General features: G+C 43.6%; 1 protein-coding gene across 1 annotated transcript; it reads right to left on the reverse strand.

Annotated features, from left to right (window-relative positions):
• Positions 1-16,119: 16,119 nt before the first annotated feature.
• Positions 16,120-55,803, reverse strand: TNFAIP8L3 (TNF alpha induced protein 8 like 3). Its single transcript, XM_084784325.1, has 2 exons — positions 55,303-55,803; positions 16,120-18,164 (listed from the first exon to the last, which is right to left on the reverse strand). The coding sequence occupies exons 1-2, from the start codon at positions 55,352-55,354 to the stop codon at positions 17,602-17,604; spliced, it is 615 nt and encodes a 204-aa protein (XP_084640451.1). The 5' UTR covers positions 55,355-55,803; the 3' UTR covers positions 16,120-17,601.
• Between the last annotated feature and the right edge of the window lie 5,145 nt (positions 55,804-60,948).

A 60,948-nucleotide genomic window follows, 5' to 3' on the forward strand; every position in this document is an offset into this window, starting at 1 on the left:
TCAGTAGGGTCGCAGGGAGTGGGGATTTGACCAGTATTTATAATAAGTCATGATCTAGAGGCCCCACACATGAATTTGATTTAATTTAGCTTTTATTTTTGAGACAGCGTTTCAGTGTGTAGAGCAGACTGGCTTGAGCTCACAAGATCCACCTGCCTCTACCTCCCTAATGCTGGGATTTGATAGGTATCCTCCACAGGTGAAAGGAGCCCACTTAAGCCAAAATAAAGTACAAAGGCAGATTTATTACAGGCAGCTCTCAGAAGGCAGGTTCACTGGTCCCAAAGAACAGAGCCACAGCTGCCATTCAGGGGGAGACAGAAAAGTGAGGGTGAGGGGCGGAGAGAAAACGTGCACACGCAGAGAGAGAGGAGAAAAGAACCAAAATGTCTGGATTATATAATAAAGAGCCTTTGGGTAAGAGGAAGCCCAGCCCCTGGGCTGCAAAGTTCAGGTAGGGACTAAGGGATGCTGGGAGAACCTGGAGGACAGGTCTACTTCGGTATGTTAATTAGGCACCTCAGCTGCTTATTCCTAGTCTGAAACCCAACGTCCTAGCCTTGTATTGATAATAAAAGAGTAAGGGGGCGGTGTAATCTTCTATGACTACTTCCTGCTGACATTGGAGCATCATTACTGAGGGTCCAAAAGCTGGAATGTTGGCCAGGTCCTGGAAGAGTGGTCTACTGTTCAAGTTCTTCAGGGCCATCTGGGACCAGGGACGTGAAGGCCCAGTGGAAGTGGAAGCAGTTTGTGAGGCTTGACAGGGGCACCTGTGGGTAGCCACTTGTCTCAGGCCTGAATCCCAAAAGAATTAAAGGCATGCAAGACTACACCTGGCATGAATTAATTCTCATTTACTTAAGAAAACAAAAAACAAAACTTAAACTTACCCACAAAACCAAACACATACATTTTAGGTCACAGGGAATACAGTTAATTTGGCAGGTAGTGTTGAAGAAAACAAAAGTTGTATGCATTTGTAAGGTGACTCAACAGCCAGATGTTACGGAGAACATCTGACAGATTCTCTTGATTTCCTGCTAAATCGCCACAGCTAAACTATCTTTAAAAACTGATACACAAGCTAGGCATGGTGCTGCACGCCTTTAATCCCAGCACTCTGGCGCCAGAGGCAGGTAGATGGATGTGAGTTTGAGGCCAGCTGGGTCTACAAAGTGAGTCCAGGACAGCCAGAACTACAAGAGAAACTCTGTCTTGGGGGAAAAAACAAACCCAAAAACTGATACACATTTACCTTTACCCATTCTCTTGCCTTCTAGTTCCACAAGTGTAAAAGTAACTTTTATTCTCCAAATGTAATTGTCATCTCAGAGGCTTACTGCTTGCCTCCGTCTGTTAACCTAAGCCTAGTTCTGGAAGCTTCTGGCCTAATCTAGACCTCGAATGTTTTCAGCCTCTGAGACTTAATGCTGAACAAGCTCATCCTTACTTGTTCCTTCTGAACTCTTGACTGGCTGGCTCAACTGAGCTGTTCTGGCTCACACTCCTCTCCAAGCTGGCTGATTCAAGCTGCCTTCTCTCTGCTTCTGACTGAAATGTTCTGCCTGTCCTCAGACTGACTCCAGCAATCTGTTCTAATCTTCTGGCTCCTTCTCACTCTCTAGCTCACTCTGTCTTTACCTGTGCCTAGTTTTTTTCTCCAATCTGTCTCTGTAAAATCTCTCCTGGTGAAACGTTCTATAGATATCTATTAGATTCATTTGATTCATGATGTTTCTTAGTTTCATTATTTCTCTGTTTAGTTTCTGCCTGGATGACCTGTCCTTTGGTTAGAGCAGGGTGTTGAAGTCTCCCACTATTAATGTGTAGGGATCAATGTGTGATTTAAACTTTAGTAATGTTTCTTTTACAAATGCGGGTGCCCTCACATCTGAAGCATAGGCATTCAGAATTGACAGGTTATCTTGGTGGCTTTTTCCTTTGATGAATATGAAATGCCTTTTCCCATCTCTTTTGATTAATTTACGTTGAAAGACTATTTTGTTAGATATTAGAATGGTTATGTCAGTTTGTTCTTGGGTCCATTTGCTTGGAAATTTTTTCCAGACTTTTACTCTGAGGTAATGTCTATCTTTGTTGCTGAGGTGTGCTTCTTGTGTGCATCTGAATGATGAATCCTGTTTTTGCATCCATTCTGTCAGCCTGTGTCGTTTTATTGAAGAATTGAGTCCATTGATGTTGAGAGATATTAATGATCAATGATTGTTCATTCCTGTTATTTTGATGTTAGTGGCAGTAGTGTGTGTGTGTGTGTGTGTGTGTGTGTGTGTGTGTGTGTAATTTGTATACACATGCTTCCCTCCTTTTTTTTTCTGGGATGAAATTATTTATTTTCTCTGTTTTCTTTGATGTAGTTAACCCCTGTGGGTTGAAGTTTTCCTTCTAGTATCCTCTGTAGGGTTGTATTTGTGGAAAGATATTGTTTAAAATTGCTTTTATCATGGAACATCTTGTTTTCTCTGTCTATGTTGTTTGAAAGTTCTGCTGGGTATAGTAGTCTGGGCTTGCATCTGTGATCTCTTTGAGAATTCAGGACATCTGCCAAGGCCCTTTTGGTTTTGGAGTTTCTGTTGAGAAGTTGGGTGTGATTCTGGTAGATTTGCTTTTATATGTTACTTGGTCTTTTTTCCTTGTGACTTTTAATACTCTTTTTTTGTTGTTGTTCTGTACATTTAGTGTTTTGATTATTATGTGGTGGAAGGATTTTCTTTTTTAGTCTAATTTATTTGGTGTTCTGTAAGATTTTTGTATGTTTATAGGCATTTTTTTTTTAGGTTGGGGGAGTTTTCTTTTATGATTTTGTTGAAATAGTTTTCTGGGTCTTTGTGCTGGGAATCTTCTCTTTCTTCTATTTTTATTATTATTAGGTTTGATCTTTTCATAGTGCCCCAAATTTCCTGAATATTTTGTGTCAGAAAATTTTTATATTTGACAGTATATTTGACCAATATATCAATTAACCCTGACTCCAGCCAGGACACTAAAACTATATGTAAGCTCAGTATTAAAACTGTAATTCTCACACTAACATTGTACTGAGTTATAACCTAAGCTTGTCTATAGCCCTAACCATAGCTCTACAAACAATCCTAACTATAAACCTAACTCAAGCTCTACCCCAAACCAAGAACAATTTTAATCCTAATCCTACAACAAACCTAGGCCTAACCCTACCCCTAATTCTACCACCATCTCTTGCATTCATCTTAGAAATAAACCTGAAATTGTTTCTAGCCCCAACACTAACACTAGCCATAACTCTAGCCATAACCCTTCCCTATCCTAAGCCTAAAATAACCTTAAGAAGACCCTCCCTACCCAACACTGAAATTTTATCTAAAATGAACCACAATCCAATTTCTAACACTGTTTCCCCTATGATAATGCTAAATAAACCTCTATCCCTACCCAGAGTCCTTCTAACCCTAGTCACACTCTCAGTTCTGAGCTTAACTCTCACATACCTGTATTTCGAACCTAAGCTCAAACCCTAATCCTAACTATGGTGCTAACCTTACCTAAGCCTACAACTAGCTGTAAGTATAATCAAAGCTGTGACACTAACCCTACCCCCAGCAATAATCTTAACCCGAACCCTCCCAAAGTCCTTACCCGTAATCTCAACCATCTAGTCCTAATTCCGTCCATAACCATAACACTAAGGCTAAGTAGAGAGCTCTTCACCTAATACAAACATAGGCTATAACCTTAGACTTGATTAAGCCTAACGTTTATGACCCTGATTATAAACCTAGTACTGAACCTACATCTAACCTGGTTCCTAACCTTAATTCTAAAACTATCCCTAAACTGACCTTTGACTCTAGCACTAATGTTTACTTTAACCTGGAACTGAACACTAGCTCTAACCCTTCACCTAACCTGAATACTAACCCAAACCCTCCCTCTCACCCTTAACCCTAGCTCAGGCATTAGCCCTAATATATCTCCAGCCTTAAACAAAACTGAAACCCTACCTATAGTCCAATCCCCAGAAGTGAGCCTGAACTTAACCTAATACTAGTTCTAAAACCAACTGCAGCTGTTGCTCTAACTTTATGGCAAGCTCTAACCAACTGATATCTTTAATGCCAGCCCTGGAACTGCCACAAATCCTACCCTCAACCTTCTTAACCCGGCTCTATATCTAGCCCGAGACTCAGCAGCAGCAAACCTAACCCTCAATGAACCCCACACCTGCATGAAACTCTAACACCAACCTTGCAAAAAAAACACCAGTGGTGCCCCTAAACCTATCTTAACCCTACTCTAACATTCATTCTAGAAATATACCTAAAACTGTCCCTAGCCCTAACTATAACCCAAGTACAACACTAGCCCTAACCTTACCTCTACTTCTAACATTAAATTAATATATAAATATAACAGCATTTCTACCTCTAACCCTAATCCTAGAAGAACCCCTAACCATAGCCATAGCCGTGCCCCAACATAACCCTAACACTAGCATTAACACCAAACTAACCTGGTAGAGCACCAACTCAAACCCAAGCCAAACACCTAACCCTAATTCTAAGCACAAATGCAGGACGATTATCAATGCTACTGACAAACCAAGTTAGAACCGTCAAGCAAAGGCTGGGCCTAGCTCTAACCCTAACAGTAGATTCAATGACAGACTTCCTCCTCCTGAAGCTCACACCGAACTTGAGCAAGAGTCTTAGAGCTCACCCTACAACTATCTCTAGCCCTAACCCTAGCCCCAGGCTTACATTAACCCTGACCCTAACCAAGGAGCATCACTCTACCACTAACTCGAATGATAATTCTAACCCCACATTAACCCCAGGCAGACCCTACCCAAAGCCCTAACTCCATCTAGCCACAACACTAAAACTAGGCCCCCCCCCCCGCCAAATATAAACCATTTTCTTGTTTTAATTTTTTCAGATAAAAATACACTTTATTAATTAGGAAATGTGCATTATTTCAAACTCAACATAATCAAAAGAATTTTCTAACTTCACCATGCCATGAAAATATTGTCAGATCTCAGTATTTTAAAGTTCGTGGATAATTTTTTTTCTTTACATGTACATTTATATTACTACACATATATACAATAAACTACCTACAGTATATAAACCATTTTCTAATGCTAATTGTATCCCTTACCTTAGTGCTCCCCAAGTTCCTTCCTTAGCCTGAGTCCTAAGCCCGATCCCAGCCATTACTCCAAACCTAAGCATAACTCTCACAGAGCTCTATTTGGAAGTTTGGATCTAATACTAATCCTAACCCCAGATCAAACTTTATGCTGAGCCAGCGCTCAAAAGAATTATAAATGGTGACACAACACAACCCCTAACACTAGTGCAAATCAGAACCCTAATGGTTAGCATAGCCATAGCCCTACGCTGACCCCAGTTGTGTCCACAACCTTAGCCATGATACTAATCAAGCAATCCATCCACCTAGCCAGTGCTTTGGCTCTAACCCTAGACTTAACCCTAAACCTCACCCTAACCATAGCCCTAATTCTTTTTTTAAAATATATTTTATTAATTTATTCGTATTATATCTCAATTGTTATTCCATCCCTTGCATCTTCCCACTCCTCCCTCCCTTCCATTCCTCCCTCCCTCCCATTTTCCCTTACTCCCCACCCCTATGACTGTGACTGAGGGGGACCTCTTCCCCCTGTATATGCTCACAGGGTATCAAGTCTCTTCTTGGTAGCCTGCTGTCCTTTCTCCGAGTGCTGCCAGGCCTCCCCGGAGCCCTAATTCTTAACTCAGCCCTAACTTACTTCTAACCCTAGCCCAACCCTAGCCCGAACCATAAACTCTACCCTCTGACCATAGAGCTAGCTTCACTATTAATCTAAGCCTTAGCTCTCACACTAAAATCAACCCCAGCTTAATAGTATCCTTAATTATATCCCTAGACCTAAGCCACACCTCCAGGCAGAACCCTAAAACTAGATTTAAACATAAAGTTAAGCCTAACTTTTACACTAACTTTGTACCAATCTCTAACCTAACCCTCTCCACAACCCTTACCATGGTAATACCATCAATGAAGACCCTAATACTAAACCTAGCTCTAACCATAATTTCAGGACTAAAACCAACTGTACATCTAGCCTGTGCACCGAAACTTGTTCTAAAACCCAGCCACAAACGGATCTCTAACCCTAACTATACCTTCCTACCTTAATGCTACACCAAGCTAATTCCCTGATAGATGTCAGTCCACGAGTTTCAGAAGGCCATGAACCTCACCTGTTGGAATGCCTCATCACAACAAGCCTGGGGTTTGATTCAGGAAACTTCAATAAGGAGCGATAGTGGGCACTTGTTCTTATAAACCAAGACATTAAGTGTCATTCGCAAGCCCAACCGACTCTTCCAAAACAACACGTCTGTAATCAGCTAGAAGCTCACGTCCCTACAAGAGTCATTTTCAACATGTAATTACAAGTTTGCTGCCTCAACTCTGTGCCCCAGTGTGAGGATTACTTTTGACAGCCTGTTGTGTGACACACTGTTTAGTATACACGCCTTTCTTAAGTGCTTTTTTTCGGGGAACCATTTACCCTGATCTGTGTCCAGGTGCAGTTATCACATTAGGGCCAGCACAGTAATTAAATGGCCGGAGTTGTTCTGTGTACGAACGAAGCGATCTCATTGGTGCCATGTTACTCAAGTCAACACCATCCGCAAACCTGTGAACGCTGTTTCCTCCTCACCTCAACAACATTCTTACAATATGAATGTCTTTCATTATCAGCTGGAATTTATCAGCTGTAGCTCACAATATATAGATTTGTGTGGTAATGAAACGGAACGGATGAGAACAACGGATGAGACGGTTTATGAGCATTGCCGCTTACCTTCAGAAGGAATCTCACAACAGAGGATCGGGCTATTTTTATTTTTACATACTGAGATAGCTATAAAAAGTACTTTCCCCCCTCAGCTCTCCTGCTGCAGGGGGTGCAATCAACAACTCCAACTGATGTCTCTCTGGATCTAGCACATTATTCTAAGGTCCTTTTTGCACCTGCTCAAGGATGCCAATGTTGTAAGCCATGTTGTTGTTGTTGTTGTTGTTGTTGTTGGGCACAAGCATTTTTAAATGCAGAAGAGGAGTAAGAAGTGGCAGTGTCTGTCTTGAGGTGCGGTGGATGACCCAGAACAGGACGCAGAGCGGGGTAATGAGCAACAGCACATTTTACAGCCTCCCCCACGGAGGCAGAGACATAAAGGAAATGAGGGTAAGTATCAAAAGAGACATGTCCCAGTTGTTCTTCCCCCAAAACGTGAGCAGCCCCTGTCTGCCAAAGGCCATCGGGAAGTAACCCTCTGGGACTCGTGCGTGGCAGGCTGAGAAGGAACACCGCGGGTGCGTTGCTTAACTGTCTGCCTGGCTTGTTCTTGGGAAATAGCAAATAGCTTCACAGAGAGGAGGTGCTTTGATGGTACAGGTTGTGACTTTCATAGGCTTTTGTCAAGACAGACTGCAGCCCAGCACAGAAGCAGTGTGCTGTGCACTGGCTTGTGCATTACCTTCAGCCAGTGGCCTGGGGACACTTGAGTGGGATTGGATATGGACAACACAGTAAAGACTATGGTGGCAACACAGCAGTTCCTGGGTCCTATGGGAAAGATGGTGTTACATCCCGTTTTTCTTTCTTTCTTCCTTCCTTCCTTTCTTTCTTTCTTTCTTCCTTTCTTTCTTTCTTTGTTTCTTCCTTCCTTCCATTCTTTCTTTGTGTGTGTGTGTGTGTGGGGTTGTTTTGTTTTGTTTTTGGCAGGGCTTCTCTATGTAGCCCTGGCTGTTCCGGAACTTGCTCTGTAGACCAGGCTTGCCTCAAACTCACAGAGATCTGCCTGCCTCTGCTCCCCAAGTGCTGGGATTAAAGGCTTGCACTCCCACTGCCTGGTGATGGTATAACTCTTGATCTGGGGCTCAAGCAATATTGGCTATCTCCAAGGCTTGCATTACTCCTATGACATAGGAGCTGTCACCGTAAATATTGATGGAGAGAAGCAAACATCTCTAAAATCAGGCAGACTGCGAAGAGTTCTGCTTTTTGAGCTGAAGTGCAGGATGCATTGTACTTTAGAACCTGGGGGGAAATGCTAGGCAGCCACGTCATCGCTAGAGAAGCCCGTAAGGACAGTTTAGCTAAAGCAAGGGGTTGAGCCTGTGTCCACGAGTGGATATCAAACTGTAATATCCTGCGTGATAAGAAATGAGAATCAGGCTGAGCAAAGTAGCTAGCTAAAGAGCATGGCCAGGCAGTGGACTGTTGGCAGAGCTGATGTCGCCGGTCTCCTGAATATGGGATGATAAAGTCTTTGTCTGTTTACCTAGCATTTCTGTAGCACATTTGCACACCCCGCCCCTTTTGAGATTAATTGTGCCACCAGATTGAAGTGAGGGTTTAGAAGCCTGGAGGTGGAATGTTCCAAAATGCCCTGCAGTTGTCAGAGTAGCCCAGTAGGGGTCACTGCTGCTTCCACTTCAACTAAAGCCATCCTAGCGTCAGACCCGAGAAGGCATGGAGAAGAGCTAGTGGCATTCCTTTCTAAAATTTGGCAAAGTGCACTAAGTTCCTGGGTAGTAGGCTTAAGTGAGAGTCTGAGCCAATTATTATCTCCCAGAAGTTTTTAGAATCACTAAGAATTTTGAGACAAGCTTTGCAGATTTCTACATTTTGAGGGCATAGAGTTTACTCCTCCATAATTATGCTTAGATATTGGACTAGAGATGTTTTTTGAACCTTTTTTTTTTCTGAAAAGTTTTGAAGTTAAAAGCTGTTTTTGAGGTGGACCAAGAGAGCTGCCAAGGGGCTTTGTCATATATGAGCTTGAGAGACAGATTCCTGACGCATAGTAGGGCTGTTTTTTCATACCCCAGAGAAGAACTTTCCATTGGGAGCAATATGCAGGTAGATTAGATGGAAAAGGCTAATGGGGCTGAGCCACGAGCACATTCCCTTGTTTAACATTGTAGAATATCAAACCAAGTTTGGAGTAACCGAGTCAGAACTTTAATTTTCCCGGTATAATCCTCATCTATTACCCGCAGGTAAATCTGTAGTCCTCATAGGGTCTGGTTGTTTTATCCTAAAATAAGTCCCACTGTGCCGATAGGGATGGCTTGGGACGCCATGTTAGAGGTCAGTTTAAGACATGTAGTAGAAATGAAGTCCAGTCTTCCACTGGCTGAGGTTGCCTGATAAAGCTGACTGATGCTGTACTTGGTGGCTGAGCATCATTGGTCTGCCCTGTTGGTTCACAGCGCCCCTCAAGGTGATAGCCCTTGTAGTTTGATAGGGTAGTGCAGCCTCCATTTTCTGCTCCCCAGCCCTGCCAGAGCTTGCCCTGGTTGTCTGTCTGCAAATGGAATTAGTTAACCTGTGGATTCTTCTCTGACATCATGGGTATAAACGCAGGGGCCACACCGATCATCCAAGTGGTACTGGGGCGCTTTTTTGTTTGTTTGTTTGTTTTGGTTTTGGTTTTAAATCCTTCTGGTGGTAATCACAAGCAAAATGTGCAATTCTTTTCCTACAAGTATAACAGGTGCCCCTCCCGACACAGGGCATGTAACTTCCTTAAGGGCTACCGTGGGAGCAATACCTTGATGGTAGCGAGGACCGATACACAATCTAACCATCTCTTGAAAATCTAAGTGCTCATGTACTCCCCCGAAGCACCTCTTTACATGTCTTGTTAGCATTTTCAAAACCCAGCTGTCTTATGAGCACCTTCCTTGCCTCAGGACCACCCCGTAAGGTGCCTTGAAAGAGCTGGGCCACAAAGTCTGCTTGCAATTCTTCAGGGCCCTGGTGAATCTCAGTTACTGGCAAATATTTTTTTTGCTCTTTGGTGGGCAGCTCTCTCCATGGTCTCAGGCTTGCAAAGGTTAGTGTAATTGGTCGCTGGACCCTTTGTAAGGTCTTGTACCCAGAAGCATGTCTTTGGTGATAGTAACTCCGGACTAGCTTACATTGTTCCTGGGACTGACATAATTCTGTGACACAGTCCTAAATGAAAGGTAATGCCTTAGGTTGAGACAAGAGTTTGCGATACTTGGGCTAGAGAGATGGCTCAGAGGTTAAGAGCACTGGCTACTCTTCCAGAGGTCCTGAGTTCAATTCTCAGCAATCACATAGTGGTTCACAACCATCTATAATGAGATCTGGTGCCCTCTTCTGGTGTAAAGGAAGAGTTTCCGATACTTAGCCAACTAGAGGAAGCTAGGAATTGTCACCAAGGACACTAAATAGGTCCTTAGGCATATAGAGCCTTAGGCCCATAGGCCATACAGGCTTGTTGGATTTCACATGAGAACCGAAAGGCACAGTCTGATGATAGTATACCATCTAGTTTGGATCCTGTGGATCAGGTTGCTCAAACACAGAAAAGCAATTAAAACCATTAGCACCTTCCTCTAAGTCTCTCGCCTTAAACAGGGCTTGCTGTAGAGGAGGTTACTTCTCTTTCAGTCTCTCAGTGGCACAGCCCTAAGGTACAATTTTGGCATGGGTTGGGTGACTTCATTCTCACAATCATTTTCCTCAGTATCAGCATTCTGCGGCGTCAGGCGGGCTAGGGCAAACATGGCCTGTGAATCAGATTTGCAGGGGGGTACTACTGAAGTCACAGATGTGACCCCTACCCCGCCCCCCTTCCCTCATCCCCTTTCCCACCCCTCCCCCATCACTATTTGTGGCCATCTCTTAGGGACAAGGGGGAAGTTCCTAGTAATCCAAATGGCAAGGCCTACAAAGCGAGACTCCCCTCAGGATTCAATTAGGCAGAACTTCCCTTCTGTAAGGAAGTAGCTGAAAATCTTCAGAATTACATATACATGGCTCCATAAATCAAAAGTGAAAATGGGAGTCTGTTTGGGTCCTTCAGCCTAGTAGTTGGCCACCAATTCTTCTTTTGTTTTCCAAATAGGCAAATGGACTGTCCTTTCTTTTGGAAACCAAGGCCATGTCTCCTGAAGGTAGTTTAAGAATTGATGGAGTTATAATGTTTTTACCTACTTCTGAGGTCCTCAGAATCTTCAAAGTTTATATAATAATATAATATAATATATAACATTACAGTATATTATAATGTATAACACATATAATACCATAATATATATTATGATATATGATACTATAATGTGTAATGATATAATAAATATATAACTGCTTGTCTGTAGATTCTACTGGTCCAGTGTTATATGCCCAACACACAGTACCACTCACCACTCACCTTTATGTGCCTGCTTCTCACTGGAGCCTTCCTTTGCCTGGCCAACTTGAGTTTCCCACAGTCAGGTGTCCTTGCATTGGCTCCATTGGCCACAATCTTCACAGCTTAGGGGTGAACCTAACTGGAACAACAGGGCATGAAGAAACAGCAGACACACATACAGGAGAGCTGGGACCGGACGGCCCATGTGCTCTGGTGAAGACACCAAGCGCAGGCCAGAAACCCAGCATGTTTACCATATCCAGCTGAGCAAGGGCGTGAGTTTTCTGTCCACAGCTGAAGGAGGAAGCAGAGTTAGCGACTCTTGGTCAGGGGATTCTGGAGGGGAAATCGTCTCACAGTGTACACATGCAGGAGGAGGGATACATGGTTGATGTTTTTCCTCATACAGTATCAAAATCCACACAGGGGCCTGGAGAAAGTTTTGCTGTTCACACGGGTCTGAGGCATAGGAGTCCTGGACACTCCTGATCCCATGTCAACAGCATGGACTCACTCAGGCCTAGCTCTGATCACCACACTGTGGTCTTGGATCTTTCCAGTCTTTTGCTCAGCCTTTCCTAAACCTGTGCTGTAGTTAGGGAGAGTATGGTTACTCTCCTTCCTTCCACAGGAGCCATAGCTACACCCGAGGCTGAAGACCCTCCCCTCCTCCCCTGATATCGTCCAATGAGCTTCCGTCTATTGTTTTGATGTTCCCATCTCGAAGGATGCAAACTACTGGAACTTACCATTAGAAAGTAATCCCTTAACATCAGTTAAAGAACCTCATACTAGTGGTCCTGGTTATAGTGGCTCACGTCTGCAAGTCAGGAGCCCCAGGGAGAAGGGTCACTGCAAACCCCAGGCCAGAATGGGCTATGCATGACTTCCAAGACCATTGGGTTGCACACTGAGGCCCTGTTTCACAGAAGAATATGCATACTAGTATACACATGAATTTCCAATTCATTGTCTTGTAAAAATGAAGAAAAAAATCATAAGAATATTTCTTTTTAATCCCTGTATCTGAGGAGTTGGACTTTGGAATCTCAAAGTATTATTTTCCTCCTTAGTGTAAAACACTTGTAATTAAGTGTTATCCTAGCCCACACACCACACTTGTGGTCTTATTTCATATTACACATCACAGACTCCTAGGTAAGAGGTCTTAAGTCTTTTTTTTTTTAACATTTCTGAAGTAATGTATTTTATAAGCATGAATAAGTAATAACATAAGTTTGTTTTGTTTTATTTTGTTTTACTTCTTGACAGCCTTTTTATTTCTTAATTGTCAATGCATTGATCAAATTACAACAAAGGGCATCTAAATTTAGATACAAACCTTTATCTTCTCTCTATAAAGCATTTGTTTGTTCATGTGTGGGCATGCCTTTGTGTGCATGTGTGTGTGTTTGTGTGTCTCTATGTGCATATCTGTGTTTGTGTATATGTTTATCTGTGTGTTTGTCATGTATCTGTGTATGTGTGTGTACATGTCTGTATATGCCTATGCATGTGTGTGTTAGTGGATATCTGTGCTGTTATGAGTGTATATGATGTGTGTGCTAGAGGATGTCTGTGTTTTGTATAAGGTTGTGGTGTGTGTGTGTGTGGTGTCATTGGATGTCTGTGGCAGTGAACTAAAGGCTTCATTTATCTTCCTTTTCCATTAGATCAGTGATATATGTGATGGGAAATGCATCTGGATGCCTCCATTTTTTCAGTTCTGTTTTTCTATCTTCCTGTAATACTTCTTTCCTGGATACTTTACAGGAAAAAAATTAAATTACGCTAATAAATTTGAGAAATTTGAATCCTGTAGGGTTTTTTTTCCTACCAAGTCTTGAGGCAGTTTTGTGACTATATTGGAAACTTGCAATATGACAGCTCTTTCTTTCAAGATCCATAATCTATCTACTTTCAATCAAATTCTTATTTGCTTTTATTTTTTATTCATTTCCTTCTAAGAAGCAAAAAAATTTGTTGGAAATTTTTACAAAAGTAGCACTATCGTAGACAAAAATGTGTAACCTAATCTGTCGATATATAAGTTAAAGACCACGATCAAAAGGGGGGAATTTCTTGATACTATGTAGTTATTGATAGCACACAGAGTAACTCAGAACACAACACAGGGAGCTCAACTTTTAAGTTTATTTATGTTAGTTCATTGTCCATGGCCATCTTCCACGTAGTAATTGCTTTAAGTGGTTTTATATACCTAGGTGTCTATGTCACTCAATCCCAGTATTTGTCCTGTGATGCTTGGGCTAGAACTCCAGAGCCATGTATCTGCATTGTCAGGTTTCCTGTTGGCTCCACAGTTAGAGAGTGGGGGAGGAGAAACTCTGCTTTGTGTTGTTTGCTCCAGTGTCACTTAGGAACATAGCTGCCGCCGCCACAGCTGAATCTGGTTTGTACTTGATCTAATATTTATGGACCAGCTTTATCATAGCCTTTAAGTGTCTCCAGCACCAGGCAGTTGCCATCAATGCCTCTGTTCACAGGTTTACCCATAGTCCCCCACAGCCTCTCCTGGGAAACCAAAGACTTCAGCACTAGATAAAAATCCTGTCCTAAGCGGTCAGCACTTCCTGTCCTTGGGACTCTCTTCTAATGATACCTTTTTGAAACTATTCTAACCTTGGATCTCTGTTTTGCTACCCGGTGATACCTGAAATTCTGTGGCTTATTTAAACTAACTTGCAGCAGGTGAACTTACTGTCCTCAACTTTCTATACAAGTTCCAGGTAAGCTGAAAAACAAATTAAGCCAAAGTTAATAGGCTCCACTTGATTTTGTTTATCTTAGTGTTCCTGAAGAATTACAAAGGAAGGAGGGAGGAGAGGGTCAAGGAGAAACTCAAAGCATTTCCTTTAAAATTAGGAACAAATCAAGTATGGATGGCCACTTTCTCCCCGCCTAGTTAACATAGTGCTGGAAGTCTTTCCTAGCTCACTAAGACAAGTGAAGGCAATAAAGAAGATACAAAGAAGGAGCCAAAGTATCATTATTTGCAGATAATATGGTTCTGTACATAAAAGACCCTAAAGAGTGCACAAGAAATATCTCACACCTGATAAACACACTCAGAAAAGTAGGAGGATTCAAATCTAACACTAAACACACACACACACACACACACACACAAATGACAAGCATACTAACTAAGAAACAAGGGAAACAATCAAGTTTACAATAGCCTTTAAAAAAACATGATATAAACCTAAGGAAGTAAAAGACTTGTACAATGAAAACCTTAAGACACTGACAAAAGGACACTGAAGATTCTACCAGGAGATGGGAAATGCCCCATGCTCATGGATCGACAGGGTTAATACAGTGAAACAGCCATCCTACAAAAAGCAATGTGCAGATTTAATGTAACCCCTATTAAAATTCAAGTACAATTCTTTACAGGAAAAATATCTTAAATGCAAAATGAAAATACAAAAGACTCAAAACAGCCAAATCCTAAACTGTGAAAGGATGGATTTCAAGTTATACTCAGGATATACTCACAGGACTTTATATCCGAACTCTTGATTTGCTTTCTACTGGTGTGATAAAAACATCTTGACCAAAAGCAACTTGGGAAGAAAAGGGCTTATTTCTCCCCACATAATAAAGTCCTTCATGAAGGGAATTAAGTGCGCCAACTCAAGAGTAGAAGCCTGAAGGCAGGAACTAAAGTTGAGGCCATGGATGGACGCCACTTATTGGCTTGGTTCCCACGGCTTGCTCAGCCTGCTTCCTTATACAACCTTGGACCGCTCATGCATGGGTGGCACCGTTTGCAGTGAGCTGGGCCCTTTCACATCCGTCATTGATCAAGAAAATGCTCTACACATTTGCCTACAGTCTGATGAGTGTATTTTCTCAATATATATTTATCTTCCTAAACAACTCTGGCTCATGTGAAGTTGACAAATATGCAACCCAGACAGCAGACCCCTTGTCCTACTGAACATTGACATCATCATTAATGCAGAAGCCTTCCTCTTTTTTGTTTCTCTCAGGATCTCAGATTAATATCAGTGTCACACTTTAAGACATGGTATAACTTTTGAAGTCCCACAGTGTTTCAAAGTTTAGTCTCTTTAAAGTACTTAAAGTCTCTCCAGGATTCCAAAGTTTGGGCCCCTTTAAAATCACAAACACTTTACAAATTTCTTAGTCCAAGAGTGAAGAAGCAGGCACAGTCACAATAAAAATCAAAGCAAACCCAATTTTAACAGTGGAAATTAAATCCTGTAGCTCAACGTCCCACATCTGGAATTAACTCAGATCTTGGCCTGGGCAGCTCTACTTCTCTGGCTCTGCCACCCACAGCTCACATAGCTCTATTCATTTGCTCTAATAATATATTACTATTAACATAATCAAAGAGCACAAAAGCAACCCAAGTTTTAAAAGGGAACCAACAAGAAGAAAATTTTCCCAAAAAGAGGCATACTGATAGCCAAAATATTCCTAAAAACTATTAAAACCATTAATTATTAGGAAAATAGACATCAAAATCACAGTGAGCTTTTCCTTCTCTGAGGATACAATGATAACATCAAAAGGACAAAGGATGACACATATTGATAAGAATGGGGAGGAAATGGAAATTTTATGTACTGTTGCTGCAGATACAAAGCAGGACAGCCATTGAAGAAAACAGAACGGATGCTCCCTGTGAAGCAAAGGATACAACTGCCACCCAACACAGGAACTACATTATTGGCTATATATGAAAGTAAATGAAATAATGGTGTTGAAAACAGGTACAGGAACTCCCATGTTATTACAGTAATATTTGCAATAGCTAAGACACAGACTCAAAGTACCCATGAACAGATGAGCAACAGAAGAAAAAGTAACATTTGAACAGAATGCAGTGTTTTTTATTGTAAAAAAAAAATTCTGACATTTGCAGCAATATGGATGAAATTACAAAACTTTATGTTAAGTGAAGTAAGACAGACATTGAACAAACACTGTAATTCACAAACACAAAATATTTCAAAAGTTGCTATCTAAAAAAATAAAAGGTAGAGCATCAGTTATTACAGAGAGAGAAGTGGCGAAGAAAAGAGAGATGGCAGGGCTGATAGTTGCAGTTACATAGGAAAATTACACAGTTCTGTTTCATAATCGTGAAGTTATAGTTAATAATAATGTGCTACATATTACTAAATAGCTAGAGGGAGGGATTTTTGAATATTCCTGCCAGAAAAAAAATAAATATTTGTGATAGATATGCTAATTACACTCATTTGATGATACAATATATACATCTACAGAAGCTCTGTGCACAATGGATACTTAAAATGACTACAGATCAATTATAAATAAAAAAATTTAAGGGCAGAACCCCAACATTCCACGAAACAGAATTTATCATCTTATTAGGGAAGATTAAAAACTATTATTACAAACGGAAAATTTCCTGTGTGAGATGAAACGCAAGGAGGGGACAAGTGAGGAAGTGAGTCAACGCAGGCTGTGCAGTGGATCGGCTGCTGAACCGATGTAGCTGGAGAGGAGACCGGGGAGTCTGGGAAAGCCGAGAGAAGCAGAGAAAGTGCCGTCTTTGCAGCCTTGAGCAGGTGTCCTTGCGCCGCACGCAGAATTAAGAGAGCAACATCACCTTGACTCTCATTTCTCTCAAAGAAGGCAAGGAATTCTTTCTTTTCTTCTATTTCTTCTTTTCCCTCCCTTTTCTCTCCCCCCCGCCCCTTTTTTCATTTCCCCAGAGTTTTCTACATCAGCCAGGGTTGTCTCCACCTTGCTCTGCAGTCCAGACTATTACCCCCCTTCCCCAAATCATAATTGTCATACGCCAGCTTCTCTGGTACCGTGGTTACCATGACAACTGACAACAAACTCACTAACTCTGGAGGCTTATGCCACATCTATTTGTTGTATACAATCCCTGGTCTCCGGTTGACAAAACCGTGAGTGTGTTATTCTGTCCGGTCCTCACAATAGCCCTGTGAGGTGGTCAGGGAGCATCACGGTTAATAGGGGTGACATCCAGGTCCGTGCTTTCTGCATCCTAACCCAGGACACCCTTCGCTTTGAGATGCACTGAGCTCCGGATGGAGAGCAAAACAGCCCCCCAGCTTACAACCGTTGACTGTTGACTGTCCATCGGGCTTGCAAACACAGTTCATTCAGACTTGAGACGTCATGCCTGTGCTCAGCGAGGAAACACGCCGAAGCCTGCCTTGGAATCGGCATCAAAGGGACGAGGAAGACAGAGCAAGAACATCTTGAACAAGGGTTTGCTGCTCGATTCTCGCCGGACAAGGTTGGGTAGTCTAACCTCGAAACAGCAAAGTGTAGGAGAAGAGAAAGCTGTTCAGAGGACCTTGTCGTCCAGCAGTTTATTGATTCCCTCACAAATCCTCTTGAGATTGGGCCTGCAGTTCCCATGTGGACCATAGAGAGTGGAAAGGAACTCCACATCAGCGAAGTGGTTGAAGACATGGTTTATGCGCCCGTGGGTTCTGGGTGTCAAATGGCGCCGCACGAGTTCGTGTGCGAGGTCCTTGCACTCGTGCAGCAGCTTGGAGAGCACGTTCGTGTCGAAGGTGTACTCTACCTCGTAGAAGCTGACCATGGTCATGGCGGTCTGGTTCAGCTTCTTGCGGAGTTTCTCCACAACGATAACCTCCTCCGGGCTGAACTGTTTGTTCCGGTAGAGGATGCCGATTTTGATCGCCACCTTGATGGAATCTTTCATGATCTTGTGGGCCTCCTTCTTGCTGCGGGTGTGTTCTTCCGTGACTTTGTACAGCTCATCAAAGATCTCGCTGCTGGTGTCGTCGATCAACATGCTGGCCACAGTTTTGCTGGCTATTTTACTCAGGATCTTCTTCTGGGCTTGAAGGGCAAGACTCTTTGAACTAAACACACTAGGACCTATGGTAAAGAAATAAATGCAGGAATATGTTACATTTAAAAAAAACAAACAAACATGTAACACATTAAGGTGAACTTACCTTAGAGCAAAAACTCATGTCTGTATGTACAACTGCCTAATTAAACAACACCTCCATATCGTCCCAAGTGCTTAGATTACAGGTACGTGTCACTGTGCCCTGCTTACTGTGCTTTTTTTTTTATTAACTCTAAATTACATTTATTTATCCAGGCATGATGGGGCATGCTTCTTAATCCCAGTATGCAGGGAGGCAGAGGCAGGTGGATCTCTGTGAGTTCAAGGCCAGTCTGGTCTACAAAGAGAGTCCAGAACAGCCAAGTCTACACAAAGAACCCCTATCTTGAAAAGAAATTTATTTATTTATTTATTTATTTATTTATTTATTTATTTATCGTGTTGTGCACTTGTGTGGCATGTGTGTTATGGTCACAGGACAGTTTGTGGGAATCATCTCTCTCCTTCTACCGTGTGTGTCCCAAAGATTACATTCAGTTTATCAGACTTGGTGGCAAACACCTCCATAACCGCTGGATGAATCTCAACAGCCCTCATGACTGCTTTTTTGTTGTCATCACTGTTGTTTTGTGGTTTGGTTTGTTTGTCTGCTTTTGCTTTGTTTGCTTTTTGAGACAGGGCTTCTCCGTGTAGCCCTGGTTGTCCTGGACTCACTTTGTAGACCAGGCTGGCCTTGAACTCACAAATATGTACCTGCTTCTGCCTCCCGAGCGCTGGAATTAAAGGCGGGTGCCACCACATCTGGTTTCACCACTGTTCCTGACAGCATAAAGACAGATACTTTATGGGGAAACAGACATCCACAGTGCCAGACCACACACTGCCCTGCCCTCTTCACATACACCTGCTCGTCCTGAGAGCTTGCTATGTCACTCCTGCTCCTCCTCCTGTGGAGGTGTCTTCCTCTCCCCCAGACCAGATCTTAACCATTTTAGACCTGCTTCATGCATGAGGCCTCTCTGACCAGACTACTTACCAAAGAGTTCCCCATAACTGCTGGCACCACAGAAACTACTCAATTTTGCAACTTACACAAGAGAGAATTACTGCATACCGGAAGCGGTCACGCTCATTCCCAGGCACATATGGACAGTTGATCACCACAGTACTTTTTTTTTTTTAAACTGAATCTCAGGATCCATGTTTTACCGAGTCTAAGATATATTGTTTTCACTTTCAAGATCTTGGAAAGTATGGCACACTACAGATACCAGCAGCTGGTGTGTGGTGTTTGCAGTTGCCTGTATGTACAACAACTCATACACTAGATGTCAGAAGTTTGGGAGAAAGTCCAAAGAACTCTGTTGGGAAATGTTACCTAACCAATGCTTCCTTGCTTGCTCTTCATGTGCTTATTTAGTTGCTTATTTTTATTTTTGAGATGGAGGGGGTGTGTCTCACAGTGGGTAGGAATTTAGCTCAGTGGGGGAGCATTCCTTAACAAGCACAAGGCTTTGGACATGATCCCACAACACAAGAATATATATATTCACAAAGACACAGGGTCTCACTATGTAGCTGGTCTGGAACTTCCTATGTAGTATGAGTTAGACCTGAACTTAAGACCCTCCTGCCTCTGCCTCCCAAGAGCTGGGGTTCTGTGTATCACCATGCCCAGGTCACTAATGCTCTTGAGGGGCCCAGAATGGTACTGCATGGGAAGTGAAAATAGCAACAAATGATGAACCGAACATGCCTTGGATGGTTAGCACACGGAATGAAACTTGGGAAAGCCACAGCCAATGTCTTTTGTTCTTATCCACTTTGTGAATGAAGGAGAGCATGTGTGTGTTTTTTTCTTAACTCCTACAACACTATGTCTACATAAGCCTATCCTGAATTTGTTGAAATACTCTACAAAGTACAACTGGTCTATGTAGCCCAGGCTGACTTTGATCTTGCAATATTTCCACTTCTGCCTCCTTGGTGCTGGGGTTATAATGGCTTGACACTTGACTCACCCACGGAGCTTTAATTTCACATAGGTTCTTAATGCTAAACACTTCGCTAACCCATCATGATTACCTACAACCAAAGTGTTCAAGTAAGTTGAAATCTAAGGAAGATTCTAGAGGCAACAAATCTCCAAGAGTTGATAATTTTCTTCTAGCAGACACAGTGCTCATACCAAGACTAGCCTGAGTTCAATATTTATTCATCTTTAAAAACTAAAGTGTCAGTAGGAACACATCCCTAAGTGGCTTGTGGAATAGTGGGTTAGGGTACATTGATTAAAATACATTATCATCCATGTGAGTTTCAGATTGGCTCTTTGTCTGGGAAGGTTCTCCACTCCAGAGCCACAAATTCCTTTAAAGTTCTCCCTAAGAGGAAACGCCGTGCTTGAACAATGGAAAGAAGGAAGATCAGCATGCCTTGGCTTTGTGCTTCTTCCCTGGCAAATGAATTTGAACAAAGTCTGCACAGAGAGAGGATGCAGAGAAGTCAGGAGGGGAATTTGTGTCTGGAAGTCTGCTCCTTCAAGACTCTCTCTGAAACGAGTAGGTGATGCGTGTTTGTGCTAAGGAGGAGGAGCACAAATGTGAGGCCAGCCTGGGGTATTGAGAAACCTCAAAACAAGACAGGAAATCAGGCACAGAGGTGGCTCAGCAGTTAACAAGACAGTATGGCTGCTCTTGCAGAGGGACCCGAGTTTAGTTTCTAGGACCCATAGCAGGCAGCTTGCAACTGCCTGGAACTCTGTCTCCAAAGGATGGGCTCTTCTGGCCCCTTGGGCACCTGTACTCATGCAGACAGACAGACAGTTTAAAATAAAATAAATTTGGTTTTTTAGACAAAGAAGTGAGCCTTGTGAAGAAAAAAAGAGTCCCTCGATTAAAATAATTTGAAGAATATGGGGTATTACATGAAATGAAATGGATTATTTTCTGTGAGGCTTCATAAATACATTAAGGTTTTCTATCAATTCCAAGAGAAGAAAGAAATAGTTGGCAGAGACACGCCTGCTCCCACCATGGTGTCTCTGTACCAGGGCTTGGAACTGATGCTGTTTTATGTGACAAGACAGATAGGTTAAGTTAAGGGTCTTGAAGTAGAGGGATTGTGTTGTTCTAGTCACAGGCCCATGAGCTGGTGTGTTGTAAGTGAAAGATGAGGGAGAAGGGAACAAAGGAGAAAGTGGTTTGAGAGTGAGAGGCTGGGGTGACATGTCTGCTGGCTTTGCAGATGGAGAGTGAGACACAAGCCAAGGAATCAGTGGCCTGTAGAAGCAAGATGAAGCATTCCTCCCTCTATCCTCCAAAATCCCTGTAAATCTACTTCAGATTTCTGAGTTCTGGAAACATGAAGACAGACTACTAGCACTGTAAGCCTTGATGTTTAGGGTGAGTTGCTACGGCAGCAGTAAGTTAATTCGAGTAGGTTTTTCACCATGATACCAAGCCTTTAGATGGTTTCACTAATGCTTTTGGCCATCTCTCTTGAATAACAAATTATTTATATACAAATAAACAGGATTTACAAACTTCTACTCTCAGAACTCAAGAGGGTTGGAGTATGAACATCTCCAAAGACTTGAAGATTACAAGCAGAAGAAACTAAATGTTATATACCATCCAAAGCACCAGAAGAACCTTTAAAGAAAACAAAACAGGGGCTGGAGAGATGGCTCAGTGTTTAAGAGCACTGACTGCTCTTCCAGAGGTCTTGAGTTCAATTCCCAGCAACCACATGGTGGCTCACAACCATCTGTAATGAAATCTTCTGGCCTGCGGGTGTATATGCAGGCAGAGCACTTTATACAGGGTAATAAATAAATAAATCTTTATTTTTTAAAGGAAAACAAAACAAAAGACCACATCACCAAGTAGATTACCACAGGACCACAAATTTTTGCATTACGAGTGATCACGAATGTGCTCCAACACAGATGCCTTATACACTTCATCCTGTTAGATGCCTAGGAAAGAAGGCCCTGTGGTCACTTTATTGAGTTATAGATTGCTACGTCGTTTTGCTCTTGATAGGTCACCACGTCAGATATTGGCAAGGGTTTAAGATGTCCTGCAGGAGAGATGACCCCATGGTTTTGTTTACTCACCCAACCACAAACTTACTAGGCGCACACACACAAACATTAAGTATACATATGAATATGCATGACACATCCTGCGGTATGCATTATGGGAAGCAGCAGAAAGGATTAATAGTAAAATCGAGACAATCTGATGGACAATACATTTGGACAACTCCCAGAGACCTACTAGGGAAGGGGTACATAATGCTACTAATAACTTAAGGGAGTGTGGACCCTCCTATAGGCTATAGTCCTATTCAGTGATGTTTTGCACATGAAAATTCTGGGCTTTTTCTAGCCATACTTCTGTATTAGCATTCTACAGAGTAATCATGTTTGTAACATACCAGGAAAAGACTGCAGGTTATAAGGAAAAACATGAGTTAATTTTGGGGAACCAAGGTCAGGGGGTAAGCTGATTAGAAAACTACACTTCACTGTGGCTAGTGGCAAACACCAAAATATCCAGAATAGGTATTGGTAAAATTTAATTTTTCATCTCTATATGCAACAATCCTTAGGAAAGTGCTTTTGGTTGGGGATAATTCCATTAGTTTTCTCTGAACAAGGGTAAGGAAGGGCCAATTTATATGCCTCAGAATTTCTGACTACAGTCTGACAGTGGGGATGAGGTAGTCTAGAGAGAGAACACCAAAGATGCTCTAAGTGGACACTTCAGTGTAGGAGAAGGCCTGGGGGCCTCACTGAGTTGCTGCTTTAAAAAAAAAAATGTTCAGCCAGAGCACAAGTTATGCTTCCGTATTTCTAGAAAACACGAAGCTCTCCCAGATGGTGAAATGTCATGCCGACAGTGACAAACAGCAGGAAAGTCTTACCAAGCTTGGTGAGTGGGCAGGAAAGAAACAGAGGAGCCTAGTGAGGATGAGGTAATAAACTTTGGGAGGGATGAAGTAACTGAAGGTCGGAAGAGACATTAGACCCTGAGCTGTCACCAGAGCTCAGGAAAGTGCTCTTGAGCATCACCGGATGTGGGGGCGGAAAGGCCAGAGCACAGCTATTCTGCCCTCCCCCCCCCCCTCCTCCCACTTGTCCCCCTCCCAGGACTCCAATTCTCTGCCTTTGTCACGTCTCTAAAATGTGACTGGAAAGCTTGCATATTAAGTGCAGAGAGCCATATTAAAATTACGCAACAGAGAATTATTTGTAATAGCAAGCAAACAGCATCACTTCTTTTCCATTGACAGTTCAAGATGACAGCCGGAAAGAGACTTAACTGCAGAATGTTAAGTAGAAGTTGACAGTGGACATGGTGCCCAGATGGAGGCAATGCGTGCTGTTTAGTGAGACCATCTGTCAAGGCCGGGAATCAAGTGTACAAGGAGAGTGGGTGGCGAGACCACAGCCACAGAGAAGGTATTGCTCAGGGCGGAGGAGCTCAGAGGCCATGGCTTTGGCTACCAGTCACTTACATTTCAGCCCAGGGAAAGGCATCCTGAGCAGGGCAGGCTCGCAAACAACTCTGAACTTTAATAACTTCCGCAGTGAGTTCAAAAAAATGTCTCTGTGAGACACAAAAGTGAAGGCTGAGGACTATGTTCTGAGGATGCAAATACATATGAGTGGACTGAGAGATGGCACAGTCGATGACTGTTCTCCTCAAGAGGTCCTCCACAGACGCATCTCCAAGGTTTCAGATCTAACACGATCTGGTAAGAAATTAGCCGCAAAGCCAGGCATGGTAGTACCCACTAGTAATTTTAGCGCCAGGGGGCTGAGGCAGGAGGATTGCTCTGAGTTTGAGGTAAGCCTGGGCAACATTTTAAAAACATATCTTAACAGAATAAAAGATGCCCATAAACATTTCAAAAATTAATAGCATTACAAATGATATGGATTTCCAACGGCGTCTCTTGCTTTGAGCTATTCCCAAATGGCAATGGGAAACCGGGGCGACTTGGTAGACAATTACACGTATTTTGGTTTTGATCCTGTCGTTTGGGCGACAGAGAGGGAAATGAGCAAGCACGCCAACAGCTTTGGAGGGAGAGGAAGGTTAAAGACAATACTGTTTCATGTAGCCCGAGAGAGACTGGGTTGGGTAGGAGGACATTAAAATGTCACCAGCTGAGACTAGAAAAGCCAGCATAAGAGGTGAACTCAGTCCTGAGTGCCACGTGCTTGTGTGCATCGGCATGAAGGTGGAAATAAAGGCAAACAGGCCGAAGTACCGGGGCACCTCAAATCTCACTTGTCTGGCCCCGGGGCCCCCATGTTTCCCATATACCCCCGGTTGTTTTCTAATAAGAATGGAAACATGGACTCCCTGTAACAGCCAGTTAGCGACCCTGAAGGATAAGCTAGCAAGCGTTTATCCTGCTAAAGAAGGTTGTCTATTCCCCTTGGAGCCATGCTCTGTTCATTTTGGGATTCCCTGTCCCCTTTGTGGCCCACCACCAGACCACCCCTAATCACCCACCTAGAAAATGGATGTTTTTAAGCCTATGCAATGGAGGGAAGGCAGATTTGGGTGATGCTGGGCAGAGTGAAGGGTAGAATAAGAAGAGACTGACTTATGAGGCTATATTCACAGAGCGAGGGGTTTACATATTAGCAGCTTTCACCTTCTTTGTCCTACAGCCAGTGCCCCAACTTTGAGCTTGACACTCAGGAACCCTGAAATCTAAGCTGTAGCTCCTCCATCAAGCTTGCAAACAGACTGAGTTTGACTTTTCCTACGGTAGCTGCTCAGTCCTGGGAGTTAATTAATTAACCCAAAGACAGGAGTGGGGATTCAGGTGTTGGGGAGACAAAGCACGAGGAACTGCCCTGCCTGTATTAAACATTCAGGATGCTGAGGATGCACAAACAAAGGCCACAGCAGTCCAAGCATAAACAGACTCAGATTGCTGCAGAACCCGAGTCCGAGCAACTGCATCAGGAAACCAGTGTTTTATGACTGTCCATATGAAGACCAAGGCTTTCCACCCTGTTTCTCGGAGGGGTTGTTTTGTTTTCCTCCCCTGCCCCAAATACCTATCATTTGGGTAAAATGAAGTGATTTTGGCTCTCAGTTTACTATCTCATCTTTTCTTACCCACCTCAGCCAACAGCCACCCTACACCGAGGGATCTGTGACTCAAGCCACTATTCTGTACCCGAGGCGGAGTGGACCACACATTTGATCTTCACGGTCCTGCAAGAGAAGGCCCGTGTGCTTGAGCTCATAAACTAAGAGACTTGAGGCTCAGTGGGTGTCAGCAGTTCAGTCAGAACTAGTCAGCAGCACAGCTCCAGGGCCCAAGTTTACAAGACTCTGGACAGAGCCTGCAACCTTCGCCTTCGCGCATCTTCTTTCAAAAAATGGCCTTACTTCCTGTGGTTGTTTGAATAAGAACCCCCCATAGGCTCATATATCTGGATGCTTGAGCCCTGGTTAGTGGAAGTGTTCTGAGAAGGACTAGGAGGCGTGGCTTTATTGGAGGTGTCACTGGGGAGTGGCTCTGAGGTTTCAAAACCCCATGCTGTTCCCAGGCTCGGTCTCTCTGTCTCTGTCTCTGTGTTTCTGTCTCTGTCTCTGTCTGTCTCTGTCTCTGTCTCTGTCTCTGTGTCTCTGTGTCTCTGTCTCTGTCTCTCTCTCTCTCTCTCTCTCTCTCTGTCTGTCTGTCTGTCTGTCTCTCTCTCTCTCTCTCTCTCTCTCTCTCTCTCTCTCTCTCTCTCTCTCTCTCTCTCCACTCCCCTACCCCTGCCTGCTGCCTGCGGATAAGATATGGGCTCTGAGCTACCGCTCCAGGGCCCCTGCCGCTACACTTCTGCCATGGACTCACCTCTGAAACTGTAAGCACATCTCCAATTAAACACTCTCTTTTATAGTTTGCTTTTATAGCCACGGTGTCTCTTCACAGCAACAGAACAGTGACTAAAAAAGCTCCTTAATGATTGGGAATTCTTATGTGGAACATTAAATGGACCTTAATTTAAATCTGCATCTTGCTGCAAAAGCTAATATTTCTCATCTAACACGAAAAAGTCAGCATCGTGACAGAATGATGCCATATTTGCCAGAAGGTGGAGATAGATAATTTTCATTTTTGAACAGAGTTGTGTCTGTTTTAACAGAAGTCATCTAGTTTGCTTTTTGTTTTTGTTGATTTTATAGCTAGCTCTGAAAAGTAAATCCATAGCTGGTCATGTTTCTTTACCAGAACTATTTGAAGCTGCTCTCTGTGAGGTTCACTAGAGACTGAATCACGTTGAACTTGAGAGGTTAATTCTGACGATCTGAGAGAGATTTTTATACCTCAGAGGAGAGCCCATCAGTAAAGCCAGCATCTATTTAAATAATTACTTTAAACAAAGCCTAGTTAATCTCCATCTTTGCATGGAGTAGCTGGTATCCCTTTAAAGGGGAGGTTATCATCAGTGTCCTTACTCGTTGAGGTACTTTACACCTATAACGGATCATATCCTGCATCAGTTCTATGATGTACACAATAGAAGCAGCACTTTACACTCAGGGACACCAAGGAAAGAGGAAGTGAGGCTACTTCTCTAAATCCACCATGCAGGAAGTAACAGAGTTGGGTGCTGCAGTCTTCCCCATCATCCTAGGTTTCACCCTAAGCTAAACACATACTATTCCAATACACACTGAACTTCCATGCCTGGATGAAAAAAAAAAAACAATTAATTTCAATGCTTTTTTCAATTTCTTCCCACTTTAAAATGAAGACTGATTGGTTTTTTTTTTAAATCTCTCTCAGAAGAATTAATTTTTAAAAAAGAACTGGAGTTGGAGAGGTGGTTCAGTGGTTAAGGGTGCTTGCTGCTCTACCACGGGGACCAGCGTTCAGATCCCCACTCCCTCAGCAGCTGCTCACGAACACCTATAACTCCAGCTCCAACAGTCCAGACACCCTCTCCTGGCCTCCATAAGCACATGTATGTGTATCACACAGACCTGCACATATGTGGACACACACACACACAACAGCAGCAGCAGCAACAACACAAATCTTTAAACCAAACCAACAAAGCACTTCAAGCATATAGATAAAATAGAAGAAAATATAACATGTACATGGCCAATATCTTAAAAAAAAACAATTCTCTTATAATAATTTTTAAAATGTATTGTTGTTGTGTATATGTGATGTATGTAGGGGGGGGGTGCATGTGCCAAAGCCTACATCTGAAGGTCTGAGGGACAACTTTGTCTAGTCTGGTCTCTGTTCCACCTTTCTATAAGTTCTGGGGATTTACTTGGATCCTGAGGTCGTGAAGCAAGCACTTGGCCATATGGCCAGCCCAAGAACAGTTCTTAATATTTTGCCTTCCAACACAGTCGGGGGTGGAGTTCTCTTTGTTTTCAACTTCTGTTTCCCTCTCTTCGAATCTAACTGATACGAGAGGATGATGTGTTTGTCTGATCTGATTCTTACAGATGGGTGACTTTAAACTTTTCATAAAAGGTGTCCCATGAACCCATAAACACTTCATTCAACAGCGTGCTTTCAGGACCTACCTAATAGGAGTATATCTGTGTGTTTCCTGTTGCTGGACACTGAACTCCATTACGCTCCCCAAGCTCTCACAGCAGTCTGCCAGATTCGACACCTAGTACATGCTTGCCAAGTCTTGCCGCAAGTGCTGTCAATTGGTCTCCAAGGAGACTGCGCTAATTTTCACTCCTAGCAGTAGTTGAGTTCCTGGGGTTACACTTCATCATCAATGGCCCACCTCTTACATTTTTGTCCATCTGAATGTTACAAAAATGGTATTTTCTTTTAACATGCATTGCTCTCAGCCAGTAGTTTTATCTTTCACTATGGTATACAGCAGATTTAAACTTTAACGTACGTTGGCCAACAATTCCCTTGATTTATTTTTTTTTAAATCTCATCTTAAAAATTTCTTTCCTGCCATGGTGTAATAAACATCTCATGTATCTTTTAGGATGTTAAGGTTTTGCTTTTTAGATTTAGACCTTCAACCCACCTGGGAAATATATGTGCATATGTTATGGGATTTGGATTACTATTCTCCACACAATTTATTCTTTTTGGTTAAATAGTGCATCCTTCTTGCTACTGGCCTGTCAGGCCACCTTCCTCCTCCTCCTCCTCCTCCTCCTCCTCCTCCTCTTCTTCTTCTTCTTCTTCTTCTTCTATATTTCTGAATTTTTTAGTGTATCTGTTTGGTATACTTTGGTAACAATACCACCTCTTAATTGCTGGCACAGGAGGTAAGTATTCTAGTTAATTCTGTTTAGAAACTGTCTTGACTGCTCTTTTACTCTCCTATATGAACTTTCAAATCATTTGCTCAAATGCATAATATCTATAAGAACTAATAACAGAACTCGGCAAGCTAAGTCACTTGGAGATAACTACAGAAGAACCCAATCGTTAGCAGCCCTCTAGAAACTCTAAGGACGGGACGATGAGATGGCTGTGGGAGCTAATGGCCCGAGTGACAATCCCTGCCCCGGAAGCCATACATTCTGACTCACACAAACCCCCTCCATCTCTCTCTTTCTCTCTCTCACACACAGAATAATAAGTGAGCTATAAGTTATATCGAAGGATATTTGGTGAGTAAAATGTGCGAGCACTTTATAAGCATGATCAGAGGACAGAGAAGATCCGACCAAATGGTGAGAAAATGGTGTTTAATGGGTCCGAAGTTTCCACATCAAAGAGACGCGCCGGCCTTCACTCCTCCCAGTTACTCAGCTCTCTGGGCTCTGCTGACAGGCATAGTAGATCTTAGGCAGCATCTCTTGGGTTTCGTAATGGAGCCAACATTGCCTGCAGAAATTCGTCATCCCCTGCCTCATGTTTCCTGTTGTTTTATAGCTTTATTACAATGGTGGGGACACCCAGTGCAATCATGGGGAGAAAGATGGATTTGCCATTTCTGTCCCATTCCTAACTTCAAAAAGAATGGTCTCTAAAGCTTTCTCATCAAATATGATGTCTGCTGTGGTTTTCATGATGTCTTTTATAGTTTTTCAGAACAAAGAAAGTCATAAATCAAGGCAAGTTTAACATGCATTGGTGGGTACATCAGAGAGAGGTTTATAGCAAGATGGGGAAGGCTTTTCAATGGGTCCAAGATGTTGTCTGATGACATTCTTAGCTTTTGGATCTGTTGAAGCTAGTCTGCAAAATTAAAAGATTATAAAAGGTTTTAATCTAGTAATCACAGATTTAGTTCTAACCCAGAGGTAGGCAAGAAATGGCTGTTGTAGAGGGATAGAACCAACTCCTGCTAAGGGAAGTAGTCATTGGATCTAGAACATTCCAATCCCTCCACATACTGGCATTCCAATCAGCCACTCTCTGCAGACATGGCACCTTTAGGAGACTTTGTTCACAGTTCCTCTTGTTGGACAATGAACTTTGTTCACACAGGGACACCTTATTTATTAAACATTATAAGGTCCCTCCTACCAAGGAAGCTCATTCCTGGGACCTGATGTAGGTGGGGCTGAGTAGTGGGCATGACAGCCCTTTTCAGGAGAGAGAATAGCTACTAAATGCCATTAATAAAGAAACTCGAGCCATGTCAAGATTATTAGGCATTATGATTTAGATTTGTATTATTTTTACACTCTCTGTATCTGACATAACACTTAGATATGACAGATTACTATACCTAAAATTAAGTAACCAAGAACACAGTTTGGCCCAATGGAGTGAAGTTTACAGACAAACCAAACATCTAAAATAACCAAAATTTATATATTTGCAATGAGATTGCCTATATAGCTTCCCTATATTTATAGTTACTTGTAATCTATGAACTATCTTACTTATATTTAAATGGTTAGAAACTAGACTTTTAAAGAAATCACTGTGGTATTGTCTTTTTATTACCTAAATACAAATATTGTTTAATTAATGTTAAAGCCAGGCTAATTATATTACAGAACATTTTAGGGCTAATTAAAATAAAGAACATCAATACTTAAGATATAAAACACAATGAATGTTGTTATTAGCCATTTATGTCTTCTGTATAATTTGAACAAGAATTAACCAAACTTTTTGGTATATCTAGCTAGAGCAAATGGAGTCCAACTTTAACTTAATAACTAGATTCTTTTGTTTTACCCAAATTATGCTGAATTATGAAGACAATGAAAACATGAGTCTTTCAAACGTTAGTTTCATATAAGGCAAGGGGGGAGCACTTAGGGTAAGGATATGATATTTTCATTTGTAACATCACTAAAACCAAGACTGGATTTTACCATTTAAAATATACCAGGTGGAATAGTAGATGTCATGAACAATTTTTAAAGTCTAATTACAAAAAAATATTTAAGAAACAGAAGTGGTGAGGAAATTGTTTGGTTTCTCAGGGCACTCAGCTATCAGTGCTGTTGACGATGGCTGCAGCCCACATTGCCACAGTCCACGTTAAGCCTGCTCGCAGAGGCCGTGGGAGAGCTGCAGCTCCTAGGATCGAGTTAGAAGTATCTGGCACAGTCCTCATCTTTAAATCAGCCAGGAGCCTTGGGTGTGACGTCCTTTTTTCTTTTTAGTTGATAAAATCATCTGGGTTTTATGCTTGGAACATGTTCCTGTAACTGATGTAAGCATTAGTTATCCTAGTTAAGTCTTTTATAACAGTAGTTATCATAGATAAAAGTCTTTTATAATACTGTTATTGGTTTAGCCAATAGACCAAAGTTCATAAACAAATTTAAATATTTGTCCAGTAGTACAGTTTTACAATCACTCTGTGATTTAATAGGGATATTTAAGTAGGCACTACTCTCCAGATGGTATATGCACAGGCAATGGCTGACTAGTTACAAAGTAAAGGCTTTGTCCAATAAGAAAACATATTTAATAACAGCTCATAAATGTTCATCTAGTAAAAGGAGACTAAGAACAATTCATTACTTAAAAAAAATTATTATAGAGGCTAGCCTTGTCTACAAAGTGAGTACCAGACAGCTAAGGCTCTGTTACACAGAGAAACCCTGTCTCAAAAAAATCAAAATGATAAAAAATTGTTATGGAAAAACACAAGCATTAATTTATCTCAGGGTATTGAGTTAACCTTCAAAAATTTTATAGCCTTTATATTATTATTAATAATTTATTAATTTCTTCTCGTCTTTTGAGACAGAGTTTCTCTGTGTAACAGAGCCCTGGTTGTCCTGGACTCTCTTTGGAGACCAGGCTGGCCTTGAACTCACAGAGATCTGCCTGCCTCTGCCTCCTGAGTGCTGGGATTAAAGGCATGCCCCCACTACACCTGGCCTTTCATATTATTTTAAACTTAGTTATAACCATTTTTATTTTTATACAGAATGTAGAAAAAATTCTAATGACGTAATTTTAAATAAAAACTCAGGAAGCTGTATCTAAAACACAAAGAGTATGATATCCTAGCTATGTAATAATTATAAACATGGGCAGAATACATTAATAGTTCTTGTTTTCTTAACCCAGTTAAAATTAGTTACTTGTTAAAGATCTGAATTATACCAGATAGCTTGAAATAGCTTTTTGTTAGAAAAAGTATTTGCTTTTTAATATTTCTGAAGCATCAAAAGTAAGATAAGGCATCCAGAACAGTATGACATTTGGCATTTATCATCATCATCATCATCATCATCATCATCATCATCATCATCATTTTGTACTAAAATAGAAGGTGACCACTTTTAAATATATATCACTATGGTATAAAACATTATGATGATCTGTAAACCCTAAGATGTCTGCATAAGCCTCAAAGTAGGTTCTAAAATGAAAATTTAAAAATACTTGGAGTTTTCTCTTAGATAGGCCTGGCTAAAGTAAGGGCTTTTGAAAATCTGGTTTTTATTTGTTTCTTTTTAAAGAAATAGTAGTGGCCAAAAATGTCATTAAAATCCTTAAAATGTATGTGTATTTATACGTTCACTTACATATTAATACAGCATATCTAAAATCCCAGACATGAGCTACATTTCTTTAGAATAAAGAGTTTAGTATGCCTGCTTTATAATCACTTCCCCTGACAGGGCTGCCTCACCAGGCCGCAGGGGAAGAGGACACGCTCAGTTCTGACGTGACTTGATGTGCTGTGGTGGGGTTGGTGGTGGGGTTTCCCTTTACTGAGGAGCAGGGGAGGGGGGAAGGGGGAAGAGGGAGGGAGGGAGGGTGGTACCAGGAGGAGAGGAGGAGGGGGGCTATGATTGTGATGTAAGGTGTAAAGTGCATTACAAAAATGAAAAAGAAGGGGCTGGAGAGATGGCTCAGTGGTTAAGGGCACTGCCTGCTCTTCCAAAGGAGCCGGGTTCAATTCCCAGCACCCACATAGCAGCTCACAACTGTCTGTAACTCCAAGATCTGACACCCTCATACCAATGCACATACATTAAAATTAAATAAAAATATTAAAAAAGAAAATGTTAAAAAAAAAAAGAAAAGAAAAGCTTAGTAATCTCAAGGGAGGCCAACTGTCTGATAGGAAGAACACATCCTGCAGTAAGAAGCAGTCATCTCTTAAAGTTAGCTTATACCCTCAACCAATGGGGACTGTTGCTACAGAACCAGAATTGGGATAAGGATTAAGGAAATAACATCTTGACCAGAACTGTATGATTATCTATATCTTGTCATCAAAAACAGTTTCAACTTTTTAAATTTAAAAACCCTTGTTAATTGTCTCAATGAAAGATTTAGGACCATCAGTCATCCCTACTGGTTTCACCTATGTGTAACATTGATTAAATACACTTTTTGTGTTTTCTCATTATTTTGTTTCTTTTAATTTTAGTTTACTCTGAGCCAAAATGAAGCTGAACCAAGTTCATTTACATGAGCACTTACTTATATATATTATTAATAAACCAATATTTTCACCATAATTGTGTTAGAATTTTATTTTCTATAACCTTCATTATAAAAAGGAAAAAGTGTAGAGGTCTTGAGTAAACATATATCTCTATTAATTTAAATATAGTCCAACTGTAATAGAAACCTTACATTTAAAAATGTTGTGTGTTAAGAATATTTGGCGGGGGCTTGGCATGAGGTGGCTTGTTTAAGAGGGTGTTACCCTTCCCGTTTCCCCCTTACCACCTGCAGTAGCTGGGAGAGCTGGTTCTATGGTCATGAGAGCAGGAGAGCTAGCCCTGCCCCCTCACTGGCTGTAGCACTCTGGAGAGCAGGTCCTGCACCTTGCCCGGGCAACACAGCAGTGCTACCCTTGATGGTGAAGGCACGGGTGAGCCAGCTCTGGTGGCATGAGAGCAGGAGAGTTGATTCTGCCTCCTGCAGATGGTGGCATTGTGCGACTTAGGCAGAGCAGTGCTGGAGAGCTCACCCTGATGGTGCAGATAAGGGAGAGCCAGCCAGCATGCCGACTAGCTAGGATGCCACCCAGGCCCAGATCCAGCGCTCTGTGCTGGCCCACACAAAACAGTATCTATATAATCTGTAAGTGGTTGGGATGTGTGAAAGGGCCATCCCTGCTGATCCAAAGCTGTGGGATCTCCAAGACACAGGGCAAAACCAGTATAACCGGGAGGAGTCCCAGTGAGGATCCAGTATTGAAGACGCCTCAGAAGCCAGAGACCTCGAACCAGATCAATGTCTCACTTCAATGAGCATTTGCAAGTGAAGATGTGTGGACAGAGGGGTATATTGTGGGATGCACTGTGACATACATCAGCTACCACGATGAGATTTTTTTATGCTTTGTTGTTGTTTGTTTGTTTGTGGTGTTTTTGTGAGGAGGCTGCAAAGGCAAAGGGCAGATATGAGGGAACAGGGAGATGAGCAGGACTGGGGTGCATGACGTGAGGCTCACAAGGAATCAATAAAATTTTAAAAAGAGAATTTTCGGAAAATCATATAGGTCTATGTATCCATTATATAAATAAAGATCTGTTTTGGAAGGAACTTCTTATAAAAATCTATGCATATAACAGTTTGTGAAACATTTAACATACCCAAAGATGTCATTTTAATCAGCTTTAAGATGTTTAGAGTGCTCAAATGTATAAGTAATATGTATTTATCAGCTCTTAATACATAATCATAGTATTGACATTTGAGTCTGCATGTGCATTTTAGTTGGGCATGCCAAAAAATAATTTTATCAGATAATAAAAAATTAATTTAAAAGGAGAACTGAAGTAAAGTGGCTACAGTGTGTAATAAAAAAAATCTTCAACACAATAAATGTATGAAAACAAGCAAAAATATACTAAAGCAGTTATCGTAGACACATGACACAACTACATGAAGTTAGACACACCCACTCTAGAAAAAAACAGCTAGAAACGTTATCCTGTTTCTTTAAGATGTGAGAAAGACTTAGCAGCAGAGGAGATCAAAAGGTGAAGTTTGTTATAGACTTTCTTTCTCTCTCTAGCTGGGTGTGGTGTAGTTTGTTTTGTTTGTTTGTTTTTAAAATTGTGTTTTACACTGATTTCTAGCAGGTAACTTGGAGATAACAACTTGTGCCAAGCAGATCTGTCCACCCTTCCACAACAAACCAATTAAAAGAGCCAAATTAAAAGCAGATAGGAGAAAAATGGAGATTTATTCAATGTGGTGACATTGGGAAGAAGTGATGAAGATCCGGCAAGCCTTTCTCAAGTCCACCCTTAGGGTCCTGAAGTAAGAAAAGCTTTAAACAGAGGGCCAAACACACATCCCAAGGTGTCCTTTTCAATGTACAGTTATGCCCACCATTGACTCATCAATCGCTGGGTTTTAGTCTCACCTGTGAGGTGGTCTGACAAGCTGCTAGAGTGCAATCTCTTTCAGGCTGTAGCCCTTTCCTTTTCCCTGAAAGAGATTCTTGGGGGAAGCTCCCGTACCCTTAGGGCCAACAATCTGATCGACTGGCAGAAGCAGTGTCTCTCTAGAATCTTCATACAAGAAGGGAACAAGTTTTAGGAAGCTGCTCCTCAGAAAAGCCACGCGCCGCTAATATGACCCAGGAGCAAAGTACAGGAGGGCCTAGGCATAACCGTTTGGTGTCAGTGGTCCTCAGATAGTCAATGAGTTTCTTGTTAGAAAAGCAGAAGCCAAGGACCCACCAGTCAACTAACCCAGGGACGCTCACCAGGAAGCTTGAAAATGGGTCTCAGCATAAACCCCCAGGAGTAATGCTGAGGGGACACAGACACAGCTTCGTTTGATTATCTCTGACAGCCTGGACCTCAGTGTAGACCAAATTGAGACTTTTTTTTTTTTTGGTGTCAAGCCTGAAAGGAATTTTAGGGCTGGCTTGTATAATAAAGACACTTCATGATGAGCAAAAAAATAAAAATTAAAATTAAATTTTAAAAAAGCTGGTCAAGGAAAAATGTAAGTTAAGCAAGGTCAGGGAAAGAGGAACGGGGAGAAACTTTAGAATTTATCCTTAGTTTCAGTAGCAACTCTAAAAACTTTTAATTTTTTGCTTTATCATCTCATTTAACTCACACATATTTTTTAAAGAGTTCCTTTCTTTATATAATGAATTACCGATTTTATCAGTTAACTTAGCAGAACGCCAGCTTCCACCAATCCAAGAGCCAAGAGGGTCAGCATATAGCATCCAGTGCCCGTAACATAGCTCCTCCCTCCGTCTCCTTGTGCCCTCCTCTGTGTACTCAGCAAGGTTTTGAAATTTGCCTTGATTTGTGACTTTCTTTGTACTGTAAAACTATGAAAGCCCTGCGAAACTGCTTCCACATCGGAACATAGAATTCGGGGCAACCTAAATCTGTGGGGTTGTGTGTGTGTGTGTGTGTGTGTGTGTGTGTGTGTGTGTGTGTGTGTGTGTGTTGACAATTGTGGTGGCACATACAGGACTTGAGAATGATCTGCTTTTTGCTGGAGGGACTCAGTTAATGGAAGTGCATGGATTCACCCAGTCCAGACTATCTGGTGTCATCTCCTCAAGTGACCCGTTGGTGGGTGAGTTCTTTTCGGGGATCAGGTACCCCTTGGTTTAGCTGAGGGTCCACCTTGATTATTGTGAGCTGATTATCCAGGATTCTACCTTGGTAGATCTCTTTTTTTTTTTTTAAATCTGCTTCCAATGCTTTTGGTTTATGAAATCTAGTTAATTTGTTTGCTTTTTAAACATTTTCGTGTAGACATTTGGTTTGGTTTGCTTTGGTTTGGTTGCTGCTTGCTTTCGGATGTCTAAAGGCATTTTCTATCAATAGTTTGCTTGCTTTTGGAACTTTGAAGGCATTTTGATGTTTGTGTTGTTTGTCACAGTGGAAGATGGATGGATCATCCAAAGGGTCCACAGTTGTGGTCCCGGACTTTGTATAACTGAACAAGGGGCCGATCCATTCACATTTCTGGGTGGTAGATGCCTGTCTTCCTGGAAGTTTTCCGGAAGTACTCCTTTCTTTGATGCTGCCTTTCTAAATGATACTCTTACTCCATTTGTCCCTAGGGCAGTAAATGGTCCAGAATAAAATATGTATACTTGAAGGTTACACAAAATAGTACCAATGAAAGGACTGCAGGTGAATTACCAGGCAGTCTTTCACGGACCCAGAACAACTATATTGTGGAGTCACAACGCCAAAAGTGTTCACAGAGTCTCTCCTCAAAGATGGGGAAAACGGGAGAGTTGGTCTGACTTGGGAACAGTGGCAAAGAGTAGAGGAGAGTTGGCTTCCTGTCACCCTGCTGAGCCCTCCAAATTCCCCTCAGGGGCAACCTCCTCACCTTCCTGGTTTCTTAGTCTGCTGACTAAGGAAACAGACCAGAGCATTTGGTGTTCTCGGTTTAATAGTGATCCCTCTCAGAATCAGAAGTTGAAATTTTCGTCCACAAAACCCACTATGGCCACATACCAAATAGGAGTGTTGTTGGGGAGTGGGCACTGCCATCCTTCACTCAAAGACTGAGTCCTGCTGTCCAGATAACTCTCCCCTTTCCTGCTGTCTTTACAAATGAGATGCTGTCTACTTCTTTAAAATCCCTGGGACGGTTACCCAAGAGCCTACAGCTGTCCTCTTCTGTGTCTTTCCCCCAGGAGGCCTTCTGTTTCTTTCCAGGGCTCTGACTCCTCCATCTGACCTCACTGTGTGCCAGCCACAGAACAAGCCTTGGGCAGGATCTCCCCTAAAGGCCCTTCCTGTGTCAGCTTCAGCACCCATGGACTAAGCCACGACTGTCACCCTAGCCTCTGGCCTGAGCAAGTGGTCCTGTGCTGTCATCAAGGGCTCTGGAGAAGCTCTAGGTCCTTCTATTACCCCATGAGAGGATGCATCCTTGTCTCCCCTAAATGAAAATTCCTATCTCTGCAGCCTCACCACAGCTGCACTGTGCATCTTCTCCACAGGTCTGCACAAGTCCAGGTACCCTCTTGCACACCACTCTGAACAAACTCCCCTGCATAGGGCTGAGTCGGAGCATCCCCACTAGCCTTCATCTATTTCTTTCCTGGTACCTTCAAGAGGGGTAGCCATGACACATGGAAAAACATTTAATAAACGCAAACCTCAAAAACCAAATAGTGAGTGGTCAGCACAGAAAGACACCATGGAGGAGGAGCCCCGCACTTCCCCGCGTTCTCTCCGAATCCGATGCTAACTGTTGCTGCCAGTGCTACAAATGGTCTTTTAAAAATAACATTGTCAAATTCAATTTAATTGCTAGAACCAATTTTCTCTCTCTCTTTTTTTTTTTTATTAATTGCACATTTGATGGTTGTCAGTGTTGTATGTTAGTACATCTGTACAGCGTGTGCTGGTCAAATCCAGCCTTATTTTATCCATACCCGCTTCCCAGCTTCTAGAAATCAGTATTCTACATTCAGGTGGACTTGAAACCCATGTGTGAGACACACCAAGTGATCCTTACCTTTCTGTACCTGGCTTATTTCACTTAACATAATGTCTTCTAGCTCCATCTGCTGCTAATGACAGGGTTCTATTCTCCTTTATGGCTGAAAATTACTACATATACATATATGCCATATACATACATACATATTCATAGACATGTATGTGTATGCATTACCCTTTCTTTATCCATTCGTCATTTGATGGGCACCTAGGCTGATTCTCACTTTGCAATTGTGAAAAAAGCCATGATAAGCAGCCAGCCGGGCATCTTTGATATGCTGACATCATTTCCCTTGGGTATATAAGTAGACATTAGATAGCCAGATCAGTTAGTGGATCTATTTTTAGATTTTATTTTATTTTTATATGTTTGGGTGTTTTGCCAGCATGTATGTCTGAGTACAAAGGGTGTGCAGTGCCTGGATCCCCGGGATTGGAATTATAGGTGGTTTTGAGCCACCGTGTGGGCACTAGGAGTGAATGCTGGTCCTCTGGAAGAGAAGCCAGCATTCTTAACCCATGAGCTATCTCTCTAGCTCTTTTTTTTTTTAAGGAACTTCCATAAACTTTCCCACAGTATTTATAATAATTTGCATTCTCACCATTAGTATATGAGAATTCATAATTTCCCACAATCTTGCCAGTGTTTGTTATTTTGGGCTTTTTGACAACAATCGTTCTAGATGTGTTGAGATGCATTTCTCTAATGACTTAATGATATGGAGCAATTTTTTTTTCATATATTTGTTAGCCAATCAAGTAGCCTTTAAATCGTCCATGAGGGGTGTCTGAAATCAAGGGAGGGCAGTTTTGTTTGGCACAGTATGTGAATAAGGAGTTCTACAGGCTTTACTGGGCAGACCTGCTAACTGCCAGGCAGTCCAGGACCAGGAATGTCAAGGGCACCCCCGACAGGCTTCCCAGTCTTTGACCGACCTGTCTTCCAGCAGCATGGAGCCTTCTCTGCTCTCCCAAACCTGGCTCTCCAGGGTTTTTCCCAGAGTTATGAAGACTCCCAGGTGCAGCTCACCCAGGATTCTGAGCTGACGGTCTGTCTCCACTCTGTACATCTACAAGAGCTTGACCTGGCATCACACTCTGGTCTCAACTGTACCAATGATCTTTCATATCAAAGCCCCTCTATGACTCTGCTCAAATCTGTCCCCTGTGCTAAGACACTGTTACCCCTTCTCCACCCAATTCCTCCTCAACCTCAAGGGCTCCGCTTGAAGGACTTCAGACTCCTGGGAAGTGTTTCCTGCAGCTTTCTGCCTTCAAGCTTGCTCTTTGTCCCTTTTAGGCACTACTCATCGCTAGCCACCCATCACCTGGATGGAACAGCATCATCTCCCACTAATCTAAACCACTTGAGACCAGTAGTTATGCTTTGTGCGCCCAATAGCTACAGCCTGGACGTGCAATGTGGAGAACCTACCACTACATGAATGACCGTCTCTCGGTTCTGCCGTGTGTTAGAACTCCTGCTAAGAATGCCAATGATAACCTGGAGCCGGCGCACACTTGGCAGACTGAAGTCTGCTCCTTCCTCCAGGGGTCTGAAGACCCTGCACTGTGCTCCTTATCCGGCGACAGGGTTGTGGCTGCCATAATACTCTAAGCTGAGAATCTAGGCTTTGTTTTTTTTTTTTTTTTTTTTTTATTTCAAAGTAATGCAACTGCCATTTCAAAATCAAACTAATCTATAAAACTGACAGCGAAACGAAACATCTTCCGACCCATCTGCGATGCTGGCTCCTTCGAGACAGACCACTTCAAGCTATCTCAGCTGTTCCCATGACTAATGGCCTCCACTATTTAAATTATACACTTATTCTTTTAGCTCTTGGTTTTATTTGTTCTTAACGTCATAGTACAGAAGGTGGGGATGTCACTCTCGTCCCTGTTCGCTTTTCCGTCTACCTTCTAATTTGGTTCTCTGTCAACACTTGGTTAGGTCACCCTTTGGCAGTTATATTATTATGATTTTTGATAACATTCATTGCTTATTCAGGATGTTCTATGATTGCATGTCCTTTCTTACTCATCTTGTTTTCCCAAGGAGTTAACACAGCCTGGCTATCTTCCGGTTAGTTTCCTGTCTATCTACAGCGACAACACTCTCCAAATTCCTAAAAGATTAAAAACCCTTCCTGTTAGGTCCAATATATCAACTGCTTGAGCACTTGTACTATTTTCTTAACTACCCCTCTGGGGGGGGCGGGGCTTGTGTCCTGTGCTAAGGACATGTCCCTCCCTACCTGGCATGCCCCTCCTCTTCCCCTACCTCTTCTCCTTGGCTCTGTGACTTTGTTCTTGGTTTCATGGCTTCTCTTTTTAAATTTACTTCCTAATCCAGTAGAGTGCTGTGTTTGTTACTTTTTTTTTCCCATCTCTGTGACAAAATGCCTGATTGCATCAAGTAAGGACGTGAGGACGTAAGGGCTTATCTGCTTCGCCCTGTGAACGTGGGAAGGCCACCATGGTAGCAGAGGCATGCAGAGGGCAGAGACGCAGGCCGGTCATCTAAGGGCAGAGAGGAGGCATGGAGAAAGGAAAGGGGCGGAACAAGATAAACCTAAGGACCCACCCTTGGTGATTCATTCCATCTACCCAGGCCCTACCTCCTAACATTTCCAGAATCCCCCAAAATACTGCTACCGGCTCGGGAGCAGAGTATCTTCAAACCACAATAGGCACTTTGTCCAGAATAGATATCAACAAACACCTTAAAGGGCCAGAGAATAAAGCATCAAAAGGTAGAATATAAAATATATATACGTTTTCAAAGAAACATTTACACTGTAACCATTTAAGTGTAAAGACAAATAATAATGGTAGTCAAGTGGCTGATTCTAAGATCTGGTAGCTCCCATGAAAGGGGCCATGGAAAGTTCCTTTGTTTCTGAGACCTAGTATGTCTCACAATGACTTCATTTTATCTTAACTTTTGATGAAGGGCTTTACTGTGTCCAGAACTCTATCAAAATTCATTTACAAGTGTGCAAGGTAATTATGAACATTTGCCATGTAGCTTTTAAGACCATGTTTTATATAAAAAATAAAAAACATTGCTACTGTCCTGCTTTTACTCTGATAGGTTAAGATTGTGACTTCAGAATTGATCTGTAATACTGGCCACTGTACTTGGAGTTCTACTGCTTTGGTTGTACTGGAAGGCTTGTGGGGCTGTGTAGGGACCCTGGGTCAAAAAATTGGAGGACCAGAGATGCTGTCGGGGAAAAAAGAGACAACACATCTATAATAACCCAAATATTTTGGAGTCTGAGGGTGGAGGATCACAAGTTGAAAGCCAGAATCAGCCTGAAAAATATGAGACCCTTCCTACCATGGAGGGGTTGGGACACCAACCCAGCCACCAACCTTCGACCTACAATTTGTCCTGCCTACAAGACGTGCAGGGGTAAAGATGGAGCAGAGATTGAGGCAGTGGACAACCAATGACTGGTCTACCTTGAGACCCATGCCATGAGAGCCCACCAGCCCTTACACTGTTAATGATATTCTGCAATACTTGCAGACAGGAGCCTAGAGTAACCAGCAGCTGAGAGGCTCCACCTAGCAGCTGATGGAAACAGAGACCCAACAGCCAAACAATAGGAAGAGCTTGGGGAAGGATTGTAGGTTGCAGAGGGGCAAGAACACCACAACAAAACCTACAGAGTCAACCAACCTGGCCCCACAGGGGCTCACAGAGAGCACACCACCAACCAGGGAGCCTGCACGGGAGCAGCCTAGGCCCTCTGAACATTTGTTACACAGTTGTGTAGCTTGGTCTTCAAGTGGAACTTCTAATAGCAGGAGCAGGAGATTCTCTGACTCGGTTGCCTGCCTTTGGGACCCTTTCCTACTCCTGGGCTGCCTCACCTAGCCTTCATTAGAAGGTGGGCTTGGTCTTTCTGCAACTTGATATGCCAGGGATGGTTAATGCTCACGGGAGGGCTGCCCTTTTCTGAGTGAAGGGCTGGATGGGGAGAAGGGAGGGGAAACTGCATTTGGGATGTAAAGTTAGTTAGTTAATTAATTATCAATAATAAGAAAGACAAGCTGGGGGGGATATTGTATACAGTCACTGACCAGACAGTTTATCTTGTAACATCATTCACTGTCAAGCCTGATGACCTGAGTTCAATTCCTGGAACTCTCTTGTGGTGGAAGAAGAGAACCAGCTTCTGTCCTCTGACCTCCACATGTGTGCCTTGGCATGTACAAGCAACCACAACACATACACACACACACACACACACACACACACACACACACACGCTAATAAAAATTAAATGTGAAAAAAGACAGAAGGGGAGGAAAGAAGGGATGGTAGGGGAGAAGAGAAGAGGAAGGGCAGGGCAGGGGTGAAGCAGAACCCAGGGACCAGGGAGATGCAGTGAGTGGAAGTACCTAAGAGTTACTTCTGTCGTATGGGGATAGGGCGTTACTGGGGAACGCAGCTTCTTAGCACGTTTTAGACTTGGTGAGGTAGGCGATCCATTAATGAAAGGAACCTAGAACCTCTGTCAGCCACAGGCACCCAGGCTGTAGGCCAAGTGACCCTACAGAGAAAGAGCCTGCAGGGTCACTGCACTGGCACCTATCCTCAACTCCCCAGTCACAGGACCAGGTGTTCCTAGTCATTGTTCAGCCTTGACTTTACTCAACGTCAGCCACTTTCATCAGATTATGATACTTTTTTGGTTTTTGTTTGTTTGTTTGTTTGTTTGTTTTTGAGACAAGGTTTCTCTGTGTAACCTTGACTGTCCTGGACTCACTTTGTAGACCAGGCTGGCCTCGAACTCACAGCGATCCGCCTGCCTCTGCCTCCCAAGTGCTGGGATTAAAGGCATGCGCCACCACCGCCCAGCTAGATTATGCTAATTTGACATGAGCATTTAAGAGACAGAAACAGAGACAGTTTACCATGGATGTGGTCAAATATAGGGCACCAGAGTTCGTGTGAAAGTCAGTCCCCACTCTCCACTCAGCTGTGGAGAATGTCCTGTCCATTGGCTAGATCTGGGTAGGGGTTCATAGTTTACTGCATGTATTGTCCTTGGCTGGTGCTATAGTTTGAGCAGGACCCCTGGGCCCAGATCTGCCCATTATAATGTGAATCATTCTTTCTTATTTATTTAATTTAGATAGTTTTCTCACTATATTGTCCAGGCTGATTTCAAACTTCTGGGCCCAAGGGATCCTCCTGTTTCAGCCTCCTAAGTGCCAGGGCTACAGGCATACATCACTATAATGAACTTTAGAGATCATTTTAAACATGTATGTCTGTATGTCCATATGACTGTATGCCACATGTGTGCAGGCTCCTCCAGAGGCCCTAAGAGGCTATGGGAGAGTTACAGGCCATTGTAAGTCACCCAATCTAGATGTTAGGCACTCAACTCAGGGCTTCTAAAAGACCAGAAAGTGCTCTTAACTACTTAGCCATCTCTCCAGTACCAAGGGTTTTAAAAAATATTTATTCTTTGAGAAATTCATATACACATACACTGTATCTCGATCATACCTACAACTCAATTCATCCCTCCAGGACACACCCCTATCACATCTCCCTCCCAACTTTATGTCCATATATATATCCAATATTATATATATTATAATCTTATATTTGAATATGCACAAAATAAGCCATTTTATCACATAAACCAACAAAGCAAGTATAGACAAAAAAAAATCTTGACAGATAATAAATATTAATCCTAAAATGACTGAGAAAAACTTAAAACTGTTTTAATTTTTAAAAAAATTTATTTACTTTTATTTTATGTGCGTTGGTGTGAAGGTGTCAGATCTTGAAGTTACAGACAGTTTTGAGTTGCCATATGGGTGCTGGGAATTGAATTTGGGTCCTTTGGAAGAGCAGGCAGTGCTCTTAACCACTGAGCCATCTCTCCAGCCCCAACTTAAAACTGTTTTAACAATGCTGGTAAATGTGAGTATTGCTTTTTCCTAACAGCTTCCTGACAGGCTGCCTTTGTTTTGTAGGGTAAGGAGCAGAAGGAGGTAGAAGAGCAGTAAAGAATACTGGACCTATCACGTGATCCATTGTCTTCAAGCTTCAAGAGACACAAGAAACCCCTCAGTGAGATTTCCACCTCACCGCTTTAGAAACAGGTACTATCTCTACTGATTATACTCACCCTCACGCAGCTCCTCTGTGCTGAATTTGCTGTAGAATCATGGCTTAACGGTGGAGGTGACAAACCTCTAAACTAATGTAATCTTGTGATACCAAATTTTAAATGTTCTTTTTCTCCCTCTAATTTTAAAAGTAACAAAATACGAAAGCAAAACATATAACCTCCCCCCCCAAAAAAAATTAAAGATGAAAGTCAGTCATAATTAGGATAGAAGTCAAGGGTGAGGAAGAGTCATGGCGGGGGTTGGGGGAGGGGCGGAAGGAATGAGAGTCGGGGATGCCAGGTGTCCACATTGCTGACCAGCAAAATACTGCAAGGCTTCACCCAGTAGGTCCTACCGAGATCCAGTGCCCGGCCGGGAAAGAGTGGAACAAAGTGGGCCGAGGGCATGGGTGGTTCATTCCAACCAGCAGCCATGGGGAAATGCTGAGAGCGAGAGAAAGTGGAAGAAGCCAGGGTCCAGGGAAGAAGCAGGAGAGAGCTGGTTGTCAGGAAGTCAGAAGAGTCATGAAAGCGGATGGTGGGTCACATTTGGATTTTTGCTTTTAACTTATGTATGGTCCCTGCGAACAAGCCCCGGACTTTACACGTGCTTAGCGGAAGTCTGTGTCACTATATCATCACCAGCTCCTGGTCGCTGCTTTTCAAGAACATTTCCTGTCCAAAGGCACATGCATTTGTCAAGAGAAAATCTATAGGAACTGTATCTATAAGAAAGAGCTACGAATAAACGTTATCACACATAATGGCTTATTTTGCCTATGCACTAAAAAACTGTTTAAGTGTTTATGTATGTGAATGTGATGTGTTGTATCCCCCACATTTCACAAATGGTTGTGTCTATAGGTGTGCACATGTGCATGTATACATGCATACCCACGAACAACCAATAAAACTGAGATCATAGATTATTAAACTTTCTTTGAGAAGGGCTATCATGTAAATTATTCTCTATATCAATCCTTCAGACTAATTTTTCTTCAGAGCTGAATAATGTACTGTGTGTAATTGTGAAGTGTTCGATGTGTAATTGTCATGTGTGTCACATGTTGTCACCATGCACTCAATCATTCAATATTGTTTGACTGAATATTAAAAGTGCTTATTTTGGTTGTTGTTGTTGTTGTTGGTGGTGGTGGTGGTGGTGGTGGTGGTGGGTTTTTTTTTTTTTTTTTTAGTGTTGTCTCCCACTTTCTTCCTTTGGGGTCATCAGTTCAAAAATAGTAAAAATATGATGCACAATTTGTGATCGGGATAATGTAACCATCCTGATATTGTTTGTTCATTGTGAACAGTTATGGTGGTTTGCCATAAGAATGAGTGGTATTTCCTAAAGGAAAGGGTTTTGTCAGAAGAGCAAAGCCAATCATTCTATCTTGGGGGACACAGGAGGGAAAAGGGTATTGCAAGGAATACAACAGCAACAATTAAGGAAGGGCACAGGAGTACCAGGATTACAGAGCCTTTAGTCAAAGAGGTAAAGCAGTTGAGGCTTAATTCTCACCACCTGGGCTCTCTCAAAGTTGGCCTTGGGTAAAGTTAGCTCTCCCTCTTTTCTTGATGGGACTGAATCAAAACTATGAAGTTAAATCCTAAAAATAGAGAAGCTTAACATAAGGGAAGTCATTTCCCAGTTACCTTACAATAGATTTAATCCTTTAAATAAAAAAAAAAATCAATCTCAAGAAAGGTAGGACATAACTAGAGAACTAGGGGCCAATAAACTTTTTCCTCGGAGCTAAAAAGCTTCAAGAAAAGCTCAAAGCAAATTAGCCTTTGTGACAACTGTATCACTGGGTTATTGACACCTACTACGTACTCCTCAAGAAATAAAAATGTAATAAGCTGAGGGTCACGTGTAGGTCACATGTAGGGCTCTTCTAGCTGAGAAAAGGGATTGAGCTTGACTCAGGGGAAGGAGATGTTCAGCCAACTATCGTGTGGACTGTAGTGACCAGTCTTTCAGCAAATACGCCCAGAATAGGAAGCCCAAGAAATGAAAAGGGTTGGAGGGGGCATAGTTTTTCAGGAATTACCACTACAGAATTCCCCCATCAGACTGGACTGTGGGTAAATCTGTTAAGAACGTTCTTGATTGTTAATTGACGCAGGAGGGCCCTTCCCACTGAAGACACTGTCGTGGTTAACAAGAGACCAGCACCACTGAAGTGGAACCCTTGCTTTACTGAGACAACTGATGCTTGTTAACGGCATGGGGGGAAAAAACGATCTGTCATCAATATGACAGCAGCATCATTTGGGCAAAATCTTCTGGAGATCACTTCCTTGAAACAAGCTCACATAAGCTGTGGGCTGGTAGGAGACCTGAACATCAGTTCAAGCTAGCTGCAGACCTTGGCAAACAATGTGTAAGAGTCTTCCACAGGGTACTGGCTTTGAAAGCATGAAGGAGTCATAGAGGGCAGCTGAAGTTGGCCAGTGGGCAGGGTCAGAGTCCCTAAAGAAAGGTCACTGGTGAAGGCACAGCCTTGATTGTAGCGGAGACCCTAAGATATTAGAGATGCCAGGACTGAGGGAAGTCGGCCAAGGAGGTGTGGAATACAGCCTACCTGAGCCTAGAAGATGAACTGTGTGTGTTGCAGACGGGAGGACTGGAGACATGCAGCTGCCAAAGCACTTTGGGGCCCAGAAGACCTGGAGTCCCAGATGTCAGACATTGAGCTATAAGATTTTGGAGACACACGGCTGGACCTTGGGTTTGCATAAACAGGATTGTTTCTATGGACTGGTTCCTCCCTCTTGGAGTAAGAAAATATTTAACTATTTTTTTTTATTTCATGGAATTTACAATTTAAGGACTGAATATAGAAATATTAAACTTTTAACAAAATACAGTATATCTAAGAGTTTGTTGGTGGTGGTTTTGTGCAAATGTTTATACAAATTCAATAAACTGAATGTCAAGCCAGGGAAGGCTTAGGAAATGCTGCCATATAACAAAGACACTTACAGGACTTAAAAACTAGGGAATAGCCAGGTTACCAATCTCAGTGAGAACCCAGCTAACACTTAAGTGAAGGGATAAGAAGGGAAGAAAAGGCTGTCGGCACGATGCTACTTTAGTCGTAGTATAAATTAACTCCACAGAGAATACAAGGGCTTGTGCTTAGAGCAAAGCCCTCCTGTGTATGAAAGCTGAAGGCTGAACTGTAAAATTTTGAGAAAAGGGTGACTCCTGTAGAGAAAACGTAACAACTTTTCCTTTGGCTACATTCAAATTTATGCACGGTATGATCTTCTAAGTTCTTGACATGCAGAGTAGCTCTCGACATCTATTTAAACACAGAAAGTGATACTGTGCTTTCTGTCATGACATTAATATGAGATTTTGGAGACAAACAGAAAAAGAAAGGTTATGGTTTAAAGTGAAGTCTTTATACCAAAGTCGACAAGGAGTGAACTGTGCTGGCTAGTTCTTGTCAAGTAGATCCAAACCTGAACCTACGTGGGAAGAGGGAATCTCAACGGATGAATTGCCTCCATCAGAGCAGCCTCAGGCATGTCTGTGGGGCGTTTTCTTGATTGCTAATTGATGTAGGAGAGCCTACATCTAAAATGATTCTAAAATCCACTGTGGAAAAAAAATTTCAGGACCCAACATAAGTTACTCTGAAAAGACAATTATTTTTTTCACTGGAATCTTACTTAATTCCCCTTAATAGTGCATCTCCCCATAGTAGCCCCCATACCTCTAAAGATGCCCTTAGCTGCTGGGTCCTTCCAGGGCCACTTCTCCCTAGTAGAACTTCGTGCTGGCTCTTTCTTTTTACCTGCATGCTTTAGTTCGAATAGATGATGTTCCTTCCAAGAGTCAAGTTGAACGTGTGAGCCTTAATAAGCTCCCTTTCTTTATAAATAGCGGTTTGGGGCATTCTGTTACAGCAACATATAGCAGAGCATTGAAACCGCCTTCGCCAGTCCATTCTATAGCCTGCGTGGGCTGGCCCTTGCCCATGTATTATTACTAAAGCCATGTTTATAATTTACCACAGGCAGGGCCTGTGGAGAAACAATGCCCTAACTAACAGGGGAGGCCCAGTTGTCGGTTCTGGGAACCAAGGGAACTGAGCAGGATAGGCAAAGCAACCTAGCGATGCCCGTCAATCTATTGCATGCTGTGCCTGCACAGGAGTTGGACTTAGGCTGGCTTCGTTTGCACTCACGAGCTGCACCATCCTGAGGAGGTTACTTGCGTTCTGTGCCTCTATTCCCTTGCCTAGAAGATGACACCATTCCTAGTTATTTAACCTGAAGAGTGGTTAATATAAGATCAAATGCCACAGGAATAAGTAACGGCATCCTCAAGACATTATAGGACCTTTAAAAAAAAAATTAAGTACCCTTCTAAGGCTGGGCTTTGACCCTCCTCCCACTGTCTCCTTGTTTTACCACTTAAGGTCCTTGTTTCTCTTATTCTCAACTCCCCAATTGCAGTCTTCCCTCACTACCTTTCTTAATTCTACCCAATAGAAACCACCAGGATTCAAAGGTAGCAGCAAAGAACTTCTGCAGAAATGGCTCTTCACCTCCTTCCCCTATTCTGTTCCCTGTTTTATTTATTTTTATTTTTATTTTTTAATATATTTTATTAATTTATACATATTACCTCTCAATTGTTATTACTCCCTATTTTATAACCTTTCAGCTGAAATGCAGGCCCCAAACTGGGGACACAGAACAGACACACGGGATCACCAATAGTAGCACTTCCTGTCTCACATGAAAAGTGGATGCCTCTATCACGTGGAAAAAAAAAATAAGCTGGAGGCCTCCCTAAAGGCTGCGTATCATTACTAAAATGCTTCCTTTTGGGGCTAGAACAGTTCACAGAAAGCATGTTTCACTTTTGAAACAGAATCTAGCAGCCAGTGGTGTCTCTGTGGTTTTTCTAGTTTAAGCAATATTGGACACCACCAATGTGTCTCCTTTTCTTCCCAGAGAACTAAATTACAAAATTCTGGTTTCTATTAGGGTGTGTCCCGCACTCTCTGTTCTGCCAAGCCTTCCAGTTTTATAGTCTGTACATGAGTAGATTTTCCATGAACACGCTCAAATTTATTCCCAAGCAACGATGTCTAAGAAACCCAGTAAGCATTTAACCAAAAAGAACATTTCTGATGTAAAACAAAAATAGCATATTTTTATTCCTCAACATATATGGGAGGGGAAGGGATCATCTTATATGTTTTTTGTCCAGGGAGGGGTTGTTAAATGAAGTTTATTCTTTAAATTCTCTCTCTTTTCCCCCTTCCCTAGCTCCTTCTCTCCCCTTTCCTTGTTATGCTGTTGGGAATCAAACCCAGTATTTATCCATGCTAGGCAAGCACTCTGCCGCTGAGATACACCCTCAGCCCTATTTCTTTCTCTACATACTTACATAGAATACACCCCAAGCACCCACCTACACAGACATTTTATATAAATCAGAGGCCAAGTAACTGAAAAACTAAACAAAATTAATTATAGAGTATCTTTCTAGAGATTTAAACAGGCAGGGCTACACAAAGAAATGAGAGAGAGAGAGAGAGAGAGAGAGAGAGAGAGAGAGAGAGAGAGAGAGATATTTAAATGTGGATTAAAGTGGAAGCTAGAGGTAAGTGTGGAGGAGAACGAACCATCAGAGAAAGTACTAACAGAAATGGCAAATGGAAAAGCGGTACTGTATTTTCTTAAAAAGAAAAACGTTGTAGAACGTGGTTTTATATGTACATATTCATATACACCATTTCAGAAACTTCTCATGAGAAGAAACAGTGTTGTTCCTCATCCTAAATCCTACAGCATATACTGCTTGCGTTTCCCAATTTCACAGATTCAGTTTGGAGCAAGTGTTTCCTTACCTAACACGACCGCGAACAGCTGCTTCTCTCCCTTTCCCTAGCCTTCTCTGCAGATATTGATCCTAAGAGAAGTTCAAAGACAAAACAAAACTGACCCTCCTCCTGCCGACTTCTCCCTCAGAGTCTGCATCCCGGAGAACCAACCTATCTGCCCACGCATGCGCACATGCCTCTATCTACCTACTCAAGCAGCAACCTGCCCCTGGGGTTAAAGAACAGATGTGGCACACGGGTGGATGACACAGGTGAGAAACGAGCCAGTTCTAACCTTTAAGAAGCTCACAAATAAAATAGGCCAGTCTAGGGACAATTGTAACATGTAGGAAGTTGTGGCCGGTGCTAAGGAAGAACACAAAAGAGGGAGTCAGGGATGCAATCCCAGGAAAGGGAGGCCTAGAATCTTCATGCATTATAGCTATCAATATCTCTAACCTGCTCCCCCCGATACAGTGCCAAACCCTGGAGGACAGGACAGACTCTGTGATCTCCCTTCACAGTTCCTCCTATTTTCTAACGGAGTCCAGTACAGTGCCGAAATCGCCAAACTCCACAAACGAAGCGTTAAGACAACATGTCTACCAGTTCTGCGCTATAGGGTAGGCTTCTGCGCATGGCCTGGCCTTCAGTGTGATGTTCCTAGGAAGTTCCTCCAGATGCTCGTGTGTCTATAAAAACTACTTGCGTGGAATCCGAGCATATGAACAAACCCAAGACAAGCTCCTGTCCGTCAAACAGCTACCTCTCATTGTGTGGGCAGGACAGAAACAGTTCACGCTTCAAAAACAGGAACAAGCAAAGGAACCTGACTAATAGCCAACGTGTGCAGCACGCCCAGGTCATTCCTGCCTCCAGCTGGCTAGTTCACTCGCCATCGCTCTGTCAACAGCCTCCACTATCAGCAACGGGAAGCAGCGGGTCCTAAAGTTCACAGGACAAACCTGTGGAGTTTACCACGCCACCATCAAGTGCATGAAGGAACACGGTTCTGGAGAACATTAGTGGGGTGTCCCCCCCCAGCATTTCTCTGCCTCCAGGGCACCTTCACTCAGCTGTTCCACTCTCATTCCAACTCAGCACGCACTACTGTCTCCTTTCCTTCTCCCGCCATTGCTTCGGTGCATCCCGCAGCTAGATTTTGCTGCTGTCTCTGCACTACTGCCTGCGCCCTGCCTCTGTCCTGCATCAATGCACCAGCCTCTCCAGTGTTGTGCTCACACCCTGAAAGCTGGGGCTCTGCGGCCCGATAATCCCTGCATTGCTTTGTCTCTGCAAGACATGATTTCTGATGATGGTTTTCCGTTAGTCATGTCTGTCCCAAGTAGTCAAGACCTTCTTGTAGTTGGCGTGCTCTACACCGACTTTATTTCCTGAGAACTCCCAGCACTCCGGCTGCCTCCCTGTTTACCTGCCCCTCTGCTCAAACCATTCGGCTTCTAGAGTGTTTCCTCTTGACAAATCACTGCGTCTGCCCATTGCTTATTAGCTGGACCAAGGAAACAGGAAAGGGAGCCAGGGCCTACCATTTCCCCAGTTCTTTTCTCCAGAAGCAGCCATCTTACACACACATACACACACACACACACACACACACACACACACACACACACACTCCATCATATGGAGATGCTTTTCTGCCACACCTCCTTAGGTACAGTCAGTCTGACTTTCCCTAACTGGGGAGTTGATGGCTCAAGAGGATCTTTTGCCTTGAGTTGAGTAAAAAGACTTTTCTGGTCTTCCAAGCCAGAGAGGAAAAAAAAAATTGATTTTGCTAATGCGAATCCCCTGTTGCTCCTTAGGAATGATTCTCCTTCACTTTAGAATTAATATATCAAGCCCTAGGATTTCCAAGCGACGGATGATAGATTTGCTAAATGGAAGGATGCCAAGTTGGGTCTCTGGAGTGAATCCAGTGTTCCATAAACTCTGCTGCTTTCCTAATCACAGAAGGAGCCACAAAATGACAGAAAGGCAGGAGAGATGCAGTTAGCAGAATGACACAGACACATCATCTTGTGCCTCCCAGAATAGGGGAGAAAAAAGAAAAGAATATTTCTACAGATGTCACCCCACACCTCTCCTCCTCTATACCCCAAGCCCAGGGTGTTTGTTACTCAATGAGAGATCTACTCCACCTAAAAACGGAAGACCATTGGAAGGGGCTCTTAAAGCAGTAAAAAGCAAGTTGTCTCTGGGCACTGCCTCAGTCCTTGCCAACAGGTGACCATCATGGCCAGTTCAAGGAGGACATGAGTTGCCTCCTGTACCCTCCTGCTACCTGGACAATGGTAAGAGGCTTACGGAGTGAGAACAGCACTGGGAGGAGACTTCCACCTCTTTTCCACTTGGAGTAGCACAATACACGGAAGCTCCCATCCCTACATTAGCTGGTGGACTGGCTATGGTGGCCCGTGCCTTCTACAACTCTGCTAGAGGCGAGAAGAAGAGGGTGAAAGTGGGGACGTTGCATTGTCCTCGTCTTCATGAGCTCAAAGGGGACTGACGATGAGGAGAGACATAAGTTAAACAACACTCCTAGTGTTCACATGTAAGATGGAATCTCACCAGCTAACCAGTGTAATCATGGCAAATACATTGGCTTTTTATGCATGCCTTGCAATTTTTACTCCATAAAGGCCTAGGATCCGTTATTTAGTGGGATTCTTAGAGCTACCCCAGTCCGGTGATAAATAACGGCTTCCATTGGCTGAAATGGCCAAGAACACTTCCCAGGTGTTGTTTACTCGATCCTGGTAGAACTAAGGTTCTATGTACAGATGAGGTGGCAGCCCTTACAGCTCAGCTCCTTACGATGTAGGCATGCGTGCCTGCACAGGGGAGCCTACTTGGTTATCTTTCTCACTTCCAGACTCAGCCACCTGGAGGAGGTGCATGCAGGTCCCCAGGAGACCGCCTGTTTCTTGTAAGGGCAAAGGTCAGCATCTGTGGACAAGTGCCTGTCACTTAGATTGCATCTGAATCTGCAACAACAGTTGCCATTTGACGGGATGCGAGCAAAGCAAGGTGGAGAAACGGCACTAATTCTGAAGCTTTGTCTCAAAGAGGAACACTTTCAGACTGAAAATAATAATGAGTGAGACTAAATGCCATTTAGCATAATGGCTCGTGACATTAAAATAAATGTTCAAGTCGTGAGACTCAAGCACACAGGAAAGAAGAAACGACTGTAGAAAACAGTAAGGTGCAAACGAATGGTGACAGCTTGCGAGAGCTGCCTGCCCTGCTCTTCCAGGCGCATCTGACCTGTGTGATAATGTGCGCTGTTAGCTGTGGAGAAGCCTTCTCACATGAACTGTCAGTCACTTGGACAGGCAGTGACATCCAGAACTGAAGCAGGCTGGGGTGGGCACCAGGGTGTATATGTATTAGTCTTTCACTCCTTTTTCCTCTAAGTGCTAAGAGCCCTGGAGTTTCTCCTGCTCCCTTCCCCCCTCCCCCTCTTTTGTTTTTGGTTTTGTTTTTTTGGTTTTTCATGACAGGGTTTCTCTGTGTAGCCCTGGCTGTCCTGGACTCGCTTTGTAGACCAGGCTGGCCTCAAACTCACAGAGATCCACCTGCCTCTGCCTCCCAAGTGCTGGGATTAAAGGCGTGCACCGCCACCACCACCCAGCTCCCTTCCTCTTTTTAAGGAATCTCTGACCTTCCTTCCCTCCACCCCACCCCCACCCTGCCCCTCTCAATTCCTCAGCTTCCACCCACAGAATAGCTTGGTGGATTAGGACAACAACGTTACTGAGATTTCTAAAGTGTCAGTGACAATATGCCTGGTGTCCGTCTACCCCAAGCTCTGGAAATATACTTAGCTACACAGAGATGCCTATTAAATTCACCTACTGGCTTACATGATTAAAGGAGATCCAAAAGCCACCTGTGACGCGAAACCTTGATGCCTTACAGTCACAGAAACACACAGGCATGCGGAAAGACAGTGTTTATGAACAGCAAACAGGAGTCGCTTTCACAGCTATGGGAAACCTCCCATACAGGCACCTCCTTTGCTGCCTACCTTACCCCAGGAAACCCACCCGCCCACCCACTCTAAGTTGAGGACCATAGCTACCCTCTGAGAGTTAAGTGCAGCTGGGCCCCTGGCTGGGAGCCCAGGTAAGTCCTTTAATAAACATCAACCTCTGCAAAATGGAGATTGAAAAAGTAAACAACAAAACCCACCTCGCTAGATGCTGTCCTACCCTGATTCTTGAACACGGTGTTTCCTATACCCACACCTGGTCTAATTGACCCTCCACTAATTGGTCCCCACTGTCGGCACACACTTGACGTGCTCTTGGGAAGGGTGAGAACCTCACAGTGTCCAGGTTTGTGCTCAGAGACTGCCAGGAGGCAGTAGTCTGTTCCAGGGCTGCGCTGGGTGACAGAACCATGACTGCAGGTAGAAAGCTAAAAAGCCAGTGTTCCTGGCGGCTGGACCCCAGGCTTGGGCCTGAAGGGGCAAAATCGGCTGATGGAGGTGGGCTGAGCCTGGAGAGCAACAGACCCACAGTTGTGGGCAGCTTCCTCCTGTTGCTCAGTACTGGGGAGAGGTGGAGGACATCCGCTGCTGCTGCTGCTGCTGCTGCTGCTGCTGCTGCTGCTGCTGCTGCTGCTGCTCTCCCGAGTAAGCATCCACCTATCCTATTGCTTCCAAACCTACTGATTGTGAAAAGCTGGTGGCTCCTCTTAAAGGGGAAGGCGGGCTCTGCGTGTCACTGTGGGACCCCTATTCTGGGGCCCTCCTCCGCTAGCACTTTTTCAGGAGCTCGCCCCGTCAGTCTTGAACCTCAGACACAGCCAAGCCAAGAGCCCTCCTTGCTCTACCAACCGCTCTTTTCCTCCCACCGTCCCAGGATGGGGCACCCGGCAACACACTGAAAGTTACTTCAAAAGGGTTGTGCCGGTTCCCACCAAAAAAAAAAAAAAAAAGCTATAAGAGGCAGATTTCTCAAACTCTCCCCCACCCCCACCCCCACTCTGCAATGCACCCCAAGAGAGCCGCTGAAGACCCCGCCACAGTGCGGTCCATAGGCAAATGCCCTTCCTCTCCCTTCGAAGCATCTAAGTGCAGTGAGGTGGGAGGACGCCCCCAAAGCCAGCCCCCAGTCTCGGTGTGGAAGGGCTCAGGCTGCTGGAGACCAGCTTTCTGTCCCGCAGTTCCGAGAGAAATACTCTCGATTTCCTGTGCTGGCCTCCCCTCTTTTCCATTCCCCAGCCCTCCCTGCAGGGTTGGTTGCCCCTTGCTACCTGCAGCAGTCACGGGCTCCCCCTCGCTCTGCTCTCCAGAATCTGAATCCATACTGTGGGCTTCCGCCCGCGCATCCACCACCGCCCGCCTGCGAGGCGCTGGAGCCGGCGTCCCGCCTCGGATGGACTGGACGCGGCACACACGGTATGGGCTGCAAAGAGTCTGGAGCCCGGACGGTGCGGAGTGGGCACTGTGTGGCCAGACACTAGGGCCAGGGGGCGGCTCCGAAGAGGCCAAGCCTGCTCCTATGGCCCGCCCGCCGCCCGCCAATGCCTGCACGGGAGGGTAGAGCCCGGGTGTGTGTGGGGGGAGCGGGGTGGTGGTGGCTGGGGCTGGTGTGTGTGTGTGGGGGGGTGTAGAGCGTGAGGGAGGGAGAGGAGGAGTGTCCAGTGCCCTACAGCTCCTGGCTGGATTAAGTAGCCCGAGTTCCTCTACACCCGGAGCCCTAGGAGCCAGGCGAGATGGTGCGGGTTTTGGAACCTAGAACTCCCCTTCTTTGGGTGTGGCAAAGTTTGTAAGATTGTTCAGTAAACAAGCACCTCTGCCCACTTATTGTTAGGGGTCAGAGTTGTGAGGCTGCACGCGTTTTAGCGTTTAATTTCACCACTTAAGACACCTTGAGTGAAGTCTCTGTGGCTGTTTTCTCGCGTAGAAAAGGAAGCGAATAGTCTTGCTGGGATGTTGTGGGAGGTATGATGCCCGATTCACGTGTCAGGGAGCAAGCAGCGGTCCTGACGCCTAATGAGGGAATAAGCAACTAGTCAGGTAGTGGTAACTAACCCAGTTCTCACTCTTCTCAGCGTGGGCGTGGCTTGTGGAGCTGGTTCGGAGAGCTGGGTGAGCGCCCAGCAGGAATTGGCCTGGAAGGCTGGACCCGCCCTGCCAATCAAGCTGCTGAGCCAAGTTTTGCCTCCAGCTCATGAGGCATGAATTGATTTTTAAAACCGTTGTCTTCTCTGGGGAGATGGCGTAGTGGATTAGAACGCTTGGTGTTCAAGCATGGGGCCCTAAATTAACAAGACCTACATGGCCCCCACAGGTGCCTGTAACCCCATGGAAGGAAGGCACAGGAAGATTTCCGGGACTTGCTGGCTGAGGGGAGTGAGATAGAGGATGATGGACACCTGAGGTCCTCCTCTGGCCTGGGAGCGGGGGCAGGGCGGGGGAGAGAGAACCTTTTTGGTTTTGGTTTTGGTTTGGTTTTTGAGACAGGGTTTCTCTGTGTATTATCGCCCTGGCTATCCTGGACTCGCTTTGTAGATCAGGCTGGCCTCGAACTCACAGAGATCTGCCGACCTTAAAGTAATTTATTAACCAATCAAGGGACGAAGCCAGGAAGGAGGCGCACCAAGCAGAAATGCTGTTGCTGTTAATTCCTGAGTACGCACGGGGCTTTCATTGTATTCCTCTGTTACAGGCTTTAAAATTCATATAAACTCAAGCCGGCTTCTCCTGAGTAAAAACTTGTGACTGCAGCTGCAAACCATTGGCCTGAGAGAAAAGAAGTCAGGAAGAGAACGGCCATTTAAAGGTGCCAGATTCCAAGAGAGCCCTATGAGCTCTCATTTTGTCTGATCTATAACCCAGGGATGAGTTCAGGTCGAACCATTGGAAACTGCATTTTGAAGATTGGAAACTTAGTTGAAATTTGGCCGTTGTATAGATCCGAGTTCTTGCTACTCTCATTCTGCCCGGCAGTATCTGGGTCTCGGGTCCAGTAAATTCATGACAGGGACTGAAAACACTGCTATGTCCTGCTGTGGTCCAGTGTTACAGGCAAGCTTTGACTTCTCTAGAGGGTAGCTACCTTGTTCAGTGAGCTGTAGACCCATCCCCCACCCCCACCAGAACATTATTAAAGCCTTACTTTATGTTCTAGGGAAAGTTTTCTGGAAGGCCAAACTCAGTGACTTTGGGGATAAAAATCAGATTTGAGGAAATGCTTAAAACAAACAAACAAACAAAAGTCCCTATATAAAATGTGTCCTCTTGGGAAAATTGCCCAACCTCTCTGTCTCCTCCCATTTGAACACTCTCCTTCTCTGTCCCCAGTGAAATAGTAAAGTATTGAGTGTGGAAGCAACTGCCTAAAGCTGGTATACTGTTAATTTCTGATAGGGCGGGGGACTGCATAAATCCTTTGGTCTGATGGGTCTCATTTAGAAAAGAATAGATTAAAAACGAAACTCTATTGTTCTTGATTTTCATTTTTCAAGACAGAGTTTCTCTGGGTAGCCTTGGCTGTCCTGGACTCACTTTGTAGACCAGGCTGACCTTAAACTCACAGAGATATGCCTGCCTCTGCCTCTGCCTCTGCCTCTGCCTCTGCCTCTGCCTCTGCCTCTGCCTCTGCCTCTGCCTCTGCCTCTTCCAGTGCTGGGATTACAGGGGTGTGCCACCATGCTTGGCATTGTCGTCGTCGTTGTTGTTGTTGTGTTGTTGTTTTTAATAGAGAGCAGAAGGGAATGCAAAATTTGGTACAAGTTAATGCTCAGAAAAGAAATGGCTGGGTCATTTAAAATGTTGGCTGAGCTAGAGCTAATAGCTCATGCCTGTAATCCCAGCACTGGAAGGCTGAGCCGGGACTGTCCACCACAAGTTCGAGGTCAGCCTGGGTTGCATAGTGAGTTCCAGGTCAGACTGCCCTGTAGAGGGAGACTCTACCTCAAAAAATAAATGAGTAAAACAGTTTTTAAAGATTTATTTATTTATTATTTATACAGTATTCTGCCCAAATGTGCTCCTGCATGCACACCAGAAGAGGGCACCAGATCTCATTGTAGATGGTTGTGAGCTACCATGTGGTTGCTTGGAATTGAACTCAGGACCTTTGGATGAACAGCCAGTGCTCTTAACCTCTGAGCCATCTCCCCAGCCCCGAGTAAAACATTTTTGCTTCAAGTTTGCTCTAGCCACTTTCCAGAGGAAAATGGCGGTGGTGATTTCACATGATAGAGTTCTGCTTTGGGCTGAGGCATTCAGGATGGGGACTATGTGCCTTAGTGACAGACTGTCTGCCAGCATGTCTCAGATTCCGATTTCAGTCTCCAGCACCACAGATATCTCCCTCTCTCTCTCTCTCTCTCTCTCTCTCTCTCTCTCTCTCTCTCTCTCTCTCTCTCTCTCACACACACACACACACACACACACACACTCAGCATCTCTAAGTGCCAAGTCTGAATTCAAAAACAGGAATGTGTGTTGTTTTTTGTGCCTTGGACTTTATTTTTTTTGCACTCGGTAGGTCTGTTTTTGCTTTTATTGATTTGACTGTATGTGTTTCATGAACAGGTGCTTTAGGGATGTTATGTAGCTACAAGCAATGTCTAACAGCAAACAAAACAAAACAAAACAAAAAACAGAACCTTCTTGTGCTGAGATTAACAGAGAAGTCCTGGGAACACATCTTCTCAACACACATCTGCCCATCAGTCCCTGGGCCGCTTCTGAAAACTGGCTTATTTGAGCGCAGAGGAACTGCTCAAAGTGTCTTGAAAAGTCCATGAGATAAATCTTTACATAGTAATCCCTATACAGTTAGCTGTCCCCAGCCTCATAGTTCTGCGTAATGAGACAGATGTAGAATGCAATAGTGCGTGTGCAATTAAACAATGGAAGAGAGATCCAGCTGAACAGTGTCTCCATCCCAGTTTCCTATGGAATGCAATCTGTTGTCGTGGGGCAAGACAAAGGGATCTGATTGCTGGCATATGCGCTCAGAGAGAAATGTTAGTAGAAGGCGCATTGTCTGCGCCTCCAGATGGAAAAGGCAGTGTTAGAGAAAGGGACCCTTAAGACGCTGTCTTGTGGCCATCACTCCCACAAAGACAGTCAAGTCCAAGGTGGACTTTACATTATGTGGCATTATTTTCCTTAAAAAAAAAAAAATGTTCGGGAACTGGATGGGGAACTAGATTCCAGCAGTGCCTTTGTGTATTTTTAGAGGAATAGCATCACAGCAGCCTTGAGTCTGGAGCAGCACAAACCACCTTCCTAATGTTTCCGCTACATCTTCAGAGCCAGGCGGCTCCTAAGACACAGGAATGTCTAACTCTCACTGGCACCAATTCTTAACTTCAGCAAACCAAATTGTTCGCTCTTTAATAGAAGTCGCCTATCTGCTGGGGAAAGGATATCTATCTGTAAGGTGTCAAGAAGCAGAAAATAAAACAAACCCATTTCTGCTAAGGAAATAAGACTTCTTTAATCTGAGCCAGGGCTATGACTCATTTGCCTGTCTCCTCTTGTGGGATGGCATGGGAGTATCTGCAAACCTCTTGACAGCTCTGAGGGAGGTGGTTTGTAGTGCTCCGACTCCAGACTCAAGTGTGTTTCTCTCTGGGCTGAGGTGGGCTTGACCCAGAAGATGAGGGGTTGTCCAAGACAGCCTGGTTACTAATAACTTATCTTAAGGCATAAAGGCAGCTTCTGCCAGAACCATCGTGGCTCCATAGAAGCTGTGGCTCAAAGGTAGTTTAGTGGTGAGCTAACAGGACGAGGGTCTGGCAACTGGCCCTGAGAGGAGGGGGGAGGGGGGATTTTTCCCATTTCCTTCTTTCTGGAAAAAAAATACAGTGTTATGATTCCCATCTCCTCTTTCAAATGCAGTGCGCTGTGGCTATAGAAGGTGGGAAAACACAAATAAGTAAAACGGAGGAAAATGTTTTAAAATCCATTCATAAGTCTACTAGTTGTAGTCACTGCTGAGGTACTGGGATGGCTGATCTGAGTTGCCAACTTGACACACATGAGAAAAAGGAACCTCAGCTGAAGATTCGCCTCCTCAGATTGGCCCGTGGGTGTGTCTGAGAGAATGCTCTCAATTGCTAACTGTGGGTTGTACCATCCCTGGGCAAGCGGGCAAGGGGGCAAGGGCTGGACTTGAGCATGGAAGAAAGCCAGGAAGCAGAGTTCCTCCATGGTTTTTGCTTCAGGTCTCTGGCCTGCTGAAGTTCCTGCCATGACCATAAGATGAGGTAAGCCCTTCCCTCCCAAGCTGCTTTAGGTCACGGTGTTCCTCACAGTAACCGAAAGCAAACTAGAATGTGTGTCTTTTGAAAATTTCCCCTTGTTGTCTATACCATATTCTGCTTTTGTGGGTTTTTGGTTTTGTTTGTTTTGTTCGTTTTATCTGGCAGAAGACTTTGCAGGGGTGAGGGGGGGGGAGGTGGGTGACAGGGTAACGAGTATTAAGGGCACTCTTCCCTGTCCTCTATCCCCGAATCTAGGCTGTCTGATGGCAGCTGCGTCTCCTCTGTAACCCTCATCTTCCATCAGGTGACCCCAGCATCCGGATGGCCATCCCAGCATCTCCTGCCTTGCATCCTTCCAGCCCAGGGTGGCAGTGGTTGCCTGCTGCGGCTGATGTTTTAAACGGCCTCAGCAGGCCTGTTTGACTCCTCCACTCTTCCATTACCTGTGTAGCCAGTTCCCAGAAATACTTCACCTTCTTTGAAAATAGATAAAAATGACCTTCCTAATTTCACTCCATTAGGACCCAGACATAAGAAAGATGGGCTCCTGGCTAGTCAGAGGCAGAGATAGATCGTGAGAGGCTGCAGCCCCAGGTCCTTAGAATTCCTGTGGAATTACGTTAGGAGTCACACTTCAAACACTACTACAGAAGTGGAAAAATCCTCTACAGC

This window comes from Acomys minous, assembly GCF_964271855.1.
Source record: "Acomys minous genome assembly, chromosome: 5".
Lineage (NCBI taxonomy): Eukaryota > Metazoa > Chordata > Mammalia > Rodentia > Muridae > Acomys > Acomys minous.

Coding starts and splice junctions, on each gene's coding strand:
- TNFAIP8L3 (XM_084784325.1), bottom strand. CDS start 55,354: ATGGATTCAGATTCTGGAGAGCAGAGCGAGGGGGAGCCCGTGACTGCT. Junction 18,165..55,302: donor GGAGCCCGTGACTGCTGCAG/GTAGCAAGGGGC, acceptor TCTTTACCATAG/GTCCTAGTGTGTTTAGTTCA.